We start from the raw sequence: 72,089 nt of genomic DNA on the forward strand, positions 1-72,089 counted from the left end.
ATCGTTAAGTAGGATATTTTATGTTTAAGGAATGTCGAGAATAGAGGGTCAAAATTAGGTTTCTGAAAAAGGAATCGAAATAGTGTGATATTTCTGAACGAATATTTGATTTGCAGCACCAAAGAAAAGACCGGTGAAATGTTGCATAGCATAAGCGGCTATGCCGCTTAGCCGTATTGAATTTTCAGCCTATAGAAAGTTTTGCATCTGTTACAGCGCTTAAGAAGTCATTAAACGCCGTGGATGTTACAACATGAGCGTTAAACGTAAAAAAAAAAAAAAAAAAATTAATTGTATTTTTCGTTTCCGTAGTCTTCAGTAATGGATTTGGTAAATGATTTTTATTATTATTTAAACCTCCATTCATTTAGAAACTTTTCATGTAAAAATCTCTTGTTGTTGCTTTTCTGAAGCAGGAAATACTTGTAAAAATGTTTTAAGTCATTTTTTGTGATTGGCGTGAATACTGAAAAAAGATTTTTGGCCAATTTTTCATCCCCCGTTATTTATTGGTAAACGTTACTATAGCAATAAATCGTTCTGAATACGCCATCATTCTACCAAGTATGAAGAAAATTGGTTAACAGCGTCCGTAGTTATTAAGCTACATAAATGACAAAATACATATTTACGTACATAGAAATTCACTGACAAAAGTATTATTTTAGGTTTAAGGATAACGTTAAACTGTTTTTTCTTTTTTTCATTTCTAATACAAAAATCTATTATTTTAATTTTTTATTAATCATAATTTTTTGTTCTAAAATGCGCCGTTGAATGGAAATTTAAAAAAGAGCGATTTTTTGATCATTTTTTACATCTCTAGTTTACATTCCTAACACTACATATGTATTTATTATAATACAGCGTACAGATTAATAAAAATCCCTATTAAGTTTTGGTAAAAAAATATTGTATTTTTAAAAAAATCGGTATTTTTTTAAATATTAAAAACATAAATAAATAATGTAATTTTAAGATCAACACAGTTGGTTTAAACCCGCCGGGTTAGGCTAGTAGATTAAACTCGCCCGCGCAAGATCAGCGGATTTAACGAGTTTCGTTTTCGACTTCAGAAATCTGGAACTTTATTTATGGATTTGAATTTTAGACTGCGGATACCGGTGTTTTCTTAGTGATTGAGTTTCAATTAATAATACGTCTGTTCGACTCTCCTTTACTTTTTAGCTTCGAAAACCACCGTAAGGTATTACTTCAGAGAATGACATGTGTGAATCTAAATGAAGTGTAGTCTTGTACAGTCTCAAGACTGGGCTCGTCAAGATTAATTGAAATCCAACCACCAACCAACAACGGCTTCCACGAACTAGAATTCAAATCGATACAAAAATAACAAAAATGATCCTAGTGAAGGTTTAAAAACGTTTACCAGCATTTGACTCTACATAGGTACAGCAATCCCCTATAAAATTGAAAATAGAATTAAAATATCTATTGTAAAATTACTTGTAGACTAATGTGAAACAGTATTTTCAGTTATTAGTGAAGAAGGAAACAGGAAACAACTTCATGCCCAATTTCCCCAAGCATGCCTGGCATCGAATGATAATTCTTCAATAGGTTATTCTATTTTCAGGAAAATATCACGTTACTCAGTTTTTTAACTCCCAATTGAATTCGAAATCATCTGATTTGCGATGACGAGTTAATCCTTACACATGTCCGGTGGAGTAGATGTCTATTTCAGAACGTCTTTTCCAAACTACAATGTTCTACCGGTACATTTAAACTTGCATTGCAGACACGTCAGGCTTGGCAAGCCGGTAGCGGTAACCGCATTTGCCTGTACACATAATCCAGAAGAGGCAGTAGCTGGAAACTGTTGGAGAAAACATAACAACAATTGGATCACTTTATTGAGGGGAGACAATGTATGTAACGCATTGTTTTTCAACAGAAAGGGTCTCAATATTTATTATACTTTAAACTATATTTTCCATCTTTCTTTTGGTTGTGACGCATATATATCACGTGAAGTATTAGCGGCAGAAGTCAATGTTACTTTCTCTGAAAGTAATAATAGTACAGCAGTTCCCTGTTATAATGAAAATATCTATTGTAGGTGACTTGTATACTGACATAAAACTATTTATAGTTTCAGCTATTAGTGAAGAAGGAAACAGGAAACAACTGCATGCCTTATTTCCACTACTATAACTGGCATCGAATCGCTGTTCCTAACAATCTAAACTCTTGATTATTCTGGAATATTTCATGTTACTTAGGTTTTGTTTCCGCAATTATATATAAAATTTTATTTCTTATTTATTAATAAATGAGGCCTTATTAGCGGAAGGAATTGCACCTAGCAATATTTATTACAGAATGACTTATGCATCAAGCTCCTAAAAATTTGCAGTTTTAATAAATTTTAATTCGTCCAACCAAACATCTTGAAATGTTAATTTTTTCTTTATTATTATTTTCTCGGCGAATATTGTTAGAATAGCTATATTATAGGGGAAAGTATGGTGTTAGGTATTTTCATTGATAATATGGACAATATTAAAAAATAAAAATAATAGTAAAGATTAATTTCTGTATAGCGTAAATGAAATCGCAAACATCTTAAATTTCGTTAAAGTTGAAAAACATAATACCAATAGTTAAATTACGCGAATAGATACTACTAACGTAACGTAAGGTATGTTTTCGAATCAATTTCTTGTTTATTTGCATGAAAGCAGTTCAAACTTTTTAACAATTTTTTTTGTACAAACAAAAGAATTTAGACGGAACTTTTTAAAAAATGTGTAATTGCATTTAAGCATATGAAAGCAATGTCCTTAAAAAATAATAATATACTAAATATAAATTAAAGGTTATTTATAAAATTGTTTTTTAAAACAAATAAAATAAATATAGTGACGTAATAAGAAAAAAATAACACAAGGTTAAAAATGTTTTACAAATTTCATTTATTTAATTGAAAGAAAACCTAGTATGTACATAATAAATAACATTTCATTGTATTATATTTAAATGAAATTTCAGTTGAAATTCTGGAAGATGAACTCGATTAGATCGAAAAAAAACTAGAAATGATGTCCTGTATGATGTTGATGTCCGTCTAGATAAATATTTTCATGATCTGTTGAGTGTTGCTCTTTAACTGGATAAGGCACCGGGTACGCTTTAACAATATGAACCGGGTAAGGTTTTATTATATGAACTGGCACTGGTCTATCGACAGGAACTTTAACTGGATAAGGTACCGGTTTCTCAACCGGATAAGGTACTAGTTTCTCTACTGGTACATGTACCGGATATGGTCTTTCGACCGGTACTTTAAACGGTACAGGAATTTTCTTTTCGACCGGTACTGGATAAGGTTTATCGACGTAGACTGGATATGGTTTCGCGATGTGCACCGGATACGGTCTGTCGACTGGAACTTTAACTGGATATGGTACTGCTTTTTCTACTGGATAAGGATGCGGTACGGGAACTTTAACCGGAACCGGTATATGTTTTTCGACCGGTACTGGATATGGTTTTGGTATATGCACCGGATACGGTCGATCGACTGGAACCGGAACTTTCTTCTCGACTGTCACCGGATAAGGCACTTGAACTTCTTTGGTTAAGGTCACTGTTTTAGTTACCTCATGATGGGGCGTAACGTGGTCATGTGAAATACGATGATCATTTGAGATGTGATTTCCATCCTCGTGATGCAGTACGAATTGTTGGTGAGAGATGTGATGGTCATTGGAAATGTGATGTCCTCCGAATCCAATTTTATGCTCGTCTATGCCGGATGATTCGTGGCCGAAACTATGACCGCCGTAGCTGCCGACATCAAAAAGCCCGCGTTTATTTTGTATTTTTTCATCATAATTTTTCGCTGGTATTTTGTGTTGTTCTGATGGTCGGTCGGCATCACTGATTTTGTATACTGTACCCTTACTTTCACTGTCATCCCCCAATACACCTCCCGTTACGACAAAACACAACACTAGAAACTTCAACATACTTCTTCTGTAGCCAACGGTTCTTTGATGCTTTACTGACGTTTGCAGTCGATATTAAATACTATCGAAAGAAGAGGAAGTCTATCCCACCATTTATACTTTTACACACTATTTCACGTTAACTCTCGCGTAGACTATAACGTACATTTCTAACTAGATCCGATAGATTCTTTATACAATCATAATTATTATGCAATCATTATTATTCAGTAGTAATTGACACGATCTAAGAAAATTAAATTATTACTAGTACTAATAAGGAAATACATTCAACCTTTTAGTATTTTGTTTGTCATCGTCAATTTAACATATGTGAAGCTATTTTTAACTCCGTTTTCTTAACGTATTATCAATAACTCTTTCATATATACTCGTCAGTATAAAGATCGTTGTGAAAAATATAACAAACCAATCAATTTAATTGCAAGTTATCGGTTAAACAGTATATGTTGTTCAAAGAATAAAATAATAACATTTACGCGCTCGAATATGTACCTATTTATCGTCTAAGTAGATATAATTTACTTTTTCGTTTAAAATTTATGAGGGTGTCACACACACTGCTAGTTATTTTTAAATCTATTTAGAATTGCTCTTGAATAATTTTTATTTTCCTGGCAAATATAACTAGAATAGCTATATTAAAAGAGAAAGTATGGTGATTATATCGAAACTGATGTATCGGTTTTTTGTAAATGTTTACGTTTTACGGTCGAAGGAATTCATCAACAATCAAACGTATGTATGTATTCGAATTGACTAAACCGATTTGGCTCAAATATTTCCATTTATAGGTCGTTGATAACATTAATCTTTTTTTTGAAAATTCGTTAAGTGAATGGGATGAAAACGCGAGAAAAACAATTCCGATTTTGTTCAGTATTTTAGAGAAATATTTATTAAATAAATTTTCTTACCAGCAATGCATATACGAAAAATAATAAAAATTTTTTGGTTAAATCGGCTTCCTCTTAAAAATTAAAATATGTTATGTTTTTTGTTCTCTCTCTCTTGGGTTTGTAATATTTTTCAAATATTTTCTGAATGATTGTACTTCACATGGGAAGTTACATTACATATCTATATTTATTTTATTTTATTTTTTAATTAATCACCCCGTACCAAAAATACAAAAAAAAAAAAATGTTTTTTATTTTCTCTTAAGACTTTACTGAAAACGGTTTTAGATTTATAGAAAACTTTACTTGAACAAATTGGTTATGCTTAACCTATACATGAATATATGTTAATAATATGAATAGACTAATGTTCCTTTAAATTTATTCCCTACCTCTATTTTTTTTTTTCTGTGGTCTAACTCTTACATGTTTTTTACTAATAGCCGAGAACGTAATGCGATATTTTGCTAGCATTTTTAACTCTTATATTAGTTGTTAAAAATATAATTATTTTTCCACCTAGTTATAGAAATTGAGAGTAGGTATTTTTTTTAAATGTGTATTTTTAGCTATATTTAGGTCACGTTTCGAAAAAATTGCTCAGCACTAAGAAATATGTGTGGGAATATTTTTATAATTTCTAAGAGATCCATTAATTAATTTTTGCTGTTTTTCCCCTCATTTAACTTTAATTAAGTATGCGGTTATAGATATTTACGTTTATTTTGTAATTTATTAATTTTACCCAAATTCGGGAGTATTTAAAGTAAGAATAAAACTAAATAATTTTTTTTTTTTTTTGTGAATATTGGACTAATTTTTTAATGTATTTATTTTGCATTCGAATAAAAAGTATGTTTTCCATAAACAATCGTTAAGTAGGATATTTTATGTTTAAGGAATGTCGAGAATAGAGGGTCAAAATTAGGTTTCTGAAAAAGGAATCGAAATAGTGTGATATTTCTGAACGAATATTTGATTTGCAGCACCAAAGAAAAGACCGGTGAAATGTTGCATAGCATAAGCGGCTATGCCGCTTAGCCGTATTGAATTTTCAGCCTATAGAAAGTTTTGCATCTGTTACAGCGCTTAAGAAGTCATTAAACGCCGTGGATGTTACAACATGAGCGTTAAACGTAAAAAAAAAAAAAAAAAAATTAATTGTATTTTTCGTTTCCGTAGTCTTCAGTAATGGATTTGGTAAATGATTTTTATTATTATTTAAACCTCCATTCATTTAGAAACTTTTCATGTAAAAATCTCTTGTTGTTGCTTTTCTGAAGCAGGAAATACTTGTAAAAATGTTTTAAGTCATTTTTTGTGATTGGCGTGAATACTGAAAAAAGATTTTTGGCCAATTTTTCATCCCCCGTTATTTATTGGTAAACGTTACTATAGCAATAAATCGTTCTGAATACGCCATCATTCTACCAAGTATGAAGAAAATTGGTTAACAGCGTCCGTAGTTATTAAGCTACATAAATGACAAAATACATATTTACGTACATAGAAATTCACTGACAAAAGTATTATTTTAGGTTTAAGGATAACGTTAAACTGTTTTTTCTTTTTTTCATTTCTAATACAAAAATCTATTATTTTAATTTTTTATTAATCATAATTTTTTGTTCTAAAATGCGCCGTTGAATGGAAATTTAAAAAAGAGCGATTTTTTGATCATTTTTTACATCTCTAGTTTACATTCCTAACACTACATATGTATTTATTATAATACAGCGTACAGATTAATAAAAATCCCTATTAAGTTTTGGTAAAAAAATATTGTATTTTTAAAAAAATCGGTATTTTTTTAAATATTAAAAACATAAATAAATAATGTAATTTTAAGATCAACACAGTTGGTTTAAACCCGCCGGGTTAGGCTAGTAGATTAAACTCGCCCGCGCAAGATCAGCGGATTTAACGAGTTTCGTTTTCGACTTCAGAAATCTGGAACTTTATTTATGGATTTGAATTTTAGACTGCGGATACCGGTGTTTTCTTAGTGATTGAGTTTCAATTAATAATACGTCTGTTCGACTCTCCTTTACTTTTTAGCTTCGAAAACCACCGTAAGGTATTACTTCAGAGAATGACATGTGTGAATCTAAATGAAGTGTAGTCTTGTACAGTCTCAAGACTGGGCTCGTCAAGATTAATTGAAATCCAACCACCAACCAACAACGGCTTCCACGAACTAGAATTCAAATCGATACAAAAATAACAAAAATGATCCTAGTGAAGGTTTAAAAACGTTTACCAGCATTTGACTCTACATAGGTACAGCAATCCCCTATAAAATTGAAAATAGAATTAAAATATCTATTGTAAAATTACTTGTAGACTAATGTGAAACAGTATTTTCAGTTATTAGTGAAGAAGGAAACAGGAAACAACTTCATGCCCAATTTCCCCAAGCATGCCTGGCATCGAATGATAATTCTTCAATAGGTTATTCTATTTTCAGGAAAATATCACGTTACTCAGTTTTTTAACTCCCAATTGAATTCGAAATCATCTGATTTGCGATGACGAGTTAATCCTTACACATGTCCGGTGGAGTAGATGTCTATTTCAGAACGTCTTTTCCAAACTACAATGTTCTACCGGTACATTTAAACTTGCATTGCAGACACGTCAGGCTTGGCAAGCCGGTAGCGGTAACCGCATTTGCCTGTACACATAATCCAGAAGAGGCAGTAGCTGGAAACTGTTGGAGAAAACATAACAACAATTGGATCACTTTATTGAGGGGAGACAATGTATGTAACGCATTGTTTTTCAACAGAAAGGGTCTCAATATTTATTATACTTTAAACTATATTTTCCATCTTTCTTTTGGTTGTGACGCATATACATCACGTGAAGTATTAGCGGCAGAAGTCAATGTTACTTTCTCTGAAAGTAATAATAGTACAGCAGTTCCCTGTTATAATGAAAATATCTATTGTAGGTGACTTGTATACTGACATAAAACTATTTATAGTTTCAGCTATTAGTGAAGAAGGAAACAGGAAACAACTGCATGCCTTATTTCCACTACTATAACTGGCATCGAATCGCTGTTCCTAACAATCTAAACTCTTGATTATTCTGGAATATTTCATGTTACTTAGGTTTTGTTTCCGCAATTATATATAAAATTTTATTTCTTATTTATTAATAAATGAGGCCTTATTAGCGGAAGGAATTGCACCTAGCAATATTTATTACAGAATGACTTATGCATCAAGCTCCTAAAAATTTGCAGTTTTAATAAATTTTAATTCGTCCAACCAAACATCTTGAAATGTTAATTTTTTCTTTATTATTATTTTCTCGGCGAATATTGTTAGAATAGCTATATTATAGGGGAAAGTATGGTGTTAGGTATTTTCATTGATAATATGGACAATATTAAAAAATAAAAATAATAGTAAAGATTAATTTCTGTATAGCGTAAATGAAATCGCAAACATCTTAAATTTCGTTAAAGTTGAAAAACATAATACCAATAGTTAAATTACGCGAATAGATACTACTAACGTAACGTAAGGTATGTTTTCGAATCAATTTCTTGTTTATTTGCATGAAAGCAGTTCAAACTTTTTAACAATTTTTTTTGTACAAACAAAAGAATTTAGACGGAACTTTTTAAAAAATGTGTAATTGCATTTAAGCATATGAAAGCAATGTCCTTAAAAAATAATAATATACTAAATATAAATTAAAGGTTATTTATAAAATTGTTTTTTAAAACAAATAAAATAAATATAGTGACGTAATAAGAAAAAAATAACACAAGGTTAAAAATGTTTTACAAATTTCATTTATTTAATTGAAAGAAAACCTAGTATGTACATAATAAATAACATTTCATTGTATTATATTTAAATGAAATTTCAGTTGAAATTCTGGAAGATGAACTCGATTAGATCGAAAAAAAACTAGAAATGATGTCCTGTATGATGTTGATGTCCGTCTAGATAAATATTTTCATGATCTGTTGAGTGTTGCTCTTTAACTGGATAAGGCACCGGGTACGCTTTAACAATATGAACCGGGTAAGGTTTTATTATATGAACTGGCACTGGTCTATCGACAGGAACTTTAACTGGATAAGGTACCGGTTTCTCAACCGGATAAGGTACTAGTTTCTCTACTGGTACATGTACCGGATATGGTCTTTCGACCGGTACTTTAAACGGTACAGGAATTTTCTTTTCGACCGGTACTGGATAAGGTTTATCGACGTAGACTGGATATGGTTTCGCGATGTGCACCGGATACGGTCTGTCGACTGGAACTTTAACTGGATATGGTACTGCTTTTTCTACTGGATAAGGATGCGGTACGGGAACTTTAACCGGAACCGGTATATGTTTTTCGACCGGTACTGGATATGGTTTTGGTATATGCACCGGATACGGTCGATCGACTGGAACCGGAACTTTCTTCTCGACTGTCACCGGATAAGGCACTTGAACTTCTTTGGTTAAGGTCACTGTTTTAGTTACCTCATGATGGGGCGTAACGTGGTCATGTGAAATACGATGATCATTTGAGATGTGATTTCCATCCTCGTGATGCAGTACGAATTGTTGGTGAGAGATGTGATGGTCATTGGAAATGTGATGTCCTCCGAATCCAATTTTATGCTCGTCTATGCCGGATGATTCGTGGCCGAAACTATGACCGCCGTAGCTGCCGACATCAAAAAGCCCGCGTTTATTTTGTATTTTTTCATCATAATTTTTCGCTGGTATTTTGTGTTGTTCTGATGGTCGGTCGGCATCACTGATTTTGTATACTGTACCCTTACTTTCACTGTCATCCCCCAATACACCTCCCGTTACGACAAAACACAACACTAGAAACTTCAACATACTTCTTCTGTAGCCAACGGTTCTTTGATGCTTTACTGACGTTTGCAGTCGATATTAAATACTATCGAAAGAAGAGGAAGTCTATCCCACCATTTATACTTTTACACACTATTTCACGTTAACTCTCGCGTAGACTATAACGTACATTTCTAACTAGATCCGATAGATTCTTTATACAATCATAATTATTATGCAATCATTATTATTCAGTAGTAATTGACACGATCTAAGAAAATTAAATTATTACTAGTACTAATAAGGAAATACATTCAACCTTTTAGTATTTTGTTTGTCATCGTCAATTTAACATATGTGAAGCTATTTTTAACTCCGTTTTCTTAACGTATTATCAATAACTCTTTCATATATACTCGTCAGTATAAAGATCGTTGTGAAAAATATAACAAACCAATCAATTTAATTGCAAGTTATCGGTTAAACAGTATATGTTGTTCAAAGAATAAAATAATAACATTTACGCGCTCGAATATGTACCTATTTATCGTCTAAGTAGATATAATTTACTTTTTCGTTTAAAATTTATGAGGGTGTCACACACACTGCTAGTTATTTTTAAATCTATTTAGAATTGCTCTTGAATAATTTTTATTTTCCTGGCAAATATAACTAGAATAGCTATATTAAAAGAGAAAGTATGGTGATTATATCGAAACTGATGTATCGGTTTTTTGTAAATGTTTACGTTTTACGGTCGAAGGAATTCATCAACAATCAAACGTATGTATGTATTCGAATTGACTAAACCGATTTGGCTCAAATATTTCCATTTATAGGTCGTTGATAACATTAATCTTTTTTTTGAAAATTCGTTAAGTGAATGGGATGAAAACGCGAGAAAAACAATTCCGATTTTGTTCAGTATTTTAGAGAAATATTTATTAAATAAATTTTCTTACCAGCAATGCATATACGAAAAATAATAAAAATTTTTTGGTTAAATCGGCTTCCTCTTAAAAATTAAAATATGTTATGTTTTTTGTTCTCTCTCTCTTGGGTTTGTAATATTTTTCAAATATTTTCTGAATGATTGTACTTCACATGGGAAGTTACATTACATATCTATATTTATTTTATTTTATTTTTTAATTAATCACCCCGTACCAAAAATACAAAAAAAAAAAAATGTTTTTTATTTTCTCTTAAGACTTTACTGAAAACGGTTTTAGATTTATAGAAAACTTTACTTGAACAAATTGGTTATGCTTAACCTATACATGAATATATGTTAATAATATGAATAGACTAATGTTCCTTTAAATTTATTCCCTACCTCTATTTTTTTTTTCTGTGGTCTAACTCTTACATGTTTTTTACTAATAGCCGAGAACGTAATGCGATATTTTGCTAGCATTTTTAACTCTTATATTAGTTGTTAAAAATATAATTATTTTTCCACCTAGTTATAGAAATTGAGAGTAGGTATTTTTTTTAAATGTGTATTTTTAGCTATATTTAGGTCACGTTTCGAAAAAATTGCTCAGCACTAAGAAATATGTGTGGGAATATTTTTATAATTTCTAAGAGATCCATTAATTAATTTTTGCTGTTTTTCCCCTCATTTAACTTTAATTAAGTATGCGGTTATAGATATTTACGTTTATTTTGTAATTTATTAATTTTACCCAAATTCGGGAGTATTTAAAGTAAGAATAAAACTAAATAATTTTTTTTTTTTTTTTGTGAATATTGGACTAATTTTTTAATGTATTTATTTTGCATTCGAATAAAAAGTATTTTTTCCATAAACAATCGTTAAGTAGGATATTTTATGTTTAAGGAATGTCGAGAATAGAGGGTCAAAATTAGGTTTCTGAAAAAGGAATCGAAATAGTGTGATATTTCTGAACGAATATTTGATTTGCAGCACCAAAGAAAAGACCGGTGAAATGTTGCATAGCATAAGCGGCTATGCCGCTTAGCCGTATTGAATTTTCAGCCTATAGAAAGTTTTGCATCTGTTACAGCGCTTAAGAAGTCATTAAACGCCGTGGATGTTACAACATGAGCGTTAAACGTAAAAAAAAAAAAAAAAAAATTAATTGTATTTTTCGTTTCCGTAGTCTTCAGTAATGGATTTGGTAAATGATTTTTATTATTATTTAAACCTCCATTCATTTAGAAACTTTTCATGTAAAAATCTCTTGTTGTTGCTTTTCTGAAGCAGGAAATACTTGTAAAAATGTTTTAAGTCATTTTTTGTGATTGGCGTGAATACTGAAAAAAGATTTTTGGCCAATTTTTCATCCCCCGTTATTTATTGGTAAACGTTACTATAGCAATAAATCGTTCTGAATACGCCATCATTCTACCAAGTATGAAGAAAATTGGTTAACAGCGTCCGTAGTTATTAAGCTACATAAATGACAAAATACATATTTACGTACATAGAAATTCACTGACAAAAGTATTATTTTAGGTTTAAGGATAACGTTAAACTGTTTTTTCTTTTTTTCATTTCTAATACAAAAATCTATTATTTTAATTTTTTATTAATCATAATTTTTTGTTCTAAAATGCGCCGTTGAATGGAAATTTAAAAAAGAGCGATTTTTTGATCATTTTTTACATCTCTAGTTTACATTCCTAACACTACATATGTATTTATTATAATACAGCGTACAGATTAATAAAAATCCCTATTAAGTTTTGGTAAAAAAATATTGTATTTTTAAAAAAATCGGTATTTTTTTAAATATTAAAAACATAAATAAATAATGTAATTTTAAGATCAACACAGTTGGTTTAAACCCGCCGGGTTAGGCTAGTAGATTAAACTCGCCCGCGCAAGATCAGCGGATTTAACGAGTTTCGTTTTCGACTTCAGAAATCTGGAACTTTATTTATGGATTTGAATTTTAGACTGCGGATACCGGTGTTTTCTTAGTGATTGAGTTTCAATTAATAATACGTCTGTTCGACTCTCCTTTACTTTTTAGCTTCGAAAACCACCGTAAGGTATTACTTCAGAGAATGACATGTGTGAATCTAAATGAAGTGTAGTCTTGTACAGTCTCAAGACTGGGCTCGTCAAGATTAATTGAAATCCAACCACCAACCAACAACGGCTTCCACGAACTAGAATTCAAATCGATACAAAAATAACAAAAATGATCCTAGTGAAGGTTTAAAAACGTTTACCAGCATTTGACTCTACATAGGTACAGCAATCCCCTATAAAATTGAAAATAGAATTAAAATATCTATTGTAAAATTACTTGTAGACTAATGTGAAACAGTATTTTCAGTTATTAGTGAAGAAGGAAACAGGAAACAACTTCATGCCCAATTTCCCCAAGCATGCCTGGCATCGAATGATAATTCTTCAATAGGTTATTCTATTTTCAGGAAAATATCACGTTACTCAGTTTTTTAACTCCCAATTGAATTCGAAATCATCTGATTTGCGATGACGAGTTAATCCTTACACATGTCCGGTGGAGTAGATGTCTATTTCAGAACGTCTTTTCCAAACTACAATGTTCTACCGGTACATTTAAACTTGCATTGCAGACACGTCAGGCTTGGCAAGCCGGTAGCGGTAACCGCATTTGCCTGTACACATAATCCAGAAGAGGCAGTAGCTGGAAACTGTTGGAGAAAACATAACAACAATTGGATCACTTTATTGAGGGGAGACAATGTATGTAACGCATTGTTTTTCAACAGAAAGGGTCTCAATATTTATTATACTTTAAACTATATTTTCCATCTTTCTTTTGGTTGTGACGCATATATATCACGTGAAGTATTAGCGGCAGAAGTCAATGTTACTTTCTCTGAAAGTAATAATAGTACAGCAGTTCCCTGTTATAATGAAAATATCTATTGTAGGTGACTTGTATACTGACATAAAACTATTTATAGTTTCAGCTATTAGTGAAGAAGGAAACAGGAAACAACTGCATGCCTTATTTCCACTACTATAACTGGCATCGAATCGCTGTTCCTAACAATCTAAACTCTTGATTATTCTGGAATATTTCATGTTACTTAGGTTTTGTTTCCGCAATTATATATAAAATTTTATTTCTTATTTATTAATAAATGAGGCCTTATTAGCGGAAGGAATTGCACCTAGCAATATTTATTACAGAATGACTTATGCATCAAGCTCCTAAAAATTTGCAGTTTTAATAAATTTTAATTCGTCCAACCAAACATCTTGAAATGTTAATTTTTTCTTTATTATTATTTTCTCGGCGAATATTGTTAGAATAGCTATATTATAGGGGAAAGTATGGTGTTAGGTATTTTCATTGATAATATGGACAATATTAAAAAATAAAAATAATAGTAAAGATTAATTTCTGTATAGCGTAAATGAAATCGCAAACATCTTAAATTTCGTTAAAGTTGAAAAACATAATACCAATAGTTAAATTACGCGAATAGATACTACTAACGTAACGTAAGGTATGTTTTCGAATCAATTTCTTGTTTATTTGCATGAAAGCAGTTCAAACTTTTTAACAATTTTTTTTGTACAAACAAAAGAATTTAGACGGAACTTTTTAAAAAATGTGTAATTGCATTTAAGCATATGAAAGCAATGTCCTTAAAAAATAATAATATACTAAATATAAATTAAAGGTTATTTATAAAATTGTTTTTTAAAACAAATAAAATAAATATAGTGACGTAATAAGAAAAAAATAACACAAGGTTAAAAATGTTTTACAAATTTCATTTATTTAATTGAAAGAAAACCTAGTATGTACATAATAAATAACATTTCATTGTATTATATTTAAATGAAATTTCAGTTGAAATTCTGGAAGATGAACTCGATTAGATCGAAAAAAACTAGAAATGATGTCCTGTATGATGTTGATGTCCGTCTAGATAAATATTTTCATGATCTGTTGAGTGTTGCTCTTTAACTGGATAAGGCACCGGGTACGCTTTAACAATATGAACCGGGTAAGGTTTTATTATATGAACTGGCACTGGTCTATCGACAGGAACTTTAACTGGATAAGGTACCGGTTTCTCAACCGGATAAGGTACTAGTTTCTCTACTGGTACATGTACCGGATATGGTCTTTCGACCGGTACTTTAAACGGTACAGGAATTTTCTTTTCGACCGGTACTGGATAAGGTTTATCGACGTAGACTGGATATGGTTTCGCGATGTGCACCGGATACGGTCTGTCGACTGGAACTTTAACTGGATATGGTACTGCTTTTTCTACTGGATAAGGATGCGGTACGGGAACTTTAACCGGAACCGGTATATGTTTTTCGACCGGTACTGGATATGGTTTTGGTATATGCACCGGATACGGTCGATCGACTGGAACCGGAACTTTCTTCTCGACTGTCACCGGATAAGGCACTTGAACTTCTTTGGTTAAGGTCACTGTTTTAGTTACCTCATGATGGGGCGTAACGTGGTCATGTGAAATACGATGATCATTTGAGATGTGATTTCCATCCTCGTGATGCAGTACGAATTGTTGGTGAGAGATGTGATGGTCATTGGAAATGTGATGTCCTCCGAATCCAATTTTATGCTCGTCTATGCCGGATGATTCGTGGCCGAAACTATGACCGCCGTAGCTGCCGACATCAAAAAGCCCGCGTTTATTTTGTATTTTTTCATCATAATTTTTCGCTGGTATTTTGTGTTGTTCTGATGGTCGGTCGGCATCACTGATTTTGTATACTGTACCCTTACTTTCACTGTCATCCCCCAATACACCTCCCGTTACGACAAAACACAACACTAGAAACTTCAACATACTTCTTCTGTAGCCAACGGTTCTTTGATGCTTTACTGACGTTTGCAGTCGATATTAAATACTATCGAAAGAAGAGGAAGTCTATCCCACCATTTATACTTTTACACACTATTTCACGTTAACTCTCGCGTAGACTATAACGTACATTTCTAACTAGATCCGATAGATTCTTTATACAATCATAATTATTATGCAATCATTATTATTCAGTAGTAATTGACACGATCTAAGAAAATTAAATTATTACTAGTACTAATAAGGAAATACATTCAACCTTTTAGTATTTTGTTTGTCATCGTCAATTTAACATATGTGAAGCTATTTTTAACTCCGTTTTCTTAACGTATTATCAATAACTCTTTCATATATACTCGTCAGTATAAAGATCGTTGTGAAAAATATAACAAACCAATCAATTTAATTGCAAGTTATCGGTTAAACAGTATATGTTGTTCAAAGAATAAAATAATAACATTTACGCGCTCGAATATGTACCTATTTATCGTCTAAGTAGATATAATTTACTTTTTCGTTTAAAATTTATGAGGGTGTCACACACACTGCTAGTTATTTTTAAATCTATTTAGAATTGCTCTTGAATAATTTTTATTTTCCTGGCAAATATAACTAGAATAGCTATATTAAAAGAGAAAGTATGGTGATTATATCGAAACTGATGTATCGGTTTTTTGTAAATGTTTACGTTTTACGGTCGAAGGAATTCATCAACAATCAAACGTATGTATGTATTCGAATTGACTAAACCGATTTGGCTCAAATATTTCCATTTATAGGTCGTTGATAACATTAATCTTTTTTTTGAAAATTCGTTAAGTGAATGGGATGAAAACGCGAGAAAAACAATTCCGATTTTGTTCAGTATTTTAGAGAAATATTTATTAAATAAATTTTCTTACCAGCAATGCATATACGAAAAATAATAAAAATTTTTTGGTTAAATCGGCTTCCTCTTAAAAATTAAAATATGTTATGTTTTTTGTTCTCTCTCTCTTGGGTTTGTAATATTTTTCAAATATTTTCTGAATGATTGTACTTCACATGGGAAGTTACATTACATATCTATATTTATTTTATTTTATTTTTTAATTAATCACCCCGTACCAAAAATACAAAAAAAAAAAAATGTTTTTTATTTTCTCTTAAGACTTTACTGAAAACGGTTTTAGATTTATAGAAAACTTTACTTGAACAAATTGGTTATGCTTAACCTATACATGAATATATGTTAATAATATGAATAGACTAATGTTCCTTTAAATTTATTCCCTACCTCTATTTTTTTTTTCTGTGGTCTAACTCTTACATGTTTTTTACTAATAGCCGAGAACGTAATGCGATATTTTGCTAGCATTTTTAACTCTTATATTAGTTGTTAAAAATATAATTATTTTTCCACCTAGTTATAGAAATTGAGAGTAGGTATTTTTTTTAAATGTGTATTTTTAGCTATATTTAGGTCACGTTTCGAAAAAATTGCTCAGCACTAAGAAATATGTGTGGGAATATTTTTATAATTTCTAAGAGATCCATTAATTAATTTTTGCTGTTTTTCCCCTCATTTAACTTTAATTAAGTATGCGGTTATAGATATTTACGTTTATTTTGTAATTTATTAATTTTACCCAAATTCGGGAGTATTTAAAGTAAGAATAAAACTAAATAATTTTTTTTTTTTTTTGTGAATATTGGACTAATTTTTTAATGTATTTATTTTGCATTCGAATAAAAAGTATTTTTTCCATAAACAATCGTTAAGTAGGATATTTTATGTTTAAGGAATGTCGAGAATAGAGGGTCAAAATTAGGTTTCTGAAAAAGTAATCGAAATAGTGTGATATTTCTGAACGAATATTTGATTTGCAGCACCAAAGAAAAGACCGGTGAAATGTTGCATAGCATAAGCGGCTATGCCGCTTAGCCGTATTGAATTTTCAGCCTATAGAAAGTTTTGCATCTGTTACAGCGCTTAAGAAGTCATTAAACGCCGTGGATGTTACAACATGAGCGTTAAACGTAAAAAAAAAAAAAAAAAAATTAATTGTATTTTTCGTTTCCGTAGTCTTCAGTAATGGATTTGGTAAATGATTTTTATTATTATTTAAACCTCCATTCATTTAGAAATTTTTCATGTAAAAATCTCTTGTTGTTGCTTTTCTGAAGCAGGAAATACTTGTAAAAATGTTTTAAGTCATTTTTTGTGATTGGCGTGAATACTGAAAAAAGATTTTTGGCCAATTTTTCATCCCCCGTTATTTATTGGTAAACGTTACTATAGCAATAAATCGTTCTGAATACGCCATCATTCTACCAAGTATGAAGAAAATTGGTTAACAGCGTCCGTAGTTATTAAGCTACATAAATGACAAAATACATATTTACGTACATAGAAATTCACTGACAAAAGTATTATTTTAGGTTTAAGGATAACGTTAAACTGTTTTTTCTTTTTTTCATTTCTAATACAAAAATCTATTATTTTAATTTTTTATTAATCATAATTTTTTGTTCTAAAATGCGCCGTTGAATGGAAATTTAAAAAAGAGCGATTTTTTGATCATTTTTTACATCTCTAGTTTACATTCCTAACACTACATATGTATTTATTATAATACAGCGTACAGATTAATAAAAATCCCTATTAAGTTTTGGTAAAAAAATATTGTATTTTTAAAAAAATCGGTATTTTTTTAAATATTAAAAACATAAATAAATAATGTAATTTTAAGATCAACACAGTTGGTTTAAACCCGCCGGGTTAGGCTAGTAGATTAAACTCGCCCGCGCAAGATCAGCGGATTTAACGAGTTTCGTTTTCGACTTCAGAAATCTGGAACTTTATTTATGGATTTGAATTTTAGACTGCGGATACCGGTGTTTTCTTAGTGATTGAGTTTCAATTAATAATACGTCTGTTCGACTCTCCTTTACTTTTTAGCTTCGAAAACCACCGTAAGGTATTACTTCAGAGAATGACATGTGTGAATCTAAATGAAGTGTAGTCTTGTACAGTCTCAAGACTGGGCTCGTCAAGATTAATTGAATTCCAACCACCAACCAACAACGGCTTCCACGAACTAGAATTCAAATCGATACAAAAATAACAAAAATGATCCTAGTGAAGGTTTAAAAACGTTTACCAGCATTTGACTCTACATAGGTACAGCAATCCCCTATAAAATTGAAAATAGAATTAAAATATCTATTGTAAAATTACTTGTAGACTAATGTGAAACAGTATTTTCAGTTATTAGTGAAGAAGGAAACAGGAAACAACTTCATGCCCAATTTCCCCAAGCATGCCTGGCATCGAATGATAATTCTTCAATAGGTTATTCTATTTTCAGGAAAATATCACGTTACTCAGTTTTTTAACTCCCAATTGAATTCGAAATCATCTGATTTGCGATGACGAGTTAATCCTTACACATGTCCGGTGGAGTAGATGTCTATTTCAGAACGTCTTTTCCAAACTACAATGTTCTACCGGTACATTTAAACTTGCATTGCAGACACGTCAGGCTTGGCAAGCCGGTAGCGGTAACCGCATTTGCCTGTACACATAATCCAGAAGAGGCAGTAGCTGGAAACTGTTGGAGAAAACATAACAACAATTGGATCACTTTATTGAGGGGAGACAATGTATGTAACGCATTGTTTTTCAACAGAAAGGGTCTCAATATTTATTATACTTTAAACTATATTTTCCATCTTTCTTTTGGTTGTGACGCATATACATCACGTGAAGTATTAGCGGCAGAAGTCAATGTTACTTTCTCTGAAAGTAATAATAGTACAGCAGTTCCCTGTTATAATGAAAATATCTATTGTAGATGACTTGTATACTGACATAAAACTATTTATAGTTTCAGCTATTAGTGAAGAAGGAAACAGGAAACAACTGCATGCCTTATTTCCACTACTATAACTGGCATCGAATCGCTGTTCCTAACAATCTAAACTCTTGATTATTCTGGAATATTTCATGTTACTTAGGTTTTGTTTCCGCAATTATATATAAAATTTTATTTCTTATTTATTAATAAATGAGGCCTTATTAGCGGAAGGAATTGCACCTAGCAATATTTATTACAGAATGACTTATGCATCAAGCTCCTAAAAATTTGCAGTTTTAATAAATTTTAATTCGTCCAACCAAACATCTTGAAATGTTAATTTTTTTCTTTATTATTATTTTCTCGGCGAATATTGTTAGAATAGCTATATTATAGGGGAAAGTATGGTGTTAGGTATTTTCATTGATAATATGGACAATATTAAAAAATAAAAATAATAGTAAAGATTAATTTCTGTATAGCGTAAATGAAATCGCAAACATCTTAAATTTCGTTAAAGTTGAAAAACATAATACCAATAGTTAAATTACGCGAATAGATACTACTAACGTAACGTAAGGTATGTTTTCGAATCAATTTCTTGTTTATTTGCATGAAAGCAGTTCAAACTTTTTAACAATTTTTTTTGTACAAACAAAAGAATTTAGACGGAACTTTTTAAAAAATGTGTAATTGCATTTAAGCATATGAAAGCAATGTCCTTAAAAAATAATAATATACTAAATATAAATTAAAGGTTATTTATAAAATTGTTTTTTAAAACAAATAAAATAAATATAGTGACGTAATAAGAAAAAAATAACACAAGGTTAAAAATGTTTTACAAATTTCATTTATTTAATTGAAAGAAAACCTAGTATGTACATAATAAATAACATTTCATTGTATTATATTTAAATGAAATTTCAGTTGAAATTCTGGAAGATGAACTCGATTAGATCGAAAAAAAACTAGAAATGATGTCCTGTATGATGTTGATGTCCGTCTAGATAAATATTTTCATGATCTGTTGAGTGTTGCTCTTTAACTGGATAAGGCACCGGGTACGCTTTAACAATATGAACCGGGTAAGGTTTTATTATATGAACTGGCACTGGTCTATCGACAGGAACTTTAACTGGATAAGGTACCGGTTTCTCAACCGGATAAGGTACTAGTTTCTCTACTGGTACATGTACCGGATACGGTCTTTCGACCGGTACTTTAAACGGTACAGGAATTTTCTTTTCGACCGGTACTGGATAAGGTTTATCGACGTAGACTGGATATGGTTTCGCGATGTGCACCGGATACGGTCTGTCGACTGGAACTTTAACTGGATATGGTACTGCTTTTTCTACTGGATAAGGATGCGGTACGGGAACTTTAACCGGAACCGGTATATGTTTTTCGACCGGTACTGGATATGGTTTTGGTATATGCACCGGATACGGTCGATCGACTGGAACCGGAACTTTCTTCTCGACTGTCACCGGATAAGGCACTTGAACTTCTTTGGTTAAGGTCACTGTTTTAGTTACCTCATGATGGGGCGTAACGTGGTCATGTGAAATACGATGATCATTTGAGATGTGATTTCCATCCTCGTGATGCAGTACGAATTGTTGGTGAGAGATGTGATGGTCATTGGAAATGTGATGTCCTCCGAATCCAATTTTATGCTCGTCTATGCCGGATGATTCGTGGCCGAAACTATGACCGCCGTAGCTGCCGACATCAAAAAGCCCGCGTTTATTTTGTATTTTTTCATCATAATTTTTCGCTGGTATTTTGTGTTGTTCTGATGGTCGGTCGGCATCACTGATTTTGTATACTGTACCCTTACTTTCACTGTCATCCCCCAATACACCTCCCGTTACGACAAAACACAACACTAGAAACTTCAACATACTTCTTCTGTAGCCAACGGTTCTTTGATGCTTTACTGACGTTTGCAGTCGATATTAAATACTATCGAAAGAAGAGGAAGTCTATCCCACCATTTATACTTTTACACACTATTTCACGTTAACTCTCGCGTAGACTATAACGTACATTTCTAACTAGATCCGATAGATTCTTTATACAATCATAATTATTATGCAATCATTATTATTCAGTAGTAATTGACACGATCTAAGAAAATTAAATTATTACTAGTACTAATAAGGAAATACATTCAACCTTTTAGTATTTTGTTTGTCATCGTCAATTTAACATATGTGAAGCTATTTTTAACTCCGTTTTCTTAACGTATTATCAATAACTCTTTCATATATACTCGTCAGTATAAAGATCGTTGTGAAAAATATAACAAACCAATCAATTTAATTGCAAGTTATCGGTTAAACAGTATATGTTGTTCAAAGAATAAAATAATAACATTTACGCGCTCGAATATGTACCTATTTATCGTCTAAGTAGATATAATTTACTTTTTCGTTTAAAATTTATGAGGGTGTCACACACACTGCTAGTTATTTTTAAATCTATTTAGAATTGCTCTTGAATAATTTTTATTTTCCTGGCAAATATAACTAGAATAGCTATATTAAAAGAGAAAGTATGGTGATTATATCGAAACTGATGTATCGGTTTTTTGTAAATGTTTACGTTTTACGGTCGAAGGAATTCATCAACAATCAAACGTATGTATGTATTCGAATTGACTAAACCGATTTGGCTCAAATATTTCCATTTATAGGTCGTTGATAACATTAATCTTTTTTTTGAAAATTCGTTAAGTGAATGGGATGAAAACGCGAGAAAAACAATTCCGATTTTGTTCAGTATTTTAGAGAAATATTTATTAAATAAATTTTCTTACCAGCAATGCATATACGAAAAATAATAACAATTTTTTGGTTAAATCGGCTTCCTCTTAAAAATTAAAATATGTTATGTTTTTTGTTCTCTCTCTCTTGGGTTTGTAATATTTTTCAAATATTTTCTGAATGATTGTACTTCACATGGGAAGTTACATTACATATCTATATTTATTTTATTTTATTTTTTAATTAATCACCCCGTACCAAAAATACAAAAAAAAAAAAATGTTTTTTATTTTCTCTTAAGACTTTACTGAAAACGGTTTTAGATTTATAGAAAACTTTACTTGAACAAATTGGTTATGCTTAACCTATACATGAATATATGTTAATAATATGAATAGACTAATGTTCCTTTAAATTTATTCCCTACCTCTATTTTTTTTTTCTGTGGTCTAACTCTTACATGTTTTTTACTAATAGCCGAGAACGTAATGCGATATTTTGCTAGCATTTTTAACTCTTATATTAGTTGTTAAAAATATAATTATTTTTCCACCTAGTTATAGAAATTGAGAGTAGGTATTTTTTTTAAATGTGTATTTTTAGCTATATTTAGGTCACGTTTCGAAAAAATTGCTCAGCACTAAGAAATATGTGTGGGAATATTTTTATAATTTCTAAGAGATCCATTAATTAATTTTTGCTGTTTTTCCCCTCATTTAACTTTAATTAAGTATGCGGTTATAGATATTTACGTTTATTTTGTAATTTATTAATTTTACCCAAATTCGGGAGTATTTAAAGTAAGAATAAAACTAAATAATTTTTTTTTTTTTTTGTGAATATTGGACTAATTTTTTAATGTATTTATTTTGCATTCGAATAAAAAGTATTTTTTCCATAAACAATCGTTAAGTAGGATATTTTATGTTTAAGGAATGTCGAGAATAGAGGGTCAAAATTAGGTTTCTGAAAAAGTAATCGAAATAGTGTGATATTTCTGAACGAATATTTGATTTGCAGCACCAAAGAAAAGACCGGTGAAATGTTGCATAGCATAAGCGGCTATGCCGCTTAGCCGTATTGAATTTTCAGCCTATAGAAAGTTTTGCATCTGTTACAGCGCTTAAGAAGTCATTAAACGCCGTGGATGTTACAACATGAGCGTTAAACGTAAAAAAAAAAAAAAAAAATTAATTGTATTTTTCGTTTCCGTAGTCTTCAGTAATGGATTTGGTAAATGATTTTTATTATTATTTAAACCTCCATTCATTTAGAAATTTTTCATGTAAAAATCTCTTGTTGTTGCTTTTCTGAAGCAGGAAATACTTGTAAAAATGTTTTAAGTCATTTTTTGTGATTGGCGTGAATACTGAAAAAAGATTTTTGGCCAATTTTTCATCCCCCGTTATTTATTGGTAAACGTTACTATAGCAATAAATCGTTCTGAATACGCCATCATTCTACCAAGTATGAAGAAAATTGGTTAACAGCGTCCGTAGTTATTAAGCTACATAAATGACAAAATACATATTTACGTACATAGAAATTCACTGACAAAAGTATTATTTTAGGTTTAAGGATAACGTTAAACTGTTTTTTCTTTTTTTCATTTCTAATACAAAAATCTATTATTTTAATTTTTTATTAATCATAATTTTTTGTTCTAAAATGCGCCGTTGAATGGAAATTTAAAAAAGAGCGATTTTTTGATCATTTTTTACATCTCTAGTTTACATTCCTAACACTACATATGTATTTATTATAATACAGCGTACAGATTAATAAAAATCCCTATTAAGTTTTGGTAAAAAAATATTGTATTTTTAAAAAAATCGGTATTTTTTTAAATATTAAAAACATAAATAAATAATGTAATTTTAAGATCAACACAGTTGGTTTAAACCCGCCGGGTTAGGCTAGTAGATTAAACTCGCCCGCGCAAGATCAGCGGATTTAACGAGTTTCGTTTTCGACTTCAGAAATCTGGAACTTTATTTATGGATTTGAATTTTAGACTGCGGATACCGGTGTTTTCTTAGTGATTGAGTTTCAATTAATAATACGTCTGTTCGACTCTCCTTTACTTTTTAGCTTCGAAAACCACCGTAAGGTATTACTTCAGAGAATGACATGTGTGAATCTAAATGAAGTGTAGTCTTGTACAGTCTCAAGACTGGGCTCGTCAAGATTAATTGAATTCCAACCACCAACCAACAACGGCTTCCACGAACTAGAATTCAAATCGATACAAAAATAACAAAAATGATCCTAGTGAAGGTTTAAAAACGTTTACCAGCATTTGACTCTACATAGGTACAGCAATCCCCTATAAAATTGAAAATAGAATTAAAATATCTATTGTAAAATTACTTGTAGACTAATGTGAAACAGTATTTTCAGTTATTAGTGAAGAAGGAAACAGGAAACAACTTCATGCCCAATTTCCCCAAGCATGCCTGGCATCGAATGATAATTCTTCAATAGGTTATTCTATTTTCAGGAAAATATCACGTTACTCAGTTTCTTAACTCCCAATTGAATTCGAAATCATCTGATTTGCGATGACGAGTTAATCCTTACACATGTCCGGTGGAGTAGATGTCTATTTCAGAACGTCTTTTCCAAACTACAATGTTCTACCGGTACATTTAAACTTGCATTGCAGACACGTCAGGCTTGGCAAGCCGGTAGCGGTAACCGCATTTGCCTGTACACATAATCCAGAAGAGGCAGTAGCTGGAAACTGTTGGAGAAAACATAACAACAATTGGATCACTTTATTGAGGGGAGACAATGTATGTAACGCATTGTTTTTCAACAGAAAGGGTCTCAATATTTATTATACTTTAAACTATATTTTCCATCTTTCTTTTGGTTGTGACGCATATACATCACGTGAAGTATTAGCGGCAGAAGTCAATGTTACTTTCTCTGAAAGTAATAATAGTACAGCAGTTCCCTGTTATAATGAAAATATCTATTGTAGGTGACTTGTATACTGACATAAAACTATTTATAGTTTCAGCTATTAGTGAAGAAGGAAACAGGAAACAACTGCATGCCTTATTTCCACTACTATAACTGGCATCGAATCGCTGTTCCTAACAATCTAAACTCTTGATTATTCTGGAATATTTCATGTTACTTAGGTTTTGTTTCCGCAATTATATATAAAATTTTATTTCTTATTTATTAATAAATGAGGCCTTATTAGCGGAAGGAATTGCACCTAGCAATATTTATTACAGAATGACTTATGCATCAAGCTCCTAAAAATTTGCAGTTTTAATAAATTTTAATTCGTCCAACCAAACATCTTGAAATGTTAATTTTTTCTTTATTATTATTTTCTCGGCGAATATTGTTAGAATAGCTATATTATAGGGGAAAGTATGGTGTTAGGTATTTTCATTGATAATATGGACAATATTAAAAAATAAAAATAATAGTAAAGATTAATTTCTGTATAGCGTAAATGAAATCGCAAACATCTTAAATTTCGTTAAAGTTGAAAAACATAATACCAATAGTTAAATTACGCGAATAGATACTACTAACGTAACGTAAGGTATGTTTTCGAATCAATTTCTTGTTTATTTGCATGAAAGCAGTTCAAACTTTTTAACAATTTTTTTTGTACAAACAAAAGAATTTAGACGGAACTTTTTAAAAAATGTGTAATTGCATTTAAGCATATGAAAGCAATGTCCTTAAAAAATAATAATATACTAAATATAAATTAAAGGTTATTTATAAAATTGTTTTTTAAAACAAATAAAATAAATATAGTGACGTAATAAGAAAAAAATAACACAAGGTTAAAAATGTTTTACAAATTTCATTTATTTAATTGAAAGAAAACCTAGTATGTACATAATAAATAACATTTCATTGTATTATATTTAAATGAAATTTCAGTTGAAATTCTGGAAGATGAACTCGATTAGATCGAAAAAAAACTAGAAATGATGTCCTGTATGATGTTGATGTCCGTCTAGATAAATATTTTCATGATCTGTTGAGTGTTGCTCTTTAACTGGATAAGGCACCGGGTACGCTTTAACAATATGAACCGGGTAAGGTTTTATTATATGAACTGGCACTGGTCTATCGACAGGAACTTTAACTGGATAAGGTACCGGTTTCTCAACCGGATAAGGTACTAGTTTCTCTACTGGTACATGTACCGGATACGGTCTTTCGACCGGTACTTTAAACGGTACAGGAATTTTCTTTTCGACCGGTACTGGATAAGGTTTATCGACGTAGACTGGATATGGTTTCGCGATGTGCACCGGATACGGTCTGTCGACTGGAACTTTAACTGGATATGGTACTGCTTTTTCTACTGGATAAGGATGCGGTACGGGAACTTTAACCGGAACCGGTATATGTTTTTCGACCGGTACTGGATATGGTTTTGGTATATGCACCGGATACGGTCGATCGACTGGAACCGGAACTTTCTTCTCGACTGTCACCGGATAAGGCACTTGAACTTCTTTGGTTAAGGTCACTGTTTTAGTTACCTCATGATGGGGCGTAACGTGGTCATGTGAAATACGATGATCATTTGAGATGTGATTTCCATCCTCGTGATGCAGTACGAATTGTTGGTGAGAGATGTGATGGTCATTGGAAATGTGATGTCCTCCGAATCCAATTTTATGCTCGTCTATGCCGGATGATTCGTGGCCGAAACTATGACCGCCGTAGCTGCCGACATCAAAAAGCCCGCGTTTATTTTGTATTTTTTCATCATAATTTTTCGCTGGTATTTTGTGTTGTTCTGATGGTCGGTCGGCATCACTGATTTTGTATACTGTACCCTTACTTTCACTGTCATCCCCCAATACACCTCCCGTTACGACAAAACACAACACTAGAAACTTCAACATACTTCTTCTGTAGCCAACGGTTCTTTGATGCTTTACTGACGTTTGCAGTCGATATTAAATACTATCGAAAGAAGAGGAAGTCTATCCCACCATTTATACTTTTACACACTATTTCACGTTAACTCTCGCGTAGACTATAACGTACATTTCTAACTAGATCCGATAGATTCTTTATACAATCATAATTATTATGCAATCATTATTATTCAGTAGTAATTGACACGATCTAAGAAAATTAAATTATTACTAGTACTAATAAGGAAATACATTCAACCTTTTAGTATTTTGTTTGTCATCGTCAATTTAACATATGTGAAGCTATTTTTAACTCCGTTTTCTTAACGTATTATCAATAACTCTTTCATATATACTCGTCAGTATAAAGATCGTTGTGAAAAATATAACAAACCAATCAATTTAATTGCAAGTTATCGGTTAAACAGTATATGTTGTTCAAAGAATAAAATAATAACATTTACGCGCTCGAATATGTACCTATTTATCGTCTAAGTAGATATAATTTACTTTTTCGTTTAAAATTTATGAGGGTGTCACACACACTGCTAGTTATTTTTAAATCTATTTAGAATTGCTCTTGAATAATTTTTATTTTCCTGGCAAATATAACTAGAATAGCTATATTAAAAGAGAAAGTATGGTGATTATATCGAAACTGATGTATCGGTTTTTTGTAAATGTTTACGTTTTACGGTCGAAGGAATTCATCAACAATCAAACGTATGTATGTATTCGAATTGACTAAACCGATTTGGCTCAAATATTTCCATTTATAGGTCGTTGATAACATTAATCTTTTTTTTGAAAATTCGTTAAGTGAATGGGATGAAAACGCGAGAAAAACAATTCCGATTTTGTTCAGTATTTTAGAGAAATATTTATTAAATAAATTTTCTTACCAGCAATGCATATACGAAAAATAATAACAATTTTTTGGTTAAATCGGCTTCCTCTTAAAAATTAAAATATGTTATGTTTTTTGTTCTCTCTCTCTTGGGTTTGTAATATTTTTCAAATATTTTCTGAATGATTGTACTTCACATGGGAAGTTACATTACATATCTATATTTATTTTATTTTATTTTTTAATTAATCACCCCGTACCAAAAATACAAAAAAAAAAAAATGTTTTTTATTTTCTCTTAAGACTTTACTGAAAACGGTTTTAGATTTATAGAAAACTTTACTTGAACAAATTGGTTATGCTTAACCTATACATGAATATATGTTAATAATATGAATAGACTAATGTTCCTTTAAATTTATTCCCTACCTCTATTTTTTTTTTCTGTGGTCTAACTCTTACATGTTTTTTACTAATAGCCGAGAACGTAATGCGATATTTTGCTAGCATTTTTAACTCTTATATTAGTTGTTAAAAATATAATTATTTTTCCACCTAGTTATAGAAATTGAGAGTAGGTATTTTTTTTAAATGTGTATTTTTAGCTATATTTAGGTCACGTTTCGAAAAAATTGCTCAGCACTAAGAAATATGTGTGGGAATATTTTTATAATTTCTAAGAGATCCATTAATTAATTTTTGCTGTTTTTCCCCTCATTTAACTTTAATTAAGTATGCGGTTATAGATATTTACGTTTATTTTGTAATTTATTAATTTTACCCAAATTCGGGAGTATTTAAAGTAAGAATAAAACTAAATAATTTTTTTTTTTTTTTTGTGAATATTGGACTAATTTTTTAATGTATTTATTTTGCATTCGAATAAAAAGTATTTTTTCCATAAACAATCGTTAAGTAGGATATTTTATGTTTAAGGAATGTCGAGAATAGAGGGTCAAAATTAGGTTTCTGAAAAAGGAATCGAAATAGTGTGATATTTCTGAACGAATATTTGATTTGCAGCACCAAAGAAAAGACCGGTGAAATGTTGCATAGCATAAGCGGCTATGCCGCTTAGCCGTATTGAATTTTCAGCCTATAGAAAGTTTTGCATCTGTTACAGCGCTTAAGAAGTCATTAAACGCCGTGGATGTTACAACATGAGCGTTAAACGTAAAAAAAAAAAAAAAAAAATTAATTGTATTTTTCGTTTCCGTAGTCTTCAGTAATGGATTTGGTAAATGATTTTTATTATTATTTAAACCTCCATTCATTTAGAAACTTTTCATGTAAAAATCTCTTGTTGTTGCTTTTCTGAAGCAGGAAATACTTGTAAAAATGTTTTAAGTCATTTTTTGTGATTGGCGTGAATACTGAAAAAAGATTTTTGGCCAATTTTTCATCCCCCGTTATTTATTGGTAAACGTTACTATAGCAATAAATCGTTCTGAATACGCCATCATTCTACCAAGTATGAAGAAAATTGGTTAACAGCGTCCGTAGTTATTAAGCTACATAAATGACAAAATACATATTTACGTACATAGAAATTCACTGACAAAAGTATTATTTTAGGTTTAAGGATAACGTTAAACTGTTTTTTCTTTTTTTCATTTCTAATACAAAAATCTATTATTTTAATTTTTTATTAATCATAATTTTTTGTTCTAAAATGCGCCGTTGAATGGAAATTTAAAAAAGAGCGATTTTTTGATCATTTTTTACATCTCTAGTTTACATTCCTAACACTACATATGTATTTATTATAATACAGCGTACAGATTAATAAAAATCCCTATTAAGTTTTGGTAAAAAAATATTGTATTTTTAAAAAAATCGGTATTTTTTTAAATATTAAAAACATAAATAAATAATGTAATTTTAAGATCAACACAGTTGGTTTAAACCCGCCGGGTTAGGCTAGTAGATTAAACTCGCCCGCGCAAGATCAGCGGATTTAACGAGTTTCGTTTTCGACTTCAGAAATCTGGAACTTTATTTATGGATTTGAATTTTAGACTGCGGATACCGGTGTTTTCTTAGTGATTGAGTTTCAATTAATAATACGTCTGTTCGACTCTCCTTTACTTTTTAGCTTCGAAAACCACCGTAAGGTATTACTTCAGAGAATGACATGTGTGAATCTAAATGAAGTGTAGTCTTGTACAGTCTCAAGACTGGGCTCGTCAAGATTAATTGAAATCCAACCACCAACCAACAACGGCTTCCACGAACTAGAATTCAAATCGATACAAAAATAACAAAAATGATCCTAGTGAAGGTTTAAAAACGTTTACCAGCATTTGACTCTACATAGGTACAGCAATCCCCTATAAAATTGAAAATAGAATTAAAATATCTATTGTAAAATTACTTGTAGACTAATGTGAAACAGTATTTTCAGTTATTAGTGAAGAAGGAAACAGGAAACAACTTCATGCCCAATTTCCCCAAGCATGCCTGGCATCGAATGATAATTCTTCAATAGGTTATTCTATTTTCAGGAAAATATCACGTTACTCAGTTTTTTAACTCCCAATTGAATTCGAAATCATCTGATTTGCGATGACGAGTTAATCCTTACACATGTCCGGTGGAGTAGATGTCTATTTCAGAACGTCTTTTCCAAACTACAATGTTCTACCGGTACATTTAAACTTGCATTGCAGACACGTCAGGCTTGGCAAGCCGGTAGCGGTAACCGCATTTGCCTGTACACATAATCCAGAAGAGGCAGTAGCTGGAAACTGTTGGAGAAAACATAACAACAATTGGATCACTTTATTGAGGGGAGACAATGTATGTAACGCATTGTTTTTCAACAGAAAGGGTCTCAATATTTATTATACTTTAAACTATATTTTCCATCTTTCTTTTGGTTGTGACGCATATACATCACGTGAAGTATTAGCGGCAGAAGTCAATGTTACTTTCTCTGAAAGTAATAATAGTACAGCAGTTCCCTGTTATAATGAAAATATCTATTGTAGGTGACTTGTATACTGACATAAAACTATTTATAGTTTCAGCTATTAGTGAAGAAGGAAACAGGAAACAACTGCATGCCTTATTTCCACTACTATAACTGGCATCGAATCGCTGTTCCTAACAATCTAAACTCTTGATTATTCTGGAATATTTCATGTTACTTAGGTTTTGTTTCCGCAATTATATATAAAATTTTATTTCTTATTTATTAATAAATGAGGCCTTATTAGCGGAAGGAATTGCACCTAGCAATATTTATTACAGAATGACTTATGCATCAAGCTCCTAAAAATTTGCAGTTTTAATAAATTTTAATTCGTCCAACCAAACATCTTGAAATGTTAATTTTTTCTTTATTATTATTTTCTCGGCGAATATTGTTAGAATAGCTATATTATAGGGGAAAGTATGGTGTTAGGTATTTTCATTGATAATATGGACAATATTAAAAAATAAAAATAATAGTAAAGATTAATTTCTGTATAGCGTAAATGAAATCGCAAACATCTTAAATTTCGTTAAAGTTGAAAAACATAATACCAATAGTTAAATTACGCGAATAGATACTACTAACGTAACGTAAGGTATGTTTTCGAATCAATTTCTTGTTTATTTGCATGAAAGCAGTTCAAACTTTTTAACAATTTTTTTTGTACAAACAAAAGAATTTAGACGGAACTTTTTAAAAAATGTGTAATTGCATTTAAGCATATGAAAGCAATGTCCTTAAAAAATAATAATATACTAAATATAAATTAAAGGTTATTTATAAAATTGTTTTTTAAAACAAATAAAATAAATATAGTGACGTAATAAGAAAAAAATAACACAAGGTTAAAAATGTTTTACAAATTTCATTTATTTAATTGAAAGAAAACCTAGTATGTACATAATAAATAACATTTCATTGTATTATATTTAAATGAAATTTCAGTTGAAATTCTGGAAGATGAACTCGATTAGATCGAAAAAAAACTAGAAATGATGTCCTGTATGATGTTGATGTCCGTCTAGATAAATATTTTCATGATCTGTTGAGTGTTGCTCTTTAACTGGATAAGGCACCGGGTACGCTTTAACAATATGAACCGGGTAAGGTTTTATTATATGAACTGGCACTGGTCTATCGACAGGAACTTTAACTGGATAAGGTACCGGTTTCTCAACCGGATAAGGTACTAGTTTCTCTACTGGTACATGTACCGGATATGGTCTTTCGACCGGTACTTTAAACGGTACAGGAATTTTCTTTTCGACCGGTACTGGATAAGGTTTATCGACGTAGACTGGATATGGTTTCGCGATGTGCACCGGATACGGTCTGTCGACTGGAACTTTAACTGGATATGGTACTGCTTTTTCTACTGGATAAGGATGCGGTACGGGAACTTTAACCGGAACCGGTATATGTTTTTCGACCGGTACTGGATATGGTTTTGGTATATGCACCGGATACGGTCGATCGACTGGAACCGGAACTTTCTTCTCGACTGTCACCGGATAAGGCACTTGAACTTCTTTGGTTAAGGTCACTGTTTTAGTTACCTCATGATGGGGCGTAACGTGGTCATGTGAAATACGATGATCATTTGAGATGTGATTTCCATCCTCGTGATGCAGTACGAATTGTTGGTGAGAGATGTGATGGTCATTGGAAATGTGATGTCCTCCGAATCCAATTTTATGCTCGTCTATGCCGGATGATTCGTGGCCGAAACTATGACCGCCGTAGCTGCCGACATCAAAAAGCCCGCGTTTATTTTGTATTTTTTCATCATAATTTTTCGCTGGTATTTTGTGTTGTTCTGATGGTCGGTCGGCATCACTGATTTTGTATACTGTACCCTTACTTTCACTGTCATCCCCCAATACACCTCCCGTTACGACAAAACACAACACTAGAAACTTCAACATACTTCTTCTGTAGCCAACGGTTCTTTGATGCTTTACTGACGTTTGCAGTCGATATTAAATACTATCGAAAGAAGAGGAAGTCTATCCCACCATTTATACTTTTACACACTATTTCACGTTAACTCTCGCGTAGACTATAACGTACATTTCTAACTAGATCCGATAGATTCTTTATACAATCATAATTATTATGCAATCATTATTATTCAGTAGTAATTGACACGATCTAAGAAAATTAAATTATTACTAGTACTAATAAGGAAATACATTCAACCTTTTAGTATTTTGTTTGTCATCGTCAATTTAACATATGTGAAGCTATTTTTAACTCCGTTTTCTTAACGTATTATCAATAACTCTTTCATATATACTCGTCAGTATAAAGATCGTTGTGAAAAATATAACAAACCAATCAATTTAATTGCAAGTTATCGGTTAAACAGTATATGTTGTTCAAAGAATAAAATAATAACATTTACGCGCTCGAATATGTACCTATTTATCGTCTAAGTAGATATAATTTACTTTTTCGTTTAAAATTTATGAGGGTGTCACACACACTGCTAGTTATTTTTAAATCTATTTAGAATTGCTCTTGAATAATTTTTATTTTCCTGGCAAATATAACTAGAATAGCTATATTAAAAGAGAAAGTATGGTGATTATATCGAAACTGATGTATCGGTTTTTTGTAAATGTTTACGTTTTACGGTCGAAGGAATTCATCAACAATCAAACGTATGTATGTATTCGAATTGACTAAACCGATTTGGCTCAAATATTTCCATTTATAGGTCGTTGATAACATTAATCTTTTTTTTGAAAATTCGTTAAGTGAATGGGATGAAAACGCGAGAAAAACAATTCCGATTTTGTTCAGTATTTTAGAGAAATATTTATTAAATAAATTTTCTTACCAGCAATGCATATACGAAAAATAATAAAAATTTTTTGGTTAAAGCGGCTTCCTCATAAAAATTAAAATATGTTATGTTTTTTGTTCTCTCTCTCTTGGGTTTGTAATATTTTTCAAATATTTTCTGAATGATTGTACTTCACATGGGAAGTTACATTACATATCTATATTTATTTTATTTTATTTTTTAATTAATCACCCCGTACCAAAAATACAAAAAAAAAAAAATGTTTTTTATTTTCTCTTAAGACTTTACTGAAAACGGTTTTAGATTTATAGAAAACTTTACTTGAACAAATTGGTTATGCTTAACCTATACATGAATATATGTTAATAATATGAATAGACTAATGTTCCTTTAAATTTATTCCCTACCTCTATTTTTTTTTTCTGTGGTCTAACTCTTACATGTTTTTTACTAATAGCCGAGAACGTAATGCGATATTTTGCTAGCATTTTTAACTCTTATATTAGTTGTTAAAAATATAATTATTTTTCCACCTAGTTATAGAAATTGAGAGTAGGTATTTTTTTTAAATGTGTATTTTTAGCTATATTTAGGTCACGTTTCGAAAAAATTGCTCAGCACTAAGAAATATGTGTGGGAATATTTTTATAATTTCTAAGAGATCCATTAATTAATTTTTGCTGTTTTTCCCCTCATTTAACTTTAATTAAGTATGCGGTTATAGATATTTACGTTTATTTTGTAATTTATTAATTTTACCCAAATTCGGGAGTATTTAAAGTAAGAATAAAACTAAATAATTTTTTTTTTTTTTTTGTGAATATTGGACTAATTTTTTAATGTATTTATTTTGCATTCGAATAAAAAGTATTTTTTCCATAAACAATCGTTAAGTAGGATATTTTATGTTTAAGGAATGTCGAGAATAGAGGGTCAAAATTAGGTTTCTGAAAAAGGAATCGAAATAGTGTGATATTTCTGAACGAATATTTGATTTGCAGCACCAAAGAAAAGACCGGTGAAATGTTGCATAGCATAAGCGGCTATGCCGCTTAGCCGTATTGAATTTTCAGCCTATAGAAAGTTTTGCATCTGTTACAGCGCTTAAGAAGTCATTAAACGCCGTGGATGTTACAACATGAGCGTTAAACGTAAAAAAAAAAAAAAAAAAATTAATTGTATTTTTCGTTTCCGTAGTCTTCAGTAATGGATTTGGTAAATGATTTTTATTATTATTTAAACCTCCATTCATTTAGAAACTTTTCATGTAAAAATCTCTTGTTGTTGCTTTTCTGAAGCAGGAAATACTTGTAAAAATGTTTTAAGTCATTTTTTGTGATTGGCGTGAATACTGAAAAAAGATTTTTGGCCAATTTTTCATCCCCCGTTATTTATTGGTAAACGTTACTATAGCAATAAATCGTTCTGAATACGCCATCATTCTACCAAGTATGAAGAAAATTGGTTAACAGCGTCCGTAGTTATTAAGCTACATAAATGACAAAATACATATTTACGTACATAGAAATTCACTGACAAAAGTATTATTTTAGGTTTAAGGATAACGTTAAACTGTTTTTTCTTTTTTTCATTTCTAATACAAAAATCTATTATTTTAATTTTTTATTAATCATAATTTTTTGTTCTAAAATGCGCCGTTGAATGGAAATTTAAAAAAGAGAGATTTTTTGATCATTTTTTACATCTCTAGTTTACATTCCTAACACTACATATGTATTTATTATAATACAGCGTACAGATTAATAAAAATCCCTATTAAGTTTTGGTAAAAAAATATTGTATTTTTAAAAAAATCGGTATTTTTTTAAATATTAAAAACATAAATAAATAATGTAATTTTAAGACCAACACAGTTGGTGTAAACCCGCCGGGTTAGGCTAGTAGATTAAACTCGCCCGCGCAAGATCAGCGGATTTAACGAGTTTCGATTTCGACTTCAGAAATCTCGAACTTTATTTATGGATTTGAATGCTAGACTGCGGATACCGGTGTTTTCTTAGTGATTGAGTTTCAATTAATAATACGTCTGTTCGACTCTCTTTTACTTTTTAGCTTCGAAAACCACCGTAAGGTATTACTTCAGAGAATGACATGTATGAATCTAAATGAAGTGTAGTCTTGTACAGTCTCAAGTCTGGGCTCGTCAAGATTAATTGAAATCCAACCACCAAACAACAACGGCTTCCACGAACTAGAATTCAAATCGATACAAAAATAACAAAAATGATCCTAGTGAAGGTTTAAAAACGTTTACCAGCATTTGACTCTACATAGATACAGCAATCCCCTATAAGATTGAAAATAGAATTAAAATATCTATTGTAAAATTACTTGTAGACTAATGTGAAACAGTATTTTCAGTTATTAGTGAAGAAGGAAACAGGAAACAACTTCATGCCCAATTTCCCCAAGCATGCCTGGCATCGAATGATAATTCTTCAATAGGTTATTCTATTTTCAGGAAAATATCACGTTACTCAGTTTTTTAACTCCCAATTGAATTCGAAATCATCTGATTTGCGATGACGAGTTAATCCTTACACATGTCCGGTGGAGTAGATGTCTATTTCAGAACGTCTTTTCCAAACTACAATGTTCTACCGGTACATTTAAACTTGCATTGCAGACACGTCAGGCCTGGCAAGCCGGTAGCGGTAACCGCATTTGCCTGTACACATAATCCAGAAGAGGCAGTAGCTGGAAACTGTTGGAGAAAACATAACAACAATTGGATCACTTTATTGAGGGGAGACAATGTATGTAACGCATTGTTTTTCAACAGAAAGGGTCTCAATATTTATTATACTTTAAACTATATTTTCCATCTTTCTTTTGGTTGTGACGCATATACATCACGTGAAGTATTAGCGGCAGAAGTCAATGTTACTTTCTCTGAAAGTAATAATAGTACAGCAGTTCCCTGTTATAATGAAAATATCTATTGTAGGTGACTTGTATACTGACATAAAACTATTTATAGTTTCAGCTATTAGTGAAGAAGGAAACAGGAAACAACTGCATGCCTTATTTCCACTACTATAACTGGCATCGAATCGCTGTTCCTAACAATCTAAACTCTTGATTATTCTGGAATATTTCATGTTACTTAGGTTTTGTTTCCGCAATTATATATAAAATTTTATTTCTTATTTATTAATAAATGAGGCCTTATTAGCGGAAGGAATTGCACCTAGCAATATTTATTACAGAATGACTTATGCATCAAGCTCCTAAAAATTTGCAGTTTTAATAAATTTTAATTCGTCCAACCAAACATCTTGAAATGTTAATTTTTTCTTTATTATTATTTTCTCGGCGAATATTGTTAGAATAGCTATATTATAGGGGAAAGTATGGTGTTAGGTATTTTCATTGATAATATGGACAATATTAAAAAATAAAAATAATAGTAAAGATTAATTTCTGTATAGCGTAAATGAAATCGCAAACATCTTAAATTTCGTTAAAGTTGAAAAACATAATACCAATAGTTAAATTACGCGAATAGATACTACTAACGTAACGTAAGGTATGTTTTCGAATCAATTTCTTGTTTATTTGCATGAAAGCAGTTCAAACTTTTTAACAATTTTTTTTGTACAAACAAAAGAATTTAGACGGAACTTTTTAAAAAATGTGTAATTGCATTTAAGCATATGAAAGCAATGTCCTTAAAAAATAATAATATACTAAATATAAATTAAAGGTTATTTATAAAATTGTTTTTTAAAACAAATAAAATAAATATAGTGACGTAATAAGAAAAAAATAACACAAGGTTAAAAATGTTTTACAAATTTCATTTATTTAATTGAAAGAAAACCTAGTATGTACATAATAAATAACATTTCATTGTATTATATTTAAATGAAATTTCAGTTGAAATTCTGGAAGATGAACTCGATTAGATCGAAAGAAAACTAGAAATGATGTCCTGTATGATGTTGATGTCCGTCTAGATAAATATTTTCATGATCTGTTGAGTGTTGCTCTTTAACTGGATAAGGCACCGGGTACGCTTTAACAATATGAACCGGGTAAGGTTTTATTATATGAACTGGCACTGGTCTATCGACAGGAACTTTAACTGGATAAGGTACCGGTTTCTCAACCGGATAAGGTACTAGTTTCTCTACTGGTACATGTACCGGATGTGGTCTTTCGACCGGTACTTTAAACGGTACAGGAATTTTCTTTTCGACCGGTACTGGATAAGGTTTATCGACGTAGACTGGATATGGTTTCGCGATGTGCACTGGATACGGTCTGTCGACTGGAACTTTAACTGGATATGGTACTGCTTTTTCTACTGGATAAGGATGCGGTACGGGAACTTTAACCGGAACCGGTATATGTTTTTCGACCGGTACTGGATATGGTTTTGGTATATGCACCGGATACGGTCGATCGACTGGAACCGGAACTTTCTTCTCGACTGTCACCGGATAAGGCACTTGAACTTCTTTGGTTAAGGTCACTGTTTTAGTTACCTCATGATGGGGCGTAACGTGGTCATGTGAAATACGATGATCATTTGAGATGTGATTTCCATCCTCGTGATGCAGTACGAATTGTTGGTGAGAGATGTGATGGTCATTGGAAATGTGATGTCCTCCGAATCCAATATTATGCTCGTCTATGCCGGATGATTCGTGGCCGAAACTATGACCGCCGTAGCTGCCGACATCAAAAAGCCCGCGTTTATTTTGTATTTTTTCATCATAATTTTTCGCTGGTATTTTGTGTTGTTCTGATGGTCGGTCGGCATCACTGATTTTGTATACTGTACCCTTACTTTCACTGCCATCCCCCAATACACCTCCCGTTACGACAAAACACAACACTAGAAACTTCAACATGCTTCTTCTGTAGCCAACGGTTCTTTGATGCTTTACTGACGTTTGCAGTCGATATTAAATACTATCGAAAGAAGAGGAAGTCTATCCCACCATTTATACTTTTACACACTATTTCACGTTAACTCTCGCGTAGACTATAACGTACATTTCTAACTAGATCCGATAGATTCTTTATACAATCATAATTATTATGCAATCATTATTATTCAGTAGTAATTGACACGATCTAAGAAAATTAAATTATTACTAGTTCTAATAAGGAAATACATTCAACCTTTTAGTATTTTGTTTGTCATCGTCAATTTGACATATGTGAAGCTATTTTTAACTCCGTTTTCTTAACGTATTATCAATAACTCTTTCATATATACTCGTCAGTATAAAGATCGATATGAAAAATATAACAAACCAATCAATTTAATTGCAAGTTATCGGTTAAACAGTATATGTTGTTCAAAGAATAAAATAATAACATTTACGCGCTCGAATATGTACCTATTTATCGTCTAAGTAGATATAATTTACTTTTTCGTTTAAAATTTATGAGGGTGTCACACACACTGCTAGTTATTTTTAAATCTATTTAGAATTGCTCTTGAATAATTTTTATTTTCCTGGCAAATATAACTAGAATAGCTATATTAAAAGAGAAAGTATGGTGATTATATCGAAACTGATGTATCGGTTTTTTTGTAAATGTTTACGTTTTACGGTCGAAGGAATTCATCAACAATCAAACGTATGTATGTATTAGAATTGACTAAACCGATTTGGCTCAAATATTTCCATTTATAGGTCGTTGATAACATTAATCTTTTTTTTGAAAATTCGTTAAGTGAATGGGATGAAAACGCGAGAAAAACAATTCCGATTTTGTTCAGTATTTTAGAGAAATATTTATTAAATAAATTTTCTTACCAGCAATGCATATACGAAAAATAATAACAATTTTTTGGTTAAATCGGCTTCCTCTTAAAAATTAAAATATGTTATGTTTTTTGTTCTCTCTCTCTTGGGTTTGTAATATTTTTCAAACATTTTCTGAATGATTGTACTTCACATGGGAAGTTACATTACATATCTATATTTATTTTATTTTATTTTTAAATTAATCACCCAGTACCAAAAATACAAAAAAAAATGTTTTTTATTTTCTCTTAAGACTTTACTGAAAACGGTTTTAGATTTATAGAAAACTTTACTTGAACAAATTGGTTATGCTTAACCTATACATGAATATATGTTAATAATATGAATAGACTAATGTTCCTTTAAATTTATTCCCTACCTCTATTTTTTTTTTCTGTGGTCTAACTCTTACATGTTTTTTACTAATAGCCGAGAACGTAATGCGATATTTTGCTAGCATTTTTAACTCTTATATTAGTTGTTAAAAATATAATTATTTTTCCACCTAGTTATAGAAATTGAGAGTAGGTATTTTTTTTAAATGTGTATTTTTAGCTATATTTAGGTCACGTTTCGAAAAAATTGCTCAGCACTGAGAAATATGTGTGGGAATATTTTTATAATTTCTAAGAGATCCATTAATTAATTTTTGCTGTTTTTCCCCTCATTTAACTTTAATTAAGTATGCGGTTATAGATATTTACGTTTATTTTGTAATTTATTAATTTTACCCAAATTCGGGAGTATTTAAAGTAAGAATAAAACTAAATAATTTTTTTTTTTTTTTGTGAATATTGGACTAATTTTTTAATGTATTTATTTTGCATTCGAATAAAAAGTATTTTTTCCATAAACAATCGTTAAGTAGGATATTTTATGTTTAAGGAATGTCGAGAATAGAGGGTCAAAATTAGGTTTCTGAAAAAGGAATCGAAATAGTGTGATATTTCTGAACGAATATTTGATTTGCAGCACCAAAGAAAAGACCGGTGAAATGTTGCATAGCATAAGCGGCTATGCCGCTTAGCCGTATTGAATTTTCAGCCTATAGAAAGTTTTGCATCTGTTACAGCGCTTAAGAAGTCATTAAACGCCGTGGATGTTACAACATGAGCGTTAAACGTAAAAAAAAAAAAAAAAAAATTAATTGTATTTTTCGTTTCCGTAGTCTTCAGTAATGGATTTGGTAAATGATTTTTATTATTATTTAAACCTCCATTCATTTAGAAACTTTTCATGTAAAAATCTCTTGTTGTTGCTTTTCTGAAGCAGGAAATACTTGTAAAAATGTTTTAAGTCATTTTTTGTGATTGGCGTGAATACTGAAAAAAGATTTTTGGCCAATTTTTCATCCCCCGTTATTTATTGGTAAACGTTACTATAGCAATAAATCGTTCTGAATACGCCATCATTCTACCAAGTATGAAGAAAATTGGTTAACAGCGTCCGTAGTTATTAAGCTACATAAATGACAAAATACATATTTACGTACATAGAAATTCACTGACAAAAGTATTATTTTAGGTTTAAGGATAACGTTAAACTGTTTTTTCTTTTTTTCATTTCTAATACAAAAATCTATTATTTTAATTTTTTATTAATCATAATTTTTTGTTCTAAAATGCGCCGTTGAATGGAAATTTAAAAAAGAGAGATTTTTTGATCATTTTTTACATCTCTAGTTTACATTCCTAACACTACATATGTATTTATTATAATACAGCGTACAGATTAATAAAAATCCCTATTAAGTTTTGGTAAAAAAATATTGTATTTTTAAAAAAATCGGTATTTTTTTAAATATTAAAAACATAAATAAATAATGTAATTTTAAGACCAACACAGTTGGTGTAAACCCGCCGGGTTAGGCTAGTAGATTAAACTCGCCCGCGCAAGATCAGCGGATTTAACGAGTTTCGATTTCGACTTCAGAAATCTCGAACTTTATTTATGGATTTGAATGCTAGACTGCGGATACCGGTGTTTTCTTAGTGATTGAGTTTCAATTAATAATACGTCTGTTCGACTCTCTTTTACTTTTTAGCTTCGAAAACCACCGTAAGGTATTACTTCAGAGAATGACATGTATGAATCTAAATGAAGTGTAGTCTTGTACAGTCTCAAGTCTGGGCTCGTCAAGATTAATTGAAATCCAACCACCAAACAACAACGGCTTCCACGAACTAGAATTCAAATCGATACAAAAATAACAAAAATGATCCTAGTGAAGGTTTAAAAACGTTTACCAGCATTTGACTCTACATAGATACAGCAATCCCCTATAAGATTGAAAATAGAATTAAAATATCTATTGTAAAATTACTTGTAGACTAATGTGAAACAGTATTTTCAGTTATTAGTGAAGAAGGAAACAGGAAACAACTTCATGCCCAATTTCCCCAAGCATGCCTGGCATCGAATGATAATTCTTCAATAGGTTATTCTATTTTCAGGAAAATATCACGTTACTCAGTTTTTTAACTCCCAATTGAATTCGAAATCATCTGATTTGCGATGACGAGTTAATCCTTACACATGTCCGGTGGAGTAGATGTCTATTTCAGAACGTCTTTTCCAAACTACAATGTTCTACCGGTACATTTAAACTTGCATTGCAGACACGTCAGGCCTGGCAAGCCGGTAGCGGTAACCGCATTTGCCTGTACACATAATCCAGAAGAGGCAGTAGCTGGAAACTGTTGGAGAAAACATAACAACAATTGGATCACTTTATTGAGGGGAGACAATGTATGTAACGCATTGTTTTTCAACAGAAAGGGTCTCAATATTTATTATACTTTAAACTATATTTTCCATCTTTCTTTTGGTTGTGACGCATATACATCACGTGAAGTATTAGCGGCAGAAGTCAATGTTACTTTCTCTGAAAGTAATAATAGTACAGCGGTTCCCTGTTAGAATGAAAATATCTATTGTAGGTGACTTGTATACTGACATAAAACTATTTATAGTTTCAGCTATTAGTGAAGAAGGAAACAGGAAACAACTGCATGCCTTATTTCCACTACTATAACTGGCATCGAATCGCTGTTCCTAACAATCTAAACTCTTGATTATTCTGGAATATTTCATGTTACTTAGGTTTTGTTTCCGCAATTATATATAAAATTTTATTTCTTATTTATTAATAAATGAGGCCTTATTAGCGGAAGGAATTGCACCTAGCAATATTTATTACAGAATGACTTATGCATCAAGCTCCTAAAAATTTGCAGTTTTAATAAATTTTAATTCGTCCAACCAAACATCTTGAAATGTTAATTTTTTCTTTATTATTATTTTCTCGGCGAATATTGTTAGAATAGCTATATTATAGGGGAAAGTATGGTGTTAGGTATTTTCATTGATAATATGGACAATATTAAAAAATAAAAATAATAGTAAAGATTAATTTCTGTATAGCGTAAATGAAATCGCAAACATCTTAAATTTCGTTAAAGTTGAAAAACATAATACCAATAGTTAAATTACGCGAATAGATACTACTAACGTAACGTAAGGTATGTTTTCGAATCAATTTCTTGTTTATTTGCATGAAAGCAGTTCAAACTTTTTAACAATTTTTTTTGTACAAACAAAAGAATTTAGACGGAACTTTTTAAAAAATGTGTAATTGCATTTAAGCATATGAAAGCAATGTCCTTAAAAAATAATAATATACTAAATATAAATTAAAGGTTATTTATAAAATTGTTTTTTAAAACAAATAAAATAAATATAGTGACGTAATAAGAAAAAAATAACACAAGGTTAAAAATGTTTTACAAATTTCATTTATTTAATTGAAAGAAAACCTAGTATGTACATAATAAATAACATTTCATTGTATTATATTTAAATGAAATTTCAGTTGAAATTCTGGAAGATGAACTCGATTAGATCGAAAGAAAACTAGAAATGATGTCCTGTATGATGTTGATGTCCGTCTAGATAAATATTTTCATGATCTGTTGAGTGTTGCTCTTTAACTGGATAAGGCACCGGGTACGCTTTAACAATATGAACCGGGTAAGGTTTTATTATATGAACTGGCACTGGTCTATCGACAGGAACTTTAACTGGATAAGGTACCGGTTTCTCAACCGGATAAGGTACTAGTTTCTCTACTGGTACATGTACCGGATGTGGTCTTTCGACCGGTACTTTAAACGGTACAGGAATTTTCTTTTCGACCGGTACTGGATAAGGTTTATCGACGTAGACTGGATATGGTTTCGCGATGTGCACTGGATACGGTCTGTCGACTGGAACTTTAACTGGATATGGTACTGCTTTTTCTACTGGATAAGGATGCGGTACGGGAACTTTAACCGGAACCGGTATATGTTTTTCGACCGGTACTGGATATGGTTTTGGTATATGCACCGGATACGGTCGATCGACTGGAACCGGAACTTTCTTCTCGACTGTCACCGGATAAGGCACTTGAACTTCTTTGGTTAAGGTCACTGTTTTAGTTACCTCATGATGGGGCGTAACGTGGTCATGTGAAATACGATGATCATTTGAGATGTGATTTCCATCCTCGTGATGCAGTACGAATTGTTGGTGAGAGATGTGATGGTCATTGGAAATGTGATGTCCTCCGAATCCAATATTATGCTCGTCTATGCCGGATGATTCGTGGCCGAAACTATGACCGCCGTAGCTGCCGACATCAAAAAGCCCGCGTTTATTTTGTATTTTTTCATCATAATTTTTCGCTGGTATTTTGTGTTGTTCTGATGGTCGGTCGGCATCACTGATTTTGTATACTGTACCCTTACTTTCACTGCCATCCCCCAATACACCTCCCGTTACGACAAAACACAACACTAGAAACTTCAACATGCTTCTTCTGTAGCCAACGGTTCTTTGATGCTTTACTGACGTTTGCAGTCGATATTAAATACTATCGAAAGAAGAGGAAGTCTATCCCACCATTTATACTTTTACACACTATTTCACGTTAACTCTCGCGTAGACTATAACGTACATTTCTAACTAGATCCGATAGATTCTTTATACAATCATAATTATTATGCAATCATTATTATTCAGTAGTAATTGACACGATCTAAGAAAATTAAATTATTACTAGTTCTAATAAGGAAATACATTCAACCTTTTAGTATTTTGTTTGTCATCGTCAATTTGACATATGTGAAGCTATTTTTAACTCCGTTTTCTTAACGTATTATCAATAACTCTTTCATATATACTCGTCAGTATAAAGATCGATATGAAAAATATAACAAACCAATCAATTTAATTGCAAGTTATCGGTTAAACAGTATATGTTGTTCAAAGAATAAAATAATAACATTTACGCGCTCGAATATGTACCTATTTATCGTCTAAGTAGATATAATTTACTTTTTCGTTTAAAATTTATGAGGGTGTCACACACACTGCTAGTTATTTTTAAATCTATTTAGAATTGCTCTTGAATAATTTTTATTTTCCTGGCAAATATAACTAGAATAGCTATATTAAAAGAGAAAGTATGGTGATTATATCGAAACTGATGTATCGGTTTTTTTGTAAATGTTTACGTTTTACGGTCGAAGGAATTCATCAACAATCAAACGTATGTATGTATTAGAATTGACTAAACCGATTTGGCTCAAATATTTCCATTTATAGGTCGTTGATAACATTAATCTTTTTTTTGAAAATTCGTTAAGTGAATGGGATGAAAACGCGAGAAAAACAATTCCGATTTTGTTCAGTATTTTAGAGAAATATTTATTAAATAAATTTTCTTACCAGCAATGCATATACGAAAAATAATAACAATTTTTTGGTTAAATCGGCTTCCTCTTAAAAATTAAAATATGTTATGTTTTTTGTTCTCTCTCTCTTGGGTTTGTAATATTTTTCAAACATTTTCTGAATGATTGTACTTCACATGGGAAGTTACATTACATATCTATATTTATTTTATTTTATTTTTACATTAATCACCCAGTACCAAAAATACAAAAAAAAATGTTTTTTATTTTCTCTTAAGACTTTACTGAAAACGGTTTTAGATTTATAGAAAACTTTACTTGAACAAATTGGTTATGCTTAACCTATACATGAATATATGTTAATAATATGAATAGACTAATGTTCCTTTAAATAACAAGAAAGAATAACAAACAATCAAAACACTACACATTAAATAGTGATAAATTTCTATAGTAAATAATAAATATATATTACTAAATACACACAATACAGAGTTCAAAATAAATAATCGTACGGAATTTATTCCAAGTAGACAAATAGAAAACTGACCCAATAACAAAAGAAACCGCTAGTCTTAACCCATTTTAACCACTAGTCTTGTTTTAACAAACAATCGTATAGTGTTTCCTTGAAAATAACTTTGCTACCTACCTAACAGTTTATGAACGAAGTTTATTACATTATTTCTTTCACATAAACACTTATAGTTTTACTGTAACTCAGCGATAGTATTTCTTGGTTACTGGAATTATTCGTGGCGCCATCTTTCTCGTATCGAACTCAAGACTCTCCTCGTTGGACTGACGTCTCGCAGACTCACATCTGGGACTCTCCTCGCTGGACCGTCGCCGTAACGTGTCGCTGTACTTGTTCGCAGAACTTCGTCAAACCCATAAAACTCGCAGCCTCAGGAGTTTTGAACTCCTTGCAGAACTGACGTCGTAACCCCTCGCAGACTGGTTCTATTAGATTCTCTTTTTTAGCTGTTCTTACCGTGACTATTTATAATGCTAGCCTCCTTACCTACCGGACCTGACCCAAGTTGACGTGAAAACAGTTGACCGAGGCTTTTGTTCCAATAGATTCCAAACCTGGTCTCTTCTCAGCGTACAAAAGGTGTTCATTGTGTGTTAGCGGGCAGTATAACAAGGGACGATTGTTAAACTGTTCTCTTTTTTGTTCCTTTCAGATTAGTATAATTATTATACATTATATTACTTTCATAATAATCGGTAGGAATCCGTTTCCCAGGCCAGCTATACCTGTCTTTTTACAATATGTATAAATAAATTTTAAAAATTTGAAACAAAACTTATGCTAATACAAATAACGCGGCAAAATCAATACGTTGAACGAAATGAACAATGTCGTTTCCATGAAATAGGCAACGAGAAGTTAGTACGTGGGATATTTATTTACTTGTATTTACTAGGTTGCAGAGTAACAGCACAGTGAAATGATGTCAGCAGCACTGTATTGAGATGTCAAGGCATCTGTGCGCAGTTTGGCATGTCAGTGTAAATGTACCGGTAAATGTATAGTCTTGGACAAACTCAGGCCGAGAGTTAACTCAACTCCTGAGAGTTGCGGTTAATTGAAATCCAGCCACCAAAGAATACCGGTACCCGCAGTTAAAATATTTAACCGAGCCATATCGGCACAAACCCTTTACGTATTTACTGGCAACGGTCCGAAATTTAGGAACTCGGCACTTCTACATTACACTGTCGTATAATTTACCTGCACTGGCCGGACATCCTATTTTTTTAGCTCTGTTTTTTTTTTGTAGTCGTGTTTTTTAATGTTTAACAAATTTTAAACTTGTTTCATAAAATCCTTCTTTCTATGTTTATCTACAATAAAAAGATGTTTTCCTCTTCTCCTTAACCTGCAACTACCGGCTTCGTTTATCACAGTGTAAACTCAATGATTACTGAAAAAGAATGTAAAATATAACATTGTCTTCAATTTTCATTGCCGTACTGCTTTTTTAATTTTTACTATTTTATAATCCTGTAACACCTTATTATAATAATATTTAGCAGTAGAGAATATGTAATTAGCAAGTGTGCTTCGCTACCGGGTGAAGACTAGTTGTAATTTATTAATAATAAATTTACTTTAATACAATTACTTTTTTTTAAAATTGCTTTCAAAAACATTTGTTATCTTATTTTATTCTTTGTACTAATAATAATGGAATTAATATGACGTAGTTTTTTTTCTATAGTGAAGTGTGTTACAAATTTTTGGAGTACCTTCATTTCATTCAGATTCAAAACCGTAAGTCTGGTTGTATGCTTTATCATTTCATCGTGTGCCCTATTCAGACAGCACTCCATTTCTTCCCAATCTCCTCGAGCAACAAACACCTGGCCCCCCTCTGCCTTCACAACAGCAACTTCTACTATTATTATTACTACACTCTTTTCTTTTATCTTTTTCTTTCTCTCTTATTTTATGCTTTCTCTTTCTAGCTTTCTGTATATACCTGCCGCCTTTGTTATTTTTAGTGAAACCGTTGGCCGTACGCACCGCTTGTCGAGTTTTCTTTTCTTAAGATGTCAAGCACTTGATTTCTTCTTTACGTTATTCCGCAACCCCGCTTCTCTTCTTCCAATTCTTTCCTAGTTTCTCTTTATCTTCTTTTTCTTTTTTAACTCATGCTTACACAAGGAATTACAGTAAAAGCTACGTAAACCCCTCGTAGGTGAGTTGGAAAAAAAAGAAGAAAAACAAACTTGTCCTCACGACTCTCTTCTCTATTCAGCCTGTTGAAATTTTATATATAATAATAAGTCTCTCTCTCTCTCTTTCTATATATATATATATATATATATATATATATCTGTATAACTTTTTATATATAACGAAATAAAACAATTTATATATAATAATAATAACTATAACACTAATAAAATATTATATAAAAAGGTTTTTGTTGTGTTTGAAAATAAAAATATATTGTTTTAAATTTCATGTTTTTTTTTTTTATTGATTTCATTAATTTTCTCGGAATTAAATTCTGTATAAATTTTGACTTTTAAGTAGCCACTTAAAAAAGTAAATTTACGCCATACCTAAAAAAGCCAGTTTTTCCAATCAATTTTTTCCTTTTTCTTTTTGTAAGAGTGCACGTGGCTTATATATCTGAAATTATTTAGTGGAAACTGTAGCCTTGGGTTTTCCTTATTCCAGTATTTAAAAAATACCGGTCCAATTTTATATTTCGCACAATATCTTCTTCGATGTCGTTATATATGTTTTTTCTACGTAGATAGAACCGTTGTGTAATACAGCAGCGTTAGTTTCATTAATAAAAACGGTTTGACGTAATCCATTAAATGTAAATTTGATTAGTAGTTTAGGATAATATTAATTTTATTACAAGTATTACTACAAATAAATGAAGATTCAAATTTGTTAAATATGAGTAGAATCCCGAAAAGAAATGTTAAAAATCTTTGATCCTATAGTTAAGTAAGGATTGACTACGCAGATTTGATATAAATATTTTTTATAATGAATAATAAATGGGGTACTAACATTCGGGGGAAAAAATTGTATAATGAGCAACAAAGGGATTCAAAGGGAAAACACACAAAATTTATGGTCGAATTGACTCTATTGAAAAACATAACAAAGAAAAACAATTAAAAATAGTAAACAAATTATTATGAACATATATTTTTATAAAAAATATTCTCATTAGTTGATATAACTAAAGAATAGCTTAAAAAGCTGAATGGATGATGATCCAATTTATCTAGAATTAAAGAATTCTTATCGTGTAACGTATCAGTATTTTACCAAACATATTTATTTATTTGAATTAATTTTTACAATGGAAGAATTCACTAAGCTGATAAATATTTCCAGTTTAATCCCGGAATGTTTAATACTTCAAAAAAAGTTTTTTAACAGTTTACTTAAATGGTCATATTTATTTAGATGGAATGAACTACGATTATTTTAGACTGAAAAATCCTTGGGAATAATATCAGGAAACATGATAATAATAATATCGCGTTAATATTATTATTAACGCGATATTATTATCGCGTTATTATTATAATAATAATAATAATATAATATTGCGAGAATAATATCAGGAAACGTGATATTATTCCCGCCATAACCCCATTCGGTTGCCGTAAAACGTAAAACTTAATGTCTGTGCCGCGAAGGGCTACTGTGCCTCGGAACAGTTTTATGCGACCAGTCTCCTAACTAGCTCCTAAAGCTAACCTAATAGCGTGAATGGTATAAGCATGGTACAATACACCACTCGCTTTTGGGTCTAGCCGTTCGCTTGTCATACATTAAACTAAATTGGGTGTCGGCCTCTGAGGCGCGAGTGGTAGCGTCTCGGCCTATCATCCGGAGGTCACGGGTTCGAATCCCGATCAGGCATAGCATTTTCACACACGCTACAAATCATTCATCTCATCCTCTGAAGCAATACCTAACGGGGACCCGGAGGTTAAAAAAAAAGAAAAAAGAATTTGGGTAGATTACTACCCACTACTTATCTTGGGTCTGTACTACATATATGACCGTCATAAATATAAAATTTACATCGTCAACTGAATTCTAAGGAGAGTAATTCGCTTCCACTCCTAGGTCGCTGAATGCCAGAAATTGTCTGTCCACAATTTATAGCCGCTTAGAGCTATTGGTCGATGGTCGACCTTGTTTCAAGGGTAGCTTCCCACAGCAACGCGGTAAAAGTCATTCCCTTAGTTAAACTGTTCATGCCGGTTGAACATCGCAATTGCATCAAATAACTCCCAGACGATCCGGCAATGCGGCTCACGCCACATTGATTCGCCGCTTGTGAATGGCCAATTTTCCCCTTGACCTGTAAGTTCCAGGGTAGCCCGAGTTATGGCCTCCCCAAGAGTGGGGCAGTCAAACATCATACGTTCGTTCGACTGGACCTCCCGCAGACACACAGCTCATCATTTTCCAGGCGGAATATACAGATGCCTATACAGATATTGTTTCAAATTAACATGGTTGGTGAGCACTTCGGCCTCCGTTGCCCTTAGAAATGAACTTAAGGCGTACCATTCCCTCAAGTTCTGTTTAAATTTATACTAGGACCGTCCTTTACTAGTCCTTTAGTGTGCCATTCTTGCTGTCATGCTTCCATCGCGAGGTTCTGAAACCTCCTCCGCAGGCGGGATTTAGGCAACTGTTCGAAATCTAGATCCGGTGCATCGTAACGTTCCGCTCCGGTACGGGCCCGGCTCGAAACCGCATTCCAAATACCTCGGACTCCCTACTTCTTTGCAATTTCCACATGGCCGCCCGAACTTTCAAAACTAAATCGATTGGGAGAGCCTTTCCCAATATAGTAGTAGAGGTTTTTAAAAACACCAGTACATACTATCAAGACTGTGCGCTGTGCACTCCTTATATTTGTAATAAATGCTCTATTTCTACCAATTCTATGCGCCCAAACGGGCACCGCGTAGCTGGTCATACTTTTACAGCCCATAGTCCATCCGAGCAATCCTCCTAAGCTTGTGTATCACAGAAACGGCATCCGCCGCAACTTGTTTAATACGTTTGGTAAACAGCAACTTCTCATCAAACGAAAAACCTAGGTACTTATGAACTCTAACTAGGCTGACTGCACAACCTTTATATTTAATTTGGGGGTTTCGTCTGTACGATAATTTGTCTGTGCCCTTCAGAAACATATACTTTGTATTGGGCACAGAAATCTTGATTGTTCATCCACTCCTCTGCAGCTGCCTGCGCTCTGCTTCCGGTTGCGGTCTTGAATTACCACGAACTAAAAGGAAACAGTCATCGGCGAAAGCCTGATCCGTGAACCCTTCTGGGAATGTCAATCCCAGAAACCCGTCAAAAACCAGGTTCCATGGCAGGGGACCGAGAACGGAACCGTGCGGGCTTCCGCTGGTTATTGATTTTTCCACAACCGGCCGCGCTTCTTTGAGCAGAAACCATAATCATATTGTTTTGATTTAAAACATCATAGTAAAACGGTAAGCTAGTTATAATTAAATACTTATTAATTCTACATGTAGTTCCTTTATGAAATATATTATTTCTTAAGTCGAGAGTTATCAGTATTGAATTAGTCTGTTAAATCGTTTATTGCCGAATAAACATATTGCCAAATATGAATTGTGTAGACATATTTAACAGATTAAAAAATTTCTAATTCATAAGTTTTGATTTATGGATGTGTTGCTTGGTTGAAAACAAACGTAGTCATTTATAAAAAAAAAAATAAAAAAATTAATATAACCTGTATAAAACCAGAAAACAGAACTTTTTTTAAGTAATTCCTCTCAAAATTTCAGCGCAAGGGTAAAACCTATATTATTCTTCTGTTGACATTTTTAATAAATAAATTATTCTTCCCCCATTGAAATAAAAATAACAGGTTTTCTTTTACAGAAAAAATATTATTCTTCGATGCATTTTTAAATAACACTTTGATAAAGATTTTATATATTCTTTCTCGATTAATTTTGTTGTGATGACCGATCACAAATTAAAATATTAATTTACATATGTAAACATTCTTTATCTAATTTGTTTTTCATGATTTCATTTATTCCTGTGATAGCAGAACGTTTTATTATTACGTCACCTCCTATTGTTTTTTACGATTACTTATAGCTAATTTTTCGTGTTTGAAATTCAATATCAGAATGATCAGAAATTATTTAGCGAATTTTAGATGTTAATAAAAAAATAACAAAGCAAATGTACTTACATGCGTGTTTTATTTTTGACCAGAGTATTTTATCAGTTTTGTTTACGGCATTTATTTAACTTCAAAAGTTCCACACGGGCAGCTATTGTGGTGCGTAAAATGTTTAGACGATATTCAATTTCACGCCACAGATAATGAAAATATTTGGAGTTATTCCACTAATTTCACCTCCGATTCTTCTTTTTAGTTCATTGATAATGACAACCTTCGTTGCGTACACCCTGTTTTTGACAAACTCCTAAAAAAATAAATCTAGTCAGGAGTCGAGGTGGCCACGGAATAGGTCCATCCAGCGTTGAGGAAATTATTCGTGTAGGTAATTTCCAACATATAAATCCCAATGTGTATATACGCCATGTTGTTGGAAGTAATCGTTTGGTTGCCGATGTTCAATTTACGCGTACTTCGGGAACATGTGTAGACGACGATCGCTAGTAACCGTTGGCTCTGCGAAAAAGAATGGTGCGATCACTTCATAAGCAGTCAATCCACACCAAACGTTAATTTTCCGGCTATCATGTTGCGTTTGTCGAACGGCATGAGATCACTACTCCAAATCTGACAATTACGACGATTAACGTTACCAGATATATGGATGGTACCTTCGTCAGAGAAGATAATTATTTTCGGAAAACGAATTATATTCGTTTATCAAGAATGTCCACAGCAAAATTATAACGGTGTGGTTTATCCACGCCGTCATAATTTAATTCAGTCTTTAACGACTGAACTTGCATGCGGGAAGTTTTAGCCGTTTGTGTAGAACCTTCACGATTGTCGATTGCGGTTTTCCCAGTTCTAAACTTGCACAAGTAATTTACCCGGACTTCTCTGAAAAGTTTCTCTTAGTCTATCCACAACTTTCTCTGAGACCTGAGGACTGCCAGCATCATTTTTGCGTACTACACTTCCTGTACCCTTAAACTGCTGATATCAACTTTTAATAGTCTTTATTAGAAGATCACGGCCGTATTCTAACCGAAAACATCTACCGGTATTAATAAAAGATCCGCTTTCATGAAACCATATTACGCACGTTGCTTTCTCCTGCACGGTAGCTATTGCTCAACTGAAAATCTTCCCTGTCGTTGTACCGTGCCGGCGTGTTCATTCAAAGTAAATTAGTAAACTCTAGTACCTACACTAACGGTTGAAAAAATTGTACGCGAAAAAAATGAACATTTCTGTGTTAATTTTTATATACATATAAACCAACATAAGTTGGAGTTTAGGGTGACTTCATCTATTTTCTTGGTGAGGAAATCCTTTATTTAGTGATTAAGTTTTGGTTGTTCATTTTAAATTATCTATTTGGTCCTTTTCTTTTTATTATATATGAAAAAAAAACAAGTTAAAATTAATTTTTAATCTGTTTATCCACATTTATTTTATAAATTATAAACTCTTTCTCTTTTACTGATAAAATTTCTCTTTTTATTGATCAATATTATATTTGTTGTTTAGATTTTCTTTTGAGTTGTATTTTATTCTCTTTTGTTTAACGTAAAGAAAAAAATTAGGGAACGAAAGTTATACAAGGATAATATCCAAGTGCTTTTTAAAGCCACACGCTTTGTACTCTTAACATCGATCAATTCTTTCAAAAAAGATAGAGAAAAAAATAATAATAAAGAGTACAAAAATACGATGCTCTACATCAGCTAGTCCATTTACAAGACATCTACAACGGCTTAAACAGGCATTAAATGTGTTTTATATTGTGTTGTAGGGTGTATAAGTTTGTACTAGTGTGTGTGTGTGTGTGTGTGGGAATTATCGTTCACACCTGGTGTTACCTAAGTAAGAGCTAACCTTCAAGAACCCTCCGCTATTCTGTTCATACATATCTAAAATCTTCAGACGGTACTCTTCTCTTGTGTGGCTTCCAATTCACATTATTTGAGTTATATAACGGTGCCCTATTCTATTGTATGTTTGCACAAAACTAGAAAATATGTTAAATATTTGTCAATAGGTTTTACTTTAGCCTATATCACCTTTCCATGGCATTTTACATGATTCGGATACAATAACGGTGAATGAAGCTGAAATAATTTTCTCGTCTTCAAGCTGACACTTCTCTACCTCTTTTATATATATATGTGTGTGTTGTGTGTGTGTGTGTGTGTGTGTGTGTGTGTGTGTGTGTGTGTGTGTGTCATTATATATATAGAGAGAGATTATTGCTATATTACAAGTAGCAACTTATTACAATTTAATAATAACAAAATGTTTAACAATTTATATTTACGATAAATAACGAAAAAATAAATAATAAGAAAGGGAGTCCGACAAGGATGTTCCCTATCTCCGTTACTTTTTAATCTTTACATGGAACTAGCAGTTAATGATGTTAAAGAACAATTTAGATTCGGAGTAACAGTACAAGGTGAAAAGATAAAGACGCTACGATTTGCTGATGATATAGTAATTCTAGCCGAGAGTAAAAAGGATTTAGAAGAAACAATGAGCGGCATAAACGAAGTCCTACGCAAGAACTATCGCGTGAAAATAAACAAGAACAAAACAAAAGTAATGAAATGTAGTAGAAATAACAAAGATGGACCGCTGAATGTGAAAATAGGAGGAGAAAAGATTATGGAGGTAGAAGAATTTTGTTATTCGGGAAGTAGAATTACTAAAGATGGACGAAGCAGGAGCGATATAAAATGCCGAATAGCACAAGCTAAACGAGCCTTCAGTAAGAAATATCATTTGTTTACATCAAAAATGAATTTAACTGTCAGGAAAAGATTTTTGAAAGTGTATGTTTGGAGTGTCGCTTTATATGGATGTGAAACTTGGACGATCAGAGTATCTGAGAAGAAAAGATTAGAAGCTTTTGAAATGCGGTGCTATAGGAGAATGTTAAAAATAAGATGGGTGGATAAAGCGACAAATGAAGAGGTATTGCGGCAAATAGATGAAGAAAGAAGCGTTTGGAAAAATATAGTTAAAAAAAGAGATAGACTTATAGGTCACATACTAAGGCATCCTGGAATAGTAGCTTTAATATTGGAAGGACAGGTAGAAGGGAAAAATTGTGTAGGCAGGCCACGTTTGGAATATGTAAAACAAATTGTTAGGGATGCAGGATGTAGAGGGCATACTAAAATGAAACGACTATCACTAGACAGGGAATCTTGGAGAGCTGCATCAAACCAGTCAAATGACTGAAGACAAAAAAATAAAACGAAAAAATTCAAAGGTAATAAATAAGTGAAAGAGTATCTTGCTACTATTTTAATACAGCAACAACATAAATGTACAGGTATAGGAGAAAATAACATTTGAAACTACATCATTTTTTTTTTCTGAGGACAAACTTCAACAAAAGGAAAACGTAACGAAGACAGTAATTAGAAGTAGGTTGGGTCAAACAAGCAGATATTTGAAGAAGTAAAAATTTTCTATCAAACATTTATAAATAATAAGAACAGTTTTTTTTTTATAATAAATAGATTGCTAACAATAAACGCCAAAATCGTCCAACAACTCTGCCTCTGAATCCACTTGTGCTCCTTAAACTCATACTTGTGAGAACATTAATGATAAATAAAAATTAAAGCCTCTTCAATTTATAAAACCTATCAGTATACTGAAATTTGTTGAGAACAATTTGGTTACCCAAACTGGTGACAAATTAATCAGGACCCATTAATGGTTTTTAAATTTCCCGTCGCAATTTACCAAATCTTATAAAGATTGATAAAATAACGGTAACATAAAATGACAAAAATTTAAAAAACGATTTATTTTTTTTTAACTCTTAAAATATTAAAATTCACAAAACCTGAAAATAGTTTTTTGATATTTATCTGAAAAGAATTTTCAAGCCCAAATCAAGTTGGTATCTCGTTTAGTATAGTCGGAAAACCAAGAAAATGAAAAATTTTCAATCATTGTTTAAAATAATTTTTACCTTTCTTCGCCCTTTTTAAGTACAAATTTTTAAAAAATCTAGAAATTGGTTTTTATATATTCACATAAAGATTACATACACTACAGCGTAAATCGCCAAAAATATCCAAATTTAAAGAAAAAGAATTCAGATGATTGAAGAAAATTTTTATTGTAACGTAAAATTTGTATGATGACTTCGTCATAACGTACAATAAAAATATCTAATACTGAATTAAAAAAAGACATAATTATTGAGTAGAAAAATTAAATTTTTATTTATTGTTAACATCGATTGATAATTATAAGGCTCACTTTCAAAACTTTTTTCGAAGCTAATTAGTAACAACTTCCTAATCGAAGTCACCATTAGTAATTTCATAACGGCTTTCCTTATATTATAAGTTAAATGTGCAACCAGTCTGTCCTATCTAGAACTTGAAATCGTATACTATATTTCTCATTAGTATTGCTATACTAGCTGTATTAGCCGAGAAAGTTAAAATAGATAATGATGATAATAATAATAGTAAAAATAATAATATTACAAAAATAAAAACTTTTTTCAACTTTAATATAGAGACCCTTTTGAAACTTAGTGTGCAGTATGGTTTAAAATTGTGTTGCATTCTGTCCATTCGGAGTTAGGTTGGTTGTCCTGTAGATTCGTTGGTCGTTACTCAGTAACAAACAAGAAGTCATTTGTTGAGTTGTGATTGAACTGCTTCGTTTCGTTTCGTGTTGTTTCGTTTATCGGAATCAATAGTTGCAAAAAACGTTATGGTTCTTTCGGTCGAAGAACGCATTTTTCACACGTCTTTCCTGAAGTTGACAAGTATACTTCTTTTAGTGAAGCGCAAGTTTTATGTAGTTTTCAAATACTCCCTTTCCTCATCGCAATGCAGTTCGAACTCTTAATCAAAACAAGACGTTAATCGAAAAGGAAGACACCCAAATTGAACGAACTCACAGCAAACAGATCAGTGAGTTTCTTATGAGATGTCTTTGGTAAACGAATCATTTCGAAGGGTTTGTGGCTTGTACGATCGCCCGATGCGACTACCGAATAAGTTATGTATCGTAACAGACCACGCACGATTGACGAACTAAAAACTCAATAACGGCATACGTACGTGAAATTCCAGTATACCTCAGTCACCTGGTTAAAATGTTTGAAAACAAATTGAACCGTGTTCAATATATTGGAGAAGGTCATTTGCAACACCTTTTATAAATTAAATCATTCCAGTTATTTTAATATCCGTTTCAATAAAATAATGAAAGAAAAATAGAAAGTAATAGTCGATGAAATTTCATCATTACACTTCCATATTTCAGCTCACAGCAACTTTCCAAACGCGCAGTATTTGAAACATGGTATATTCTTAATATACCTTGCTTAAACTTCGGTAAAGGAAGTACGAGTGGTATAGTCCTTTGACTCTGAACTGATGTCGATGATTAATTATTTCGGAAAATAATTTCTTCTTCCCTTTGTAGAACTAAATTGTAACATTTACGATCAAAAATGTTTTCTTTGAATTTAATTTGCATTTTATTGAAAGAAAATAATAGTTTGTTTAATTTTTGTTTTCTGTATAGAAAATTTTTTAAACAAAGAATTATACTACATAAGATATAATCCATCGCATTTTAACTTATTAATTGTATTTCGTGTAAAATAGCCAAAATTTTAAGTTTTTTTGACGTAAATTTATAATCTAATATTAAAATTTAGCATTAGCCTTGATGTTAGATTTCCTTTTCTTTTTTGTTAATTACTTGGTAAAGCTAAATGAAAAGAAAATCTATTTAAAGAAAAAGAAAACACTTAGATTAGGTTTAGTATTACTACATCCAACATACAATGGTGTTTTTTATATTTGTTTTATACTTTTTTTTTAATGAAACAAAGAAAGAACACCCGCATAAATTGTTGTTTTTTTTACATATATATACAAATAATAGGGGTTGTTTTAATTTTAATCCAAGTAATAGTCAAATTTAATTTCTTTGTTATCATTTAACCTCTTACAATCAAAATGCGCGCGCGCGCACATACACACGCAAACAAACAACAACGTTTTTTAATTAAGACTTAAAAATTGTTTTGGAAGTAAAATGACAATGCTAATTGTGTTGATCTTGTTTTTATTTTGGCACTCGTTTTACCTTTCTTTCTTTTATTATATCGTACGTTTCAAAAATTCGGTTAAAAGTCCTTTACAGAAAAAAAGTAAAGTAACAGATAACAGAGTCGTCATAGGAACAAAAATAGTATCATCGCTCTTTTTTTTCTTCATCAATACATTTTCTTTCTCTCTTGCACACGTACTTTCTATATCTCCCTATCTTTTTATCGCCAATAATAGTGAATGTGTACCGGGTAGGTTGGTTTGTTTGTTTAACGGGGGGAATGATGTGTTACAAGAATTCATTTTAAGAATTCTTTTGAACTAAGAGTTCAAAGAGTTTACACAAGTAGCATGAAATAAGCCTACCGTAGAAGTACGCCGTATATATGATGAAACGAACAACTATATTCAGAAAATACAACAGCTGTTTTGAAACTCCTATTTTATTTATTATTTTTTATGTTACAGGTTGATGATTGCCTTGTTAACAACTTTATGGAAAATTTTTTATAATTCTTAAATATTATGGCAGTACAAATATGTTATTGTAATTTTTTACTTCTGTTTTATTCATTCTAAAATTGGTGTCACACAGAAAAGTTTTTTTTTTTACTAGTTGTAAAAATTTGATTTTTCCGAACGGTTTGATTGTTATTTCATACGGAATACAAAACAAACGAAAAATATGTTTACGTTATACATATACAATTTATCAAAACTATACACTAGTGTAGTAAAACCTTTTATGCCGAGCAATTTAAATAATTTAATTTAATTTTAATAATTTAGCAATTATGAATGACACACCGCTAGAAAAATATAAACCAAAGCAAGATATCATAACAAATAAAGTATAATAAAACGATGACCAAACGTAATGAAAAAATAAAAGTATATGTAACAAATCTGAAATTTGGAATCGCAAAGATCATGCATAATGCTCATCCGAGATTACGGTAGACAAATACAGACAGACACTATAGGGACACTTAGGTCTAGAATGTGCAGTAATTCAACCTTGTAATATCACCTCCACTGTTTAGTATGTTCACTGCCAAGTGATTTATATAGTAGTTAAGCGGAAGTTCGTACTTTAAATTGAAACGTTATATTTCCTCCCACACGGGCCGTAATCGTAATTAATCCTGGATCTCATTGTTAATTGTAAACCAAGGTGCTTCTGCTACACACCTCGCTAGCTTATTCTGGAACCCATTGCTAGAAAATGACATTGCTTCTTCTCGCGGTGCCCCGTAGTTCGATCCCATAGGTCCAGACAGGTTTTAGAATTCTTGACTGTACCAGCAGCTTATTAAACAAGGATAAACAAGAACGTGTGCCGTACAACCAGAACATTCCCATGAACTTTATCTTAATTTACTGTTTCTTCTCTCTTATATAAACTTTCAACGTTAATGAACGATCGAGGAATAACCCTAGGGTACCTCAAACTCTCGGAATTACAACGCCATCAAGGTGGACCTGCGGGTAGTCCACTCACTGTGAGTTTCACACGGTTCGATTTTGCTTGGTTAACGCGTACTTTCCATGTACATTACCATCTGTTGATTGAATTCAACTCAGATTGTATATTTGATGCTATAGTTGGGCTGGCGTCAACTGTGAGAACAGCCGTGTTATCCGAAAGGAAGCGACAGTTACCTCGTTTGTTCTCGGAAGGTCTGTAGTAAAGATAGAGCTTAACAGGGCCCAAAGGCAGAGCCCTGAGGAACTCCCGACTTCATTTCGAAGAACTCGGGCAACTCTTGGTTATAAAAAATTAATACGCAGGTTTTAATTAAATTAAAATATTTCAACCTCCATCGTAATTTTGGGATTTTAAAAGTTTTAAAAGTTACAATATTTTACAAATAACAAAAACTTGTGATGAATTTTATGAAATTTTGAATGAAAATTTGGTTGATTAAAGGTGCTGATTACGTACGAGTTTCCTTTTTTAAAATTTATATATATATGTATATATATATAGTATATTTATATATTCTTAGTGGAAAAATTGCTAAACAAATGATTTTATTATCAAAGAGTAATAAACAATCCATAGCTCTCAAAAATGTCATTCATATAATTATCCGAAAGTTGCACTCGTATCTTCCGATGATTTTCAGACTGTTTCCTTAATTAAGTTTATGTAAAGTAGCACCTGTTTTTTTGAGATGAAATCTTTGGATTACAAAAGAACTTGCTGATGGACCAATAGAAGTAATAATTAATTGATATAATTTACGATCCTGCAATTTAAAGAAAAAAATATCGTATACTACTTTGCGTATTTGTATCTTTTGAAAAATACTCTTTGTTAATTCTGTGCCTATTTTACTCGTAGTGGCATTTAAAAAATAAATAAATATCTTCTTCAAGAAAATACTTCCCATTAATTCTGGCATATATGCAATCAGTATATTCATAGATCTCAAGGAATTATGCTGGCCTAAATTACGTTAATTTTCAAGGGTTAGAGTTTAGAAGAGCTGCTGTTGAAATTAATCAATTTTGAAAGGTTATTGAAAATTAATAAAAGATAAGGAATGGTTGGATTCGAGAGGAGTTAAGATTATTGAATATTGCTAATGAAATTTTAATATTTTCATATAAAAAAAATATACACGTGAAACTAATTTGAAAATCATTACATATTTGTGATATAATTAAATATATATATATATATATATATAATTTTCAAAAATTTATCGTAACTTTATCATTAATAAATAATATTAAAATATAAAATTCCATTAGCATTTCAATTCAAATTGAATACATAGATAGCAAATGAATTAGAATGACTGGCTCCGCCCGTTTGTATCGTTAGACACAGTTAGTTGTATATTGCTATGGTAGGTCTTATGTGAAATTACCCCTGAACGTAGTTTTAATAAATATCTCTCTCTCTCTCTCTCTCTCTCTCTCTCTCTCTCTCTCTCTCTCTCTCTCTCTCTCTCTCTCTCTCTCTCTCTCTGTGTGTGCGTGTGTGTGTGTGTGTGTGTGTGTGTGTGTGTGTGTGTGTGTGTGTGTGTGTGTGTGTGTGTGTGTGTGTGTGTGTGTGTGTGTGTGTGTGTGTGTGTGTGTGTGTGTGTGTGTAATAAATATGTAAAAGTAAAACATTTCATTCAACTTTAAACGGATAATTAACTCTGATATAAATTTTAAAATGTTTCTTTTAAATTTAATACAAAAAAATGAGTCATCAGATAAAAAGAGAAGAAATGGAAACTTGAATCATAAATTTTGTGTAAAATATATATATATATATATATATATATATATATAAAATATAAAAATCAGTATCATCATCTGATTATGACATCACGGCTGTAATAATTTAATTTAATTAATTTCTTTACAAGTTTAGGAATTGCTAGTGAGAATAGATTTCTTGAAGAAAAAAAAATTAGGCGAAGTTTGTAATACACTTTGATTAGCGTATATTTTTAATAGGCTAATGTCATTCTTCAAATTAACAAACTTTTAGGCGTAACGAAAGACGAAGTGAAAAAAAGGATATTTTATTATAATATTACCTTTTCCTTAAAAAGTGATAATAAGCGTGAATAATTTATTTAAATTATATATTTTATGCAAAAGAAAAAAATTAAAATTTTAAAAATAATCGAGCAATTTTGTGCTCTGTTAAATTTCATTTTTATCATCCAAATATTGTTCATTTCTCGCTTAAAAGAGCACTGAGCTTTTAAACTGTTAATGACTTTATTAAAATGCGCATTTTAAATACCGTAATTTTTGTATCTTGAATAATGTCACAGCCTATTAAGAAGAAAAAAAGGCAATGTTGCTATCTACAGGTGATTAATATTGTTTAGCAGATACATCGAACTGTTATATTGTAAACAATACAAAAATTATCGAAAAATAACGTGATTTATGCATCCACGTTTTTTTTACTAAATTATAAAAATTTTAATTAAAATGAAAAAAGTCGGGGATATTTCCTTTATTTTTTTTATATAAAATTAATATCTTATTTAAATTTTGTTGTAATTTGTTTTTAAATGTGTGAAACCAAACAAAACTGAAAACCTATATTGATTAATGTGCTCAAAAATATCGGAAAAAGAATACTTACAAATCCAATATTTACATTTCAAAGAACAAAAGGCTCGACTGTCTGACCTGATGTAAATCCTTTTGCGAAATCTGATCAGTGTCTGGTACTACGGACGGCGGTGATCCCTAATGTTATAGAAACCCTTTGAAAGTTCCTTGCACACCAATGTTTTCCTTTTATTGCATCGGCCGATTGAAGTTTGGAATTTGAAAGGGTTCTTGGTTTTTATCTTTTGAAGCGCACAGGAAGATTGCACTATCAATCCCAGACGAATTCTGTCCTTTCGGATTGTCTCGTTTTGCAATCTGACTTTGCTGACTGTAATCGTATGCTTACAGTCTGAATGTGCATCTGCACATCAGACTTAAACTCCTATTCCGAGCAGCATATAGTCCCACACCGATTTGATTTCCTTACCTAAGTCTTCATCGGCCTCTGAGGCAGAATGACAACACTAGTGGTGTTGGCCGTGATCATAGCCTATCTTAATTAGAACTACGCTAGTTGTAGAGAAAAAGAGCTATTTCATGACTTTCCCGTTTATCAGTAATAAAAATTAAAATAATTAGAGCCAAAAACAAAAAACAGAATATATTTATTTTTAGAAGTAGAGAATGAATTTTAAAAAAACTTTTTGTAAAAATATTCATATAAAATACGTTTAATTAATGATTTCTCTAAATTTAATATCCCCTTCAATATGATTAAAATAAGAAAAATAAAATTTTCAAAAACGTTTCTACATTTTAGGTCCGGGTTGTAATGTTTAAAAAATTATAGACATTTCTTTATAATTCTCTATATGAAGATTATTATAAAACGTTTTGAAAAATATTTTAACCGAAGGGAGGTAAAACAAAAGAACAAAAACATATATTTCCATTCTAAGAGGTGGGTCGATGTTTTGGAAAAAAGCAAAAAATTTGGATTATTTATATTAGCATTGTAGATAACAAATTTTCTTTAATAAAATTTTCTCTAAAATACCTGTGAAGAAAATTGAAATTGCTTTTTTCGCGATGTCCGTACACTCATCACTTAACGAATTATCAAAACAAAAGATTAATATGATCAATGACGCATACGTAGACGTTTTGAGCCAAATTTGAAGAATATCGGGTCGGTCAAACCTGAGATTTTAGGCAAAAAAGCAGTTCGCATACATACGCTCATATTTTCATGCGTATTTCTTTTTTGTCTAAAATCTAAAGATTTTTACGATCACCATAATTTCCCCTTTATTATAACTATTATAGTTATATTCGCCGAAAAAATATCAGTTGTTCACAGTGAAAATGCAATGGATGCGGGAAGGGTAAATTCACGTATCCCTCAAAAAGGTATCTTCATTTTCTATTGGACTTTGATTGGCGACTGAAAATGTTGATGATTATACAACGTAAAATCTTGCCTCGCAATTTCAAGTGAAATGTCTGACACTTGATACTGCATTCGTCAGGTTTGATGTTAACAGAGAACGACATCGTATATCTAGTTGTAGGCAGATCACGCTGCACAACAGGCAGCGGTAATGATATCGCGTTAAATAGATAATGATGTTTCATAAACCCTCATAAGGGTTCGTTTATCGTACTGTTGCTCTGCAAATATATACCATTTTATTTTGAAACATAACACAAAGTTAATTCTATCGTTAAAAAAATTGAAACTATTTTTATTCCCTGACGTTCTGAATCCCCTTGAATTTAATAATTCTGAAGTCTTGGTTATAAAATATTGTGTGTGCTGGTGTCTATTTTGCTTAAAATATCTGAAACGATTTAAATTAAGGTCGTAAAATTTGGTCGAGAGCTTGTATTAAAGAAATTGTATTACAGTTAGGTTACATGGGTTTTAATTCATGTTTCAAGGTAAAATTTTAAGTACCGTTGTAGCCAGTAGTGAAATACAGCAGAGGGGGATGGAATATATCTGCTAGATGTCTCATAAGAGAAAAGTTTCTTTTTTTAAATAGACACTTAACGTAAGAAAAAAAGTAAATACGCGATAAATCAAAATATGAATTGAAATTCATGAAAATTTTACTTCTAATTGTTTTTAAACTTATTAATAAATAATATCATAGGCTTACTCGTATTTTGGAAAATGGTTTATAAAGATCATCTCCTCCAACAAAAATTTAATTGATCCTATTGATTGATTTTCAGTTAGAAAACCTAGTAGTCTTAAGAAAAATAAACAATGAAATATCACTAATTGGTTGATCTATCTGTTTTTCTAACAACTGTTTCTATGGAATGAGGTAATTAATTTGTTTTTTTACACCATCTGTTTCAATGTGTTTTTTATTTTTATTGTAACTTATTCAGAGTATCTGAGATCAGATACTTTTTAAAAAAGGGAAAACCAAAAAAAATTCAGAAGTAAAAACACTTAAACTTTCTTTTTAGTTTTAACATAAAAAATCTGATGCGGACCCCACATGACTCCCTTGTAAGCCTATTAAATTACATATTCACATTTTTGCTGCACATCATTTAAACTTATTTCATTTGAAAGTGGGATGCGATCCTCCATTCTTTAATAAAGTGGACATTTACACAATTGCATTGTGGAGGACACCACATTGCATCACATTTTTTTGTGGTGTCCGTATCAGCATTTTATGTTAATTTACATATTAATTTTATTTCACGTCACTCAAGTAGTATGTGGTGTAGTATGTGGTGTAAATGAGAAAGTATCGAATCCATAACCATGCACACGTCGGTTCAAATCCGACTTCACATAAACATTTTTTTTTAACAGTTTTTATTTAAATATACTGATTTCTTAATAATTATTAACCTCCGCAAAAATTTTTTAATTAAAATGAAAATTACATAAAATATTATTTCACTAATAGTTTCAGATTTTTTTCTTTTTTTATGTTGTTATTGAATTATTATTTATTATAAAAACTTTTTTTACAATCAGAGTTTAATAATTATTAATAAATCAGTATATTTAAATTAAAAAAAAAAAAGAAAAGGAGATGAAGTCTGCTTCAAACCGATGTGCCTTGCCTTGTAAGATTCAACTATTTCATTAATTAAAATTTTATTTGGCTATAACTCTGGAAGCAGTAAAAATAAGTACCACTTATGATATATCTCAATGAGGGCTTACTTTGCGGTTAAGAAAAAGTCAAAAATCCAAATTGTTTTTGATTTTGGGCTTTTTTGAACACTTTTGGTCCAGTTGATTGCAATCAAAAAGGGAGGTGCACAACTAGATGTTACAACAGTACTAAAGCCAAAATTTCAACATTCTACGGCTAATCGTTTATTAGTTATGCTAGATAGATACTTACGTACGTACGTACAGATGTTACGCCGAAACTAGTCAAAATGGATTCAGAGATGGTCAAAATGGATGTTTCCGTTGAAATCTAAAAACCGACATTTTTCGCGATCAGAATACTTCCTTTACTTAGTAAAAACAGACCAGTTTCTTTCTTTGAAATTAACGATGTTCATTTAAAATATTTCAAAACCGATTCGTATGGTAAATAGAGTGAATTTGTCATTTACACTGATTTAACGTGCTCTTATGTAACGGATATATTCAGCTTAATGCAGAAAGGCATCGGGAAACCATATTATTCCTTATTTTCTTTAGTTAGCCTGGCATCGGATTGTCATTCTTGAACATAGTATGTCTTTGGTTGCTTACAACACTATATGGCGTATAAGATATATACACTCTCCGTGGCAGAGTGTTAGCGTCTCGGCCCTTCATCTGGAGATCCTGGGTTCGAATCCCCCGTTAAGGCATGGCATTTTCATACGCTACAATATTCCAGTTTCATATTCCCATGTACAAGCTTTATAAGTTTCTTGTGATTAATTAATTCATTAAGTAAAATTAAAAAATAGTTGTACTCCGTAGAATTTGTATTTTAATTGTTAAAAATAGGAGACAAGCGATGCGAAATATGCAATAGAAAAAATACATTACAACTTCTGAATTAATTATATATGTAATTCAACTGACACTTTAACTACGTAAAAAGGAGAGCTTATTGTTAAATAATTAACTAGGTAAAACAATTTTGCAAATGTCCTTCCTTGGTTGGTCGGTTGATTTGATATAAGCCCTATAATAAAGCCTTTCGATATAACCTTTCAAATTTTCATATACATTACTCATCCAAGGAAAGAGGGAACTCAATTTTCCTCTGCTAATATTTCAAAAAAAAGAACGACAGGTGGATCGTTTCTCATACCCTAAGAATATCATTATTTATAACGTACTTTGTGGGTGTATTAGTGTTATGTATAAATCGTATTTTTTGAATGGTTTAGAATTTACCTTTAATGATAGTGTCATAAAATACGAGTAATCATTTTTTTTTTGTTTTATGAATTTTAAAACGGCTTTTTCGGTTGTCAAATTGAATTTTAGTCGACATTGCACGCATATTATATTGAACTAAAATAAAAGGTTTGTGCATTTTTTTTTTTTTATAAAATTTAAATTTGTTGTAGATGTATAGAGTTTTTAATTACTTATTTTTAATTGCAAGCATTTTTTTTAAATTACAGAATAATTACGTTTTAATTAACACACACACTCTCTCACGAAGCAACGGAAATAGTTTTGGGACATATCTAATAACTTAAAACAAAGATTACACTTCCTTTAAATAATGGTCCGAAAATGCTTTCATTTTAATTGTTATAACTAATTCAATTTATCAATTAAGTTATGTCAATTAATAATGTTATTTAATCCCTTTTATTGTTAATTTTAAAAGCAATTCGTAATTAATATAAAGTTTTTTTTTTAATAATTTATATGTGATAAATGTAATTATATACACATATTGTAACGTCATACGTGCACACGATATACATATACAAGTATACACACATGCACGCAAGTATTATAGCAAATTAGAAAAGTAATTTATATGATACAGTGTGGAGATATATTATTTCCATCCTTTTGATAAACCTTAATCCCATCCTGATATCGTCTACCTTCGATAAAAATTAATATTTATATAATTAGATTAATAGTAAAAGGAAGATTAAAGAAAAACAAACCAACATAATTGGCATTTGTAGACCTGGAAAAAGCATTCGATAACGTAGACTGGAATAAAATGTTCAGCATTTAAAAAAAAATTAGGGTTTAAGTACAGAGATAGAAGAACAAATGCTAACATTTACAGGAACCAAACAGCAACAATAATAATTGAAGAACATAGGAAAGAAGACGTAATAAAAAAGGGAGTCCGACAAGGATGTTACCTATCCCCGTTACTTTGTAATCTTTACATAGAACTAGCAGTTAATGACGTTGAAGAACAATTTAGATCCGGAGTAACAGTACGTGAGAAGATAAAGATGATTCGATTTGCTGATGATATAGTAATTCTAGCTGAGAGTAAAAAGATTTAGAAAAAAATCAATGAACGGCATTGATAAAGTCCTACCAAAGAACTACCGCATGAAAATAAACAAGAACAAAACGAAAGTAATGAAATGTAGTAGAAATAATGTATATAGACCACTGAATATAAAATAGGAAGTGAAAAGATTACTGAGGTAGAAGAATTTTGTTATTTTGGAAGTAGAATTACTAAAAATGGTCGAAGTAGGAGCTATATAAAATGCCGAATAGCACAGACGAAACGAGCCTTCAGTCAGAAATATGATTTGTTTACATCAAAAATTAATTTAAACGTCAGTAAAACATTTTTGAAAGTATATGTTTGGAGCGTAGCTTTATATGGAAGTGAAACTTGGACGATCGAGTACCTGAGGAGAAAAGATTAGAAGCTTTTGAAATGCGGTGCTATAGGAGAATGTTAAAAATGAAATTGGTGGATAAAGTGACAAATGAAGAGGTGTTGCGACAAATTGATGAAGAAAGAAGCATTTTCAAAAATATAGTTGAAAGAAGAGATAGACTTATAGGCCACATATTAAGGCATCCTGGAATAGTCGCTTTAATATTGGAGGGACAGGCAGAGGTGACAAATTGTGCAGGCAGGCAACGTTTGGAATATGTAAAACAAATTGTTAGGGATGTAGGATGTAGGGGTATACCAAAATGAATGTAGAATGTTAGAATATAGAATGTAGAATGTAGAATGTACCTAGGGCACTAGGTAGGGAATCTTGGAGAGTTGCATCAAACCAGTCAAATGACTGAAGACAAAAATAAATTATAACAGATAGAAATAGTCATAAAAATCAAATTTTTAAGGTTTAGGGTTTAGTTTTATGATTTTTTATAATAATAATAATAATAATAATAATGAATATTACTTTAAGTAAATATAAAATAAATGTAATTGTTTTTTGATTAACTGAAAAATAGACGTGAATAAAATTTTCATGTCTTACCTCTCCACCTTTCAAATTCAAGTTATAATATTACCTCATTATCTCCACAATAATCTCATTTGATTTTTTGTTTAAATTGTGAAATTCATTTCCCTGATAGAAAAATCATTTTGGAAAATTTCTTGTAGGTTAAACTAATCTTGAGATACAAAAGCTTTAGAAGCATTGCACACGTGTGCATGCACTTAAACTCTGTATACTTACCGCAGAGCACTCGGTCGATAAAAGGTAAATTTTATAACCCGTTTCTCTGTATTTAGAACTGATGTATACAAATCGTTCCAGAGTAAGTTTGAATTACTAAAGCCATTCGTACTGTGGCCAACCGTCTTCTTTATCGTCTATCTTACGATACAATCAAATTAATGTTATATGTCACGTTAATATCATGAGTAACATCATATAATTTATCAATACTGGTATGTACCGCGCTAAGTATTTTTAGGCATACACCTCACCAATAATGAAATAGAATGTTTTTATTTCAATTTCAAATATAAATGGAATGGATTTTACATACCTGGAACTGGGATATTTTCCAACTAATCTTTATAGGATTTTGAATGTTGACTACCGATTTTTTTTTTTCAAATACATTTCTTCATGTAATTCCTATGATAGTTAATACATTCATATTGGAGTCCACGGGCCAACGCGTGTAGTGTTTTAAACTGTACGGTTCAACTACCAGTTGTGATCAATAGGAGAAAACAGTACTATAAGATGAAAGCTAGCAGGGATACATCTTTTCCTGTCTTTTATCACAAACAATTCAATATACCTTTAATTTGTTCGTAGAACAATAAAGTGATTGTGTTGAATGATATTATTTTAATTTAGATTATATATATTAGTTCCACTTTAATGTTTACATATCAATCAGATGTTGTGTTTCCAGTTGTTAAAATAAGTCTGTAGAATTACTTAACCATTAATTTTATTTTTTAGTACTATTTTGTCCATCGTTTCATTCTCAGTTTGCAGTTTTCAAATAGTTCGTCTATCACTAATTTAAACAAATTTTAAGATGTACGTTGTAAATGTTCTTTTTGTAAATATTCAAAACACTTATATTTTTAAAGGATAGTCTTTTTTTTATTTATACTTTTTTCTTTTTTATCTCCTTTACATTAAAACTTATCGTGTAACAAATTGTTTTTTTTTATAAAGCATACGTAATGAAATGAAAGAAAATATATACAATTTTGATTAAAGTCTATTTTAAGAATCAATGACTTCATATTATTATTATAAGATCTACTCTGCTAACTACGAAAGCGAGATATGTATAACTCAGTAAACTGGTAAAAATAAAAACGATACACAGTAAATTGTTGTTCATAATAAATTATACACATCCACTAATATAAATGTGAAGGGAATACATTATTGCCTGCATTTACAAAGCACGATATAACAAATTGCAGCCAGTCAGCAGTTTTGTTGAAGAGGCATAATATACATTTTTCTCACTCAACATTTCTCACTATTGTTCTTAATACAAATAAAAAAATAACAGTTAATTTATCTCTATACGTGCAAAATAAGTAATTTCAATAGAATTGCAATAATATTTATTATTTTTTTTTTATTATTATATATAATTCATTTTTCGATCTCCGTGACGGAATAGTACAATTTTACCATTCATCCGTAAGGCTTTGAGTTCAAATCCTGATCAGGCTTTGAATTTTTTAACACGCCAATTCATTTTTTGTCACTGAGAATAAATGAATAATATAGAAATAATCGGGGATAGGCGCCCGTAGTTACGGGTGAGAATTTTTTTTTTTTTTATTTAAAATTAATAAATCTACAGATTGATCCATTTCGTAGTAGTTTATTTTTAATAATGTAATCATATCTGCCATAAAATCCGTAGAAAATGGCAATAGATATCAAAATTAAGACAGCAATAAGATTTGAAAGAATTGTTTCCCTTCCTTGATGGCATTATATGAGTTAACCTAGTATGGTTAATCGGTAGATAAATTTTACAAGAAAATTATAAAATAAAACAAATCGTTATCTGTATAACCATTCATTTTTATCCAGTATTTTATGAATAACAATGCTATGTTTTATAAAGTTTTGATCTACTAAGTAGACAGTTCAATTAATAAACAGTTGTAAATACGCGTATTTAACATTATTATTATAAAATTTCTATGAAAAGGCAGCATTTAATAAAATTAATTCAATCACTCATATTTACGTAATATTATATGACAAATTCCAACCGATGTCCAATCAGTTTCTAAATGATGGTTTCATATTATTAAATTTCTCAACGTTATTTTTAATGCTGTTTTAAAAACAAAAAAAACCGTTACTGTTTTTAAAGAAAGCTTACGAAATTAGTAGGAATTGTTTCCGCAATTTATATGTAACTTTAGTATTGTAAATAAGAGATTCTGAAATCAAAATTACTTGGTGATAAAAATAATTAAATCGAAAAAAAAATATCGCTTAAATAACAAACCGGTTGATGGCTTTTGGTTTGTCTTCATAAACCGCACGTATCAAGGTATTAAATAATAATCGATTGGTCATAGGTCGGAAAAGAAAAATAAGTGGAAATTTGAAACACTGTAATGAGTCACGTAGTTCTATAAGTAGTTTGCTATTAGGGTAAGGCTCAATATTGGATAACGACGATATTACATTAACGACAGGGAAAATACAATTTGTAGTCATTTCATGTAGGCGATAAACAAACATTGTAATTTTTTTATTTATGAAAGTTTAAAAATTATAAAGTTTTGAAAAATATTAAGTAGAATTTTAAAAATTTACAGCCTATATATATTTTAATTCGACTGTTAAATATACAAAGAAATACGTTCAACATGTTGAAAGAATGAATCTCATATTCAACTAAACGTGAACCTCAAAATTACTTATTTATTTATTATTTACATTACTTACGTTCATAAACCTTACCTAATTGCTATATGCAGAGAAAACGTCTTTTTCATTTTTCCCGATTACCGTGTAAACTACTTAACTAATTATTACTTAATTTTAACTGTATCGTTTTTATGATATCTAAAATGTTTAGCACAGTTCAAACCTCGCTAATCTCAGTACTGTGTAATTCATAAATAAAATAATAAAAATCTATTAATAAATAACCTAAAATTTCTTTTAGTAAATTTAATGTCATTATTTACAACGTAGATATTATCTATATCGATAATTGTTTAAGTCAACATCGACTTCTTCAGACAGTTATTACGTGATAACTAAATTTTATGTCATTGTCTATAATGTATCAGTTTGTATTATCAACATCATATGTAAAAAGAAATTAGTTTGAATTAAAGGTAATGACGAAACACTTTACGTATTTAACAACTGTAAAGTTGTTTCAGATGCGAGTGAGACGTCGTTGCGAGTGCCCGATGCTCCGATATCAATTTTTTTTTTTTTTGTCTTCAGTCATTTGACTGGTTTGATGCAGCTCTCCAAGATTCCCTATCTAGTGCTAGTCGTTTCATTTCAGTATACCCTCTACATCCTACATCCCCAACAATTTGTTTTACATACTCCAAACGTGGCCTGCCTACACAATTTTTCCCTTCTACCTGTCCTTCCAATATTAAAGCGACTATTCCAGGATGCCTTAGT

General features: G+C 31.1%; 4 protein-coding genes across 4 annotated transcripts; all 4 read right to left on the minus strand.

Annotated features, from left to right (window-relative positions):
- Window positions 1-3,056: 3,056 nt before the first annotated feature.
- Window positions 3,057-3,995, minus strand: LOC142330912 (uncharacterized). The gene is made up of 2 exons (XM_075376379.1): window positions 3,712-3,995; window positions 3,057-3,642 (listed from the first exon to the last, which is right to left on the minus strand). Exons 1-2 carry the CDS (start codon window positions 3,993-3,995, stop codon window positions 3,057-3,059), a joined length of 870 nt encoding a protein of 289 aa, XP_075232494.1.
- Window positions 3,996-8,820: 4,825 nt separating this feature from the next.
- On the minus strand, window positions 8,821-21,286 carry LOC142330913 (uncharacterized). The gene is made up of 4 exons (XM_075376380.1): window positions 20,492-21,286; window positions 14,585-15,090; window positions 9,476-9,700; window positions 8,821-9,406 (listed from the first exon to the last, which is right to left on the minus strand). Exons 1-4 carry the CDS (start codon window positions 21,284-21,286, stop codon window positions 8,821-8,823), a joined length of 2,112 nt encoding a protein of 703 aa, XP_075232495.1.
- Window positions 21,287-26,109: 4,823 nt separating this feature from the next.
- On the minus strand, window positions 26,110-32,812 carry LOC142330914 (uncharacterized). The gene is made up of 4 exons (XM_075376382.1): window positions 32,529-32,812; window positions 31,875-32,459; window positions 26,758-26,989; window positions 26,110-26,679 (listed from the first exon to the last, which is right to left on the minus strand). The coding sequence occupies exons 1-4, from the start codon at window positions 32,810-32,812 to the stop codon at window positions 26,110-26,112; spliced, it is 1,671 nt and encodes a 556-aa protein (XP_075232497.1).
- Window positions 32,813-37,637: 4,825 nt separating this feature from the next.
- On the minus strand, window positions 37,638-44,336 carry LOC142330915 (uncharacterized). The gene is made up of 3 exons (XM_075376383.1): window positions 44,046-44,336; window positions 43,476-43,967; window positions 37,638-38,147 (listed from the first exon to the last, which is right to left on the minus strand). The coding sequence occupies exons 1-3, from the start codon at window positions 44,334-44,336 to the stop codon at window positions 37,638-37,640; spliced, it is 1,293 nt and encodes a 430-aa protein (XP_075232498.1).
- Window positions 44,337-72,089: the final 27,753 nt, after the last annotated feature.

The sequence above is a fragment of the Lycorma delicatula genome, chromosome 10, assembly GCF_047948215.1.
Source record: "Lycorma delicatula isolate Av1 chromosome 10, ASM4794821v1, whole genome shotgun sequence".
Lineage (NCBI taxonomy): Eukaryota > Metazoa > Arthropoda > Insecta > Hemiptera > Fulgoridae > Lycorma > Lycorma delicatula.

Excerpts from the sequence above, each read along its gene's own strand:
- LOC142330912 (XM_075376379.1), bottom strand. The coding sequence starts at position 3,995 with ATGTTGAAGTTTCTAGTGTTGTGTTTTGTCGTAACGGGAGGTGTATTG. Across the intron at positions 3,643-3,711 it reads GACCATCACATCTCTCACCA|TACGCCCCATCATGAGGTAA; the intron begins ACAATTCGTACT and ends ACATGACCACGT.
- LOC142330913 (XM_075376380.1), bottom strand. The coding sequence starts at position 21,286 with ATGTTGAAGTTTCTAGTGTTGTGTTTTGTCGTAACGGGAGGTGTATTG. Across the intron at positions 15,091-20,491 it reads AAGTTCCTGTCGATAGACCA|AAAGTTCCGGTTCCAGTCGA; the intron begins GTGCCAGTTCAT and ends ACAGTCGAGAAG. Across the intron at positions 9,701-14,584 it reads CATACAGGACATCATTTCTA|TGAAAGTAAGGGTACAGTAT; the intron begins GTTTTTTTCGAT and ends GGGGGATGACAG.
- LOC142330915 (XM_075376383.1), bottom strand. The coding sequence starts at position 44,336 with ATGTTGAAGTTTCTAGTGTTGTGTTTTGTCGTAACGGGAGGTGTATTG. Across the intron at positions 43,968-44,045 it reads ACATCTCTCACCAACAATTC|GTAACTAAAACAGTGACCTT; the intron begins GTACTGCATCAC and ends CCCCATCATGAG. Across the intron at positions 38,148-43,475 it reads CGTACCCGGTGCCTTATCCA|AAGAAAGTTCCGGTTCCAGT; the intron begins GTTAAAGAGCAA and ends GTGACAGTCGAG.
- LOC142330914 (XM_075376382.1), bottom strand. The coding sequence starts at position 32,812 with ATGTTGAAGTTTCTAGTGTTGTGTTTTGTCGTAACGGGAGGTGTATTG. Across the intron at positions 26,990-31,874 it reads CATACAGGACATCATTTCTA|TGAAAGTAAGGGTACAGTAT; the intron begins GTTTTTTTTCGA and ends GGGGGATGACAG. Across the intron at positions 26,680-26,757 it reads ACATCTCTCACCAACAATTC|GTAACTAAAACAGTGACCTT; the intron begins GTACTGCATCAC and ends CCCCATCATGAG.